Source organism: Symphalangus syndactylus, chromosome 15 (genome assembly GCF_028878055.3).
Source record: "Symphalangus syndactylus isolate Jambi chromosome 15, NHGRI_mSymSyn1-v2.1_pri, whole genome shotgun sequence".
Lineage (NCBI taxonomy): Eukaryota > Metazoa > Chordata > Mammalia > Primates > Hylobatidae > Symphalangus > Symphalangus syndactylus.
Window position 1 is genome coordinate 27151878 of NC_072437.2, and position 72089 is coordinate 27223966.

General features: G+C 40.1%; 1 protein-coding gene and 1 pseudogene across 2 annotated transcripts; both read left to right on the forward strand.

Annotated features, from left to right (window-relative positions):
• Window positions 1–1591: 1591 nt before the first annotated feature.
• On the forward strand, window positions 1592–43314 carry DCT (dopachrome tautomerase). Of its 2 annotated transcripts, XM_055244329.2 has the most exons (10): window positions 1592–2094; window positions 11994–12293; window positions 14373–14473; window positions 15213–15379; window positions 18789–18968; window positions 20955–21090; window positions 28481–28536; window positions 35386–35428; window positions 37502–37703; window positions 41040–41218. In XM_055244329.2, exons 1-10 carry the CDS (start codon window positions 1800–1802, stop codon window positions 41216–41218), a joined length of 1659 nt encoding a protein of 552 aa, XP_055100304.2. In that variant the 5' UTR covers window positions 1592–1799. The 2 variants fall into 2 exon arrangements, with proteins under 2 accessions (XP_055100304.2, XP_055100305.2); XM_055244330.2 differs by lacking the exons at window positions 28481–28536; window positions 35386–35428 and having other exon boundaries at window positions 41040–43314.
• A 2478-nt stretch (window positions 43315–45792) lies between these two features.
• Window positions 45793–45875, forward strand: LOC129464298 (uncharacterized; annotated as a pseudogene).
• Window positions 45876–72089: the final 26214 nt, after the last annotated feature.

Below are 72089 nucleotides of genomic sequence, written 5' to 3' on the forward strand. Positions count from 1 at the left end.
TTGAAGAGGCAAGGAGGATTCTAGCTTAGAGTCTCCAGGGAGAGTGCAGCCGCCTGGCTGACACACGCCAGTCCTGCCAACACCTTCATTTTAGACTTCTGGCCTTCAGAACAGTGAGAAAATAGATTTCTGTTGTTTTCAGTCATCCAGTTTGTGGTCATTTGTTACAGAAGCCTCAGGAAACTATTACACATGGTCTCTTTTAGCTGATGCTGATGCAGTATTTCCTTTGGAGCTCTGCTGTATTCTGATTCAGTGATTCTCAACTCTGGCTGTGCATTAGAATTGCCTAGATATTTTCTAACAAAGGTTGGTTGGTATCTGGAACATCCTCAGAGATTCTGATTCAGTAGGGCTGTGGTACAGGCTGATATTGGTGTAGAGCCAGACATAAGAACTGCCATTTAATTAGTCACAACAACTTAACATCGAGGGGTGGCACAGAGGTACAGGGGGTGGGAATACCTGTGTAATTGTTTTCACCTTAGGAATTTGCTTTGAAACATAACAATGTGTGTCTTTTGCATTCAAGTGTATTCTTAGAAACTAGCTGAAGCCGTTTCGCATCCTTGTGGCACTAAGTCCTCGTTCCACCATGAAACAGGTACCAAGACAGTCCTGTTTCCACTGTGAAAAAATAAATGGATGTTCTGACAGGTGGCCACTGTTGCTGACCTGACTATTCCCCAGAAGCACTAGGAGGCATTGCTTTCTAGACTGAGGCTCGGTCATGCTTCATTTTAGTCTAATCAAAAAGATTTGCTTGCAAGCCTTCATTCCAAATGGTTCCAGTGCCTTCCATAAAATCAGATAATGACAATTGTGAGTTTCTGGTGGTATGCTATTTCACGTAATTAAAAAAATTGCTGTGTAGATGTGCTGAATAGGAGAAGAGTAAGTTATTATTTGGAGGGAAGAAGATTCCCAATTGTGGAACAAAGCAATTCCTTGTACCCTGGTTCTAAATAAATGTTTCTTTATTTTTGAAGTTGCATGACCCCCTGTTGTGGTCTTTTTTGCACACATGTCAGAAAGCAGCCATGAGTGCATTGTAGTTAGCAATGTGAGCTTGTCTGTAAAGGGTCTTTGACGAAGAGCTCACTGCATCTATTGACTCCCCAGGATGTCTGAGGTCACAAGTTTGGCTGGAGCACATGAGCCCAGATAAAGAAGATGGTTTTGCCCTCCTGAAACAAAGCCAGAAATGATCTCCTTTATTGTGCACTTTGGGTCATGTGCTAATGATGAGGGTTTCTCTAATACTAATCCCCCTAATGAAGGCTTCTCCCAGCCCTTACACAAGCCCACAAGGCCCCGTGGCTTGGCAAGCCAGAGAGAATAAAAGCAGCATGGTGTTTGGCTTTTGAACTGAGTTCAAGGCAATTAAAGTCAAGAGCTAAGGAGGGAGGGAGAGAGTTTAGAAATACCAGCATAATAAGTAGTATGACTGGGTGCTCTGTAAATTAACTCAATTAGACAAAGCCTGATTTAACGGGGGAAGATGGTGAGAAGCGCTACCCTCATTAAATTTGGTTGTTAGAGGCGCTTCTAAGGAAATTAAATCTGTTAGTTGTTTGAATCACATAAAATTGTGTGTGCATTTTCATGTACATGTGCACACATGTAACCTCTGTGATTCTCGGTATTTTTTTAAGAAGAGAGGAATAGAAAGCAAAGAAAAATAAAACATACTGAAAAGAAAAAAGATGAAAGAGTAGAAGATAAGGAGAAAAGTAGGATAGAGACAAGGAAAGTAAGAGAGAGAGAGAGAGAGAGAGAGCTCTCCCAATTATAAAGCCATGAGCCCCCTTTGGTGGGGGTTTCTGCTCAGTTGCTTGGGCTGCAAAATCCTGCCAGGAGCCCAGGCTCAGTTCCCCCGAGTCTGCATGACGGTGGACAGCCTAGTGAACAAAGAGTGCTGCCCACGCCTGGGTGCAGAGTCGGCCAGTGTCTGTGGCTCTCAGCAAGGCCGGGGGCAGTGCACAGAGGTGCAAGCCGACACAAGGCCCTGGAGTGGTCCCTACATCCTACGAAACCAGGATGACCGTGAGCGGTGGCCAAGAAAATTCTTCCACCGGACCTGCAAGTGCACAGGTGAGGCCCATGCTCCAAGCTTGGTGGGGAGGGCCAGAGCTGGGAAAAGAGCTCCTTCTAAGGGAGATGAGACTCTTGACAGAGACTCTTAGATTAGGCTTTGAAAGGCAAACCAATGATGGTTTCGGTCAGAAGCATATTCAATAAGGCTGATGTGCTGGTTTATTCTTCACACCCTCTAGTACATCTAGTTATGAAGACTAAATAAATATGGCGTGGGCCAAGCCTGCTTATATGAATGCATGCCAACATACTATTGGCTTGTTTGTTGGAAGGGGAATTTAAGAGCTTAAAAGCGTTAGCTTTGAAACTCCGAGCAAGTCCTTTCAAGATGGATTCGGTGCCCTCTCCTGAAATGGGTTTGCACTTGTTGAAAAGGGATGGGTGAGGCTTGGCATTTAGAAGACAGGAGTCAAAGGCAGGTGTTCTGGTCTCAACATTTCTCATGATTTGAACAGATCTCTCTCTCTCTTTTTTTTTTTTTTTTTTTTTTTTTTTTTTTGGAGATGGAGTCTTGCTTTGTCACCCAGGCTGGAGTGCAATGGTGCTATCTCGGCTCACTGCAACCTCCACCTCCCGGGTTCAAGTGATTCTCCTGCCTCAGCCTCCCAAGTAGCTGGGATTACAGGCGCCTGCCATCATGCCTGGCTAATTTTTGTATTTTGAGACGGGGTTTCACCATGTTGGCCAGGCTGGTCCCAAACTCCTGACCTCAGCAGGGTGCATGTTTCTCGTTAAAGCTTATGACTGGGTCGTAACTTTGACAAAATTGTCCAGACGCAGCAAGACGGAGCTTTCTCAAGGAGCTAGGACAGGGAGGGTTGTTATTAGATAACAATGGCTTTTTGTCACTCTTCTCTAGACTTGAACTGGACATCACAAAATTTGCTCAGTGTCCTTCCTTTAGACTCTGGTCTCTCTCGTTCCCTGTTGCTTTGACATCTCTGCATTTCTCATTCCTCTAGCTCTTTGGGGCTTTTTCAAATCCTCTTCAATCTTTCCCACCTCCAGTTTCCAGCAGCCATCCTCTTCGGGGATAAACACTCAAAGCCTGGCAGGGGGCCACTGAAATACAAAAAACACAAGTGGCAACCTCAGGAAAGCCCTTGGACACTGTTGTAGGCTGGGTGGTTGCAGAAGACTTTTTCCTTTTAAAAATACTTTTTACTTCTGTTCTCGTAGGATGCTGGAACATAGGAGGACATAGGTCATTGAGCTTCATAAGGGGTTGAATAGGTATTACTAAGGGAACATACAAAGGCCTGGTGTAGGAATGACATTTGATTTTTTTTTTTTAATTTTAACTTTCAACTTTATTTTAGATCCAGGGGGTACATGTGCAGGTTTGTGACATATGTATATTGCACAGTGCTGGGGTTTGAGGTATGATTGATCCTGTCACCCAGGTAGTGTGCGAAGCACCCAGTAGGTAGTTTTTCAACCTTTGCCCCCTTCCTCCCTCCCCTCTCTAGCAGTCCCCAGTGCCTATTGTTGCCATCTTTATGTCCATGAGTGCCCAGACATTAGATTTCTTTTTTCACATTAAAAGTTCTGACTTTAGGCCTGGTGCAGTGGCTCACGCCTGTAATCCCAGCACTTTGGGAGGCTGAGGTGGGTGGGTCACTTTGAGGTCGGGAGTTTGAGACCAGCCTGGCCAACATGGTGAAACCTTGTCTCTACTAAAAATACAAAAATTAGCTGGGCATGGTGGCAGGCACCTGTAATCCCAGCTACTCTGGAGGCTGAGACAGGAGAATCGCTTGAACCCAGGAGGCGGAGGTTGCAGTGAGCAGAAATCACGCCACTGTACTCCAGCCTGGGTGACAGAGTGAGATCTGTCTCAAAAAAAAAAAAAAAGTTCCAGCTTTATAATCATTTTGTAGTAATATTTTAAATTCTGTCATTCAGAAGAATATCTAGGTCCTAGTTTTGCCCTGGGTATTGATCATGACAAAAATTTCAATAACATATTGGATATATATTATCCAGTTTTTCTAAGTTATTTAAGCATTTGCTTCTATAGACCTTCTCTCAAAATTATCATGGTTTTTTAGATGAATGAGGAGCAGGTTGCTGGTGTGGTTAATGTGATTGAAAACCACACTAACACAGTAACTTTTTTGTTCAAAACCCCAAAATACTTCTAGAACAATTATTTTTATGTCAATCAATGAAAAAGTGCTGGCCAAGCACAGCGGCTCACACCTGTAATCTCAGCACTTTGGGAGGCCAAGATGGGTCAGGAGTTCAAGACCAGCCTAGCCAACATGGTGAAACGCTGTCTCTACTAAAAATACAAAAATTATCCAGGCCTGGTGATGGACACCTGTGATCCCAGCTACTTGGGAGGCTGAGACAGGAGTATCACTTGAACCCAGGAGGTGGAGGTTGCAGTGAGCTGAAATCGTGCCACTGCACTGCAGCCTGGGCAACAACAGAGCGAGACTGCATCTCAAAAAAAAAAAAGAAAAAAAGAAAAAAGAAAGTGCCAACACTTTCAAAAGTTGTAAATCTGCATTGCATAGAATCCTGAGGCAGAGACTTTAGGAAGTCACATATAATCATTAACTCTTTTTGTTACCAGCTTCTTCATATTTTTTGCCATAGCTAGCAAGTTTGTTTTGTTTTGTTTTGTTTTAGGCAGGGATAGAAAGAATAGAAGGGATCATTGCTATTTCCCGTTGCTGAGGAAATGTTTATAAATACTGCTCTGGAAGTAACAGGAACTTAGGATCATGGAGACCTACTTTCAAAAAAAAAAAAGGATCCCCTGCTCTAAAAAGGCATTGGTCCAGAAATAAATAGGGCCTGTTCTTTAAGTCCAGGCTGTAAGGAAATCCCATGTACATAAGCCAGTCCAAGGAAGCAGGGCTTCCTCCAGGGAGATGGTCTGCCTCTCCTGCCATTGTCAAGGCCAGGCCTGGCACTGAGGCCCCATCTCCAGGCTGTGGCTCACCTCCCCCCGTGACCTGCTCAGTCCAAACTCATCAGGAACAGAACTCTTTCCACACCTACATTTTTTTAAAGGTAACTTAAGATTTACTGTATCTATAAATTCAATTTACTAGACTTTTAATGTTTCCCACTTTTATTGAGGCATAATTGTTACACAGAACACTGCACATAATTAATGTGCACAATATGGTGTTTGGACATACCTATACAGTTGTGTTGCCATCTCCACAATCAAGATAATAAACATATCCATCATCTCCAAAGGTTCCTTAGGGTTCTTTGTTTTTGTTTATTTTTTGCTTTTGTGGTAAGAACAGTTAACATGAGATCTGCCCTCTTAACACATTTTTAAGTGCCGAATGCCTTCTTGTTAACTATAGGCACTATATTGTACAGAAAATCTCTGGAACTTGCTCATCTTGTATCATTATAACTTTACAACTCCCTATTGCCCCTCCCCCATCCCCTGATAACCACAATTCCATCGTGTACTTCTCTATGTCAGCTACTTTAGATGCCTCATGTAAGAAGAATCTTGTAGAGTTTGTCCTTCTGAGACTGACTTATTTCACTTAGCACAAATGTCTTCCAGGTCCATCCATGTTGTTCCAAATGGTAGAATTTTTTTCTTTTCAAAGGCTGAATATTCCATTGTATTGTCATACCAACTTTGGATGGCTCTACTTATCTTGCTAGATGGTCTTTTTCTTTGAATCTCAGGGCACGAGACTAAGTCCTTAGTGACTGAGCTGGGAAGTTATTTTGTGTACGTTATGATTACCATTTTGTGATGAGCCGTGTGTCCCAAAGCAGGACACATGCCTTCAATTAATTCTTCCCCAAAGAGTAAGTTGCTAGCCTTCCTAGCATAGCTTTTTTATGGTTTGTGGGGCAATCTTTGGAATTTAAACCTGATCCTGAGCCTCCCAAAGAACATCCTCTACAGTAGCCTGATGACTCTTTTGCCAGTGGAGTCACTGGGGCACTCCTGGGCTGATCCAAAATTTCTCAAGGAAGAGGTATATATTAGTGTCTTGTAACAGACTATTGATGACCCCGAATGTTGTTAATTCTTTGGAAAATAAACACCTCATAGTTTCTGTAATCATGAAGCTGGTAAAGTAATTTCAGCCTAATAAGTAGAAACACATACAAATTCTGGGATTTGTTTTTTAAAACTCTAAATTCTATGGTGAAATTCTCCGTAGAGAGCTTCTCTGTAGTCTCCGTAGGGATAAATTGAAACAAAAAAGCCACTGGGCTTAATTGTCAGGAAGAGCTGAATTGCAGGAGACTTTGAATTTGCTATTCACCTCATAAGGCTTACCTGCCAGTTGGCTTTATAAGAATATGCCATTTGCAGCTATGTCTTTCAGATTCTGAAAAACTTGCGCACCAAATAGTTTTTGAACAGTTGACGGTGAACTTCTTGTTTGTACAAGTGACTAATTGCCTCCATTTTCCAATCTCTGAAATGGGGATAATGATGAAACCACACTTGTAAAATCCTTTTGATTTCTGTAGATGAAAGGACCTATGTAAGTATAAAGTATTGTTATTAAAATAATAGAATCTCTAATTAAAAGGAATAGGCTATTTAGAGTTCCTTGTAAATTCACTAATCGGTGGTCTTTAAGCTTATTTAGTCTAATGGCTTTCTGAGGTTGAGCTGATGCAGTTCATGTAGGAGTGTGTGGTGTTTAGATGATCTCACTCTTTTTCCATTTTTATCCTAGTCCTTTGTAAACATGAGACTTTGACTCTTTAAATTTAATTTTCACTGAAGGACATACTCAGTGGTCGATAGATTGATATTATCTAGGAATCATTTTTTTTCCTTTCTCTCTGTTTCCCAGTAAGATAACACAGTTCTTTCTAAAATGCTTCTCTTCTTATATTTTTTGCATTGGTAGATTAAGAAGAAAACACTAACTCATGTTAAATTGATGGAAGATGCTACTAGGAGAACTAAACTGAAGAAATAAACATTTTGTCTGCTGGGCTTTCATGTTGTTACCCTTTTCAGTCGTCTCCAGCATTTCAACAAATTCTGCAGGTCAGGTCTATAAACTTAGAAATGAAAGGGACCCGACTGCAAAGCTTTGGAATAATTTCTCTGAGGCATCTTGGAAAAGGAATTTTTTAATAGAATAAATTTCTGGGTCATAAATGAGCTCCAAAACAGACACAGGCTTTCTTTTTTTTCCCTCCCATTCTTTTCACAGGTGTTGAAAGCTTTCTTATTAGAACTTACACATTGCGTTTTGGAGGCAACTCTGGTTACATTAAAGTTTCTTGTTCACTATAGTTGTGAAGCATCTCTGATTTTCTGAATCAGGATTAATCATTTCGTCATTTGTCATCCCATGGAGCTTGATTTATTCCTCTGTTTTCACTTTTCCCACAGTTTGACTTGTGTTGAAATGTCACTGTGTACTTGTCCTTCATTTCCACTAGACTAAGGTATTATGCCTCATTTATACAGATGCTCCCTGATTTATGATGGGGTTACATCCCAATAATCCATCATAAGTTGAAAATATTGTTAAGTCAAAAATGCATTTAATACACCTAAACTATGAACATCATAGCTTAGCATAACCTACCTTAAATGCGCTCAGAACACTAACATTAGCCTACAGTTGGGACAAAGCATCTCACACAAGACCTATTTTATAGTAAGGTGTTGAATATCTCATGTAATTTATTAAATACTGCACTGAAGGTGAAAACCAAAATGGTTACATGGATATTCGAAGTAGAGTTTCTACTGAATGCATATTGATTTTGCACCATCCTAAAGTTGAAAAATTTTAAGTTGAACCATCATAAGTCAGAGGCCATCTGTATTTATATTCACTAGTGTCTGATCCCTTTTATTCAATTATTCATTGATTTTTTCACCACCCACCCAACCAACATTTATTTAGCATCAACTAGGCCCTTCAGATACAGAAAGGGGGGAAAACTGACATGATTCTTAAGATGTGCACAGTATAGTGATATGTAAGACAGATATGAAGACAAACAATTGCTATACTATTTGGTAAGTGGTCTCTAATAATACTAGTAATAGTAACACTTAATATAGAACTCATAGCAGGGTGTGGTGGCTCACGCCTGTAATCCCAGCAGTTTGGGAGGCCAAGGCAGGTGGATCACCCAGTTCAGGAGTTCAAGATCAGCCTGGCCAACATGGTGAAACCCCATCTCTACTAAAAATACAAAAATTGGCCAGGCGTGGTGGTGTGCACCTGTAATCCCAGCTACTAGGGAGGCTGAGGCAGGAGAATCACTTGAACCTGGGAGGCGGGGGCTGCAGTCAGCTGAGATCACGTCACTGCACTCCAGCCTGGGCGACAGAGTGAGACTGTCTTGACAAAAAAAAAAAAAAAAAATATATATATATATATATATATATATGTATATTTAACTCACTGTATACCAGATGTAGTTCTATGTGCTCCACATTAATGTGCTTGTTTTTTATAACATAAAAGCTATGGTAGCATAAAGGAAGACATGTTGATTGTTGTATTTTTTAATAGACTTTAGAGCAGTTTTAGGTTCACAGCAAAACTGAGTCAAAAGTACAGAGATTTGCCAACCCCCTGCCCCCACACACTCACGTCTCCCTCACTGTCAGTGCATGTTTAGTGTTGGCTACCTTTTAGATAGTAGGTGTTCAATAAATTATTTGTTAAATAAATACATGAGAGAGCCAATTATTTTGTTTCTGCCAACTACAAAGAATCATGGCAAAGAAAATAGAGTAGTCTTCAAATTCATGGCATAAGTTATGAATTACTCAATTTCAACAATCAGACCCCCAATTCAAAAACAAGTGTTATGCCTTTGAATGTAAAAATGTATTAAATTATTATTATAAATTTCAGGTGTGTTATTTATTAATATTTTTAAATATTGAGACTTTATTATTTTAGATCAGTTTTGGGTTCACATCGAAATTGGGGAGAAAGTACAAAAAATTCCCATCTGCCTTCTCCCCCACACTCTGCAATCTTCCACTAGCAAAATCCGCAAACCAGGGTTACAATCAATGAACCTCTACCAACATTATTATCATCCAAATTTCTCAGCATTATGAAGCGAGGAATTACTCTTCTACTGTAGAGAAGTGACTAGACATTTACCTCCAATCAGCTATAGATGGGCAGCTGGAAATTTGACTGAATTTTAATCTGGGTAGCTACTCTTTTTTAGACACAGCATTTTGTTCAGTCAGTTCTCGAAAAAATGTTCCATTCCTATACTGCCAGAGTAGGTGATGTATTTTAATCAAATCTGTTTTTAATACATAGAGTGTTAGTAAGGTTGCCCCAGGGAAAATAGACTTCAAGGTCCATAAAACTTGAAGCATCTTGCATAGCATCTGATGAGATAGTAGCCGCTTCGTAAATATTTGTTAAATAAATAGTTTGTATTTAATTATCTCCAGGAATCAACATACATTTTAATGTTTAACTTAAAGTATTCAAAAACATGATTTTTAGTCTTGGGAAGAGTAGAATTTTTCCTTTTTTCAATATTTTAACTTATGTTCTCATAGAGTGCTGTAAAAGAAAAATAGAGATAATTGAGCTACGTAAAAGGTGGGATATATGATATATTATAAAAAACAAAAAACTCAAAGAACCAATTACAATTAGAAAAAATTCTCCCTACTTATATTTTAAGGAAATTTTCTCTAACTATCAAAAAGTCCACTATAGAAAAGGAAGCCTGTGCATTTTCTTTACAGAGTGCTGTTAATCATTTTGTTTTCATGCTGTTGGAAAATTTTCCTTGAGAGATCCAAATAACCCTCCCTCCCCTATGGTCATAGTACTTTTTACTTACCTCTATTTGGCTACTTGTAGTTTACCAAAATTATTTATAGGGGCTGCTTTCTCTGCAAACCCACAGAACAGGGAGAGAAAATGTATGTGGCGTCATCTGCTACATGCTCGATACTTCTGTTATTCACTCAACACATGTTTGTTTTGAACAAGGCTAAGCACAGGCCTAGGCAGTGAGTTCACAGCCTTCCAGCTGCCTGGAGCTGAAACAAGTGTAGAGATGTTTACAATCAGTGTAAATAAATGTGAACAAAGGGGATGTATGAGGTGCAAGGAAGTAACTGACCTGAACCCCGACCTGTGGAATCAAGAATGACTTTAGAGAGCACCAATGTGAAGCTTAAAGGAGAAATGGATCACGCAGGTAAAGAGGAATTTAGGGAGACAGTGAGGGAAAAGTGTTCCAGGAAGAAGGAAAAGCAAGCAAATAGGCCTAGGGCATGAGGTAGAGGAGGAGGAGTAAGTGAGCTGGTCACCCTCTTTCAGTGCTTTACGTAATCCCTTTAATCTTCTGGGAGATAAGCATTATCCCCTTTTGTTTCAATCTTGTGCTCTAATGATATTTAAATTTTACCCTCTAACCTAAGGAATGAAATGTTGGTCATATCCAAGGCAATAAGTTGGAAGGCTAAGAAGGGAAAAGTCTGAGGCAAGCTACAAGGATGTAAACTTTAGATGCTGATCAGAGAGATGCCCAGAGCTTGATCTTACTAGTCCTGTCCTCCTTCCCTGGGCTTTGAGAAAGCAGGGACCTTTGTGCAGCTGACCGAAATCCTTTGGTGGTTTGTACTTCTGACATCATGGCTGCTGATTCACTCTGAGGACTTGCCCGCTTCCGTTGATTTTGTCTTAATGCTGTCAACTTTGTGAAATAAGTCAGCTTTTTAAATGTGAGATTTCTTCTAAATTCCTGGAAATCGGTTAATGTATTTATTTTCTTTCTTTCTCTCTCTCTTTCTCTTCCTTTCTTTCTTTCTTTCTTTCTTTCTTTCTTTCTTTCTTTCTTTCTTTCTTTTCTTTTCTTTTCTTTTCTTTTCTTTTCTTTTCTTTCTTTTTGAGGCAGAGTCTTGCTCTGTCACCCAGGCTGGAGTACAATGGCATGATCTCGGCTCATTTCAACCTCCACCTCCCCGGTTCAAGCCATTCTGCTGCCTCAGCCTCTGCACTAGCTGGGACTACAGGCATGTACCACCATGCCCCGCTAATTTTTGTATTTTTGGTAGAGACGAGGTTTCACCATGTTGGCCAGTCTGGTCTCGAACTCCAGACCTCAAGTGATCTGCCCGCCTCGGCCTCCCAAACTGCTGGGATTACAGGAGTGAGCCACTGGGCCAAGCCATGTATTTATTTTGGTTTCATCTTTAGCTTGCTGTGTATTTTCTTCCTTCTCTAAATCAATGAACTGTTCTGTGTCATCCCTTTTTCTGGGCGTGGAGCAGACGCAGAAGGAGACACCCCTGCGATCCTGGGAGGAAGGAGCGTGTGCATGAGTCTGCTAGTGCTGCCATAACAACATCCCACAGACTAGGCAGCTTAAACACTGAAATTCACCCTCCCACAGTTCTGGAGGCTGGATGGCTGAGATCAGGGCGTTGGTTTCCTCTGAGGGCTCTCTCCTTGGCTCGCAGATGGCTGTCTTCTCCCTGTGTCTTCATGTGGTCTTCCTTCCAAAACTGTGTCCAAATTTCCTCTTCTTTTGAGGACACCAGTCATATTGGACTAGGGCCTACTCTAATTACCTCATTTACCCTTAATTACCTCTTTAAAGACACTATCTCCAAATATAGTCACATACTACATATACTGGGGCTAGGACTTGGGGGACACCGTTTAGCTCATTGCAGTATACAATGTATTTCATGTCCTGTTTCTTTGCTGGGAATGTGTCTAGGAAACTCTCTAGTGCTTAGTCCACTTGGAGATAGGAACACTTAAGAGGAGACCATGGGAGGAAAATTGACTTTCTTTGCCTTTGTGTAAGCACCTTCATCTTCTCTTCCATTCAAATTTCAGAGTACAAATTCAGAAATTTCTTCCAGATGACATAAACCCACTTCCTTTCCATCTTTCTGTTTTGTGAACTAGGAAACTTTGCCGGCTATAATTGTGGAGACTGCAAGTTTGGCTGGACCGGTCCCAACTGCGATCGGAAGAAACCACCAGTGATTCGGCAGAACATCCATTCCTTGAGTCCTCAGGAGAGAGAGCAGTTCTTGGGCGCCTTAGATCTCGCGAAGAAGAGCGTACACCCCGACTACGTGATCACCACACAACACTGGCTGGGCCTGCTTGGGCCCAATGGAACCCAGCCGCAGTTTGCCAACTGCAGTGTTTATGATTTTTTTGTGTGGCTCCATTATTATTCTGTTAGAGATACATTATTAGGTGGGTTTTTTCCTTGGCTGAAGGTGAATTATTACAGGTTTGTGATTGGGTTGAGGGTATGGCAGTGAGAAGTAATTTCATGCAAGTTAATTAACAAGAGAGCAACCTCAAGGCAGCCTTAGGTTTATGAAAGTCATAGAATTATCAAATACTGCTTGGAGTTAGAAAGAAGCAGTTTCTTCCTGCACATTGGCTGCAGACACTTTAAATGTTCTCTCCTCTACTGTATGTTCTTGGTTCAAAGTGTAAACTCTTCTCTGTGAAGCTGTTAATCATCAAAGGTGTGAGTTGGTGAGGTGGAGGCGAATTCCTTTTCATTTCAGAAGAAAATATTTGCAAATCTGGTCATGGAAGCCCTCTCTGACCTTTTCTCCAAATTAGAGGAATTAACTGAACATGTGCTAAGGCACATGAAGCTTCTTTGTGCGGAATTAGAGTGCTCATGTTGGGAGTGGGCATCTTGTTAAACTCACATGATAGATCAACTTTGGATGGATTTTAGACAGTCTATCACATGACAGACTTTCAGATAATCATTTATGGTACTCCTGCATGGTCCAGAACCCCCAGGTTTCTTGGAGCTTTATTGTCAAAAGTACAAGCTTAGCCACAGCAATGTAGAGTTTCTGCTGCTTAGCTCTTTGCAACACAGTCATGTTGGATGCTTGAGAAATTGGTGACCTGCCCTTCCAAGTCTTAAAAATTGGGGTCTGGGTAGGACTTGGAATGAGTGGGTTGTCTGTTACAAACTTCATGGATGAAGTAGGTTCAGCTTCGTCCTTATTTTTCAGTCAAAGGAAAGCCATAGACACCCCTATATTCCAGGAGGGCTTGACTCCATCCTAGATTCTTCTCATAGCAGTCCTTGAATGCATGGCTGTATGTGCACCTGTCCCCATTTTTGGGGTCCTTCACTGGGGTCAGGATGAATGAAGACATCAAGCTCACTTTGAAGAGCAAGATTCTGATTTGGACAGGTTCATCCTTCTGCTCACCACTTGTTCCCCTTCGCTTGATACCCTCTCGTTGTTGGGTTCTGAGAATTTGAAACCTTGCTCTGGATTGAACATGAGAAAGGGCTGTGTAGCCAACAGCAGGGACGGCAGTGCTTTTCTCAGTGTGAGTCTTAAAACTTGCCTTACAGGTAAGCATCTGTCTTTCTTTATCGATAGATAAGGAGGCTCTTTTGGCTATAAACCTTTATAGTTTTCCTGTTATCACTCTGAGGAATTATTGCTTTATGAGAGGGTCGTCTCTCACGAGGAAAAGAAAGTCATAGTTTCTGGTCATAGCTATGAATTAAATTTATATTCATGTCTGGTCAGCTCTCTGAAGTTGTTATAGGTATTTTGAACAAGAACTAAAGTTAGCTAAAGTTTCCACATAACCATCAAAGCTGTTATGAAAAAGGGAAGAAGGATGGACCAGGCAGTAAGGAGGTCATTAAATCGTCCAGAGCTTTTCACTAAAATTGGCAGTTCCAGTGTCCAGCCTAAATGGCTAGATTGTATTTTTCTCTCTTCTGGTCTCAGCGACCATGCTTGTCAGCTAGTCATTATAACAGATTGATGGGTGAGGCAAAATATGCGGAAGTTCTTTTTGATCACATAAATACTGCATTAGGACTAAGTGCAGTTGAAGTTACAATATTATTAATTAATCCCTCCCTTTTAAATTTATATCTTTGTGAAGCATAGGTTAGCAAATGCCTTTAAAAGTATATTTCATTTAGGTCTTAATGATCTATTCTTTTGGATAGTCTATTTCACCTGAATGGATTGTTGCTTACAAATTAAATATGTATCAGGGGCTCCCAATGCTGAAAGTCACCTGAATTTCCTGGATCTCTGCTAGAAATCAACCTTTTAAGAGATAAAGGAGGGTTTATCCTAAAAGTACTAGTTACTTCTGAAATTCATGTCATTACTATTGCTTTTGGAGGGATAAATAACAACAAACTTTTTTCTTACTACTATAAAACAGCATGGACTTATTGGCTCTATAGATATAGGCCAGGTAAGGTTTAACATTTTAAAAATTCTATTTTGTCATCTCTAATATGTTTCCCAATTGTTTCAGGACCAGGACGCCCTTATAAGGCCATAGATTTCTCACATCAAGGACCTGCGTTTGTTACCTGGCACCGGTACCATTTGTTGTGTCTGGAAAGAGATCTTCAGGTAGGTCAAAACTATGTGTTTAGTTCTTTTAATTTTTTTAAAAAATTTATTGTATATATTTACGGCATGCAATGTGAGTTTTGATATACTTATCTTGATATTCATACAAGATAAGTGATTAGTGCACTAAAGCAAGTTAACATACTCAGCATCACATGGAGATATCTCTTTGTGTGTGTGTGTGGTAAGAGTAACTAAGGTCTACTCTCTTGGTGAATTACCAGTACATAATACAACGTTAACTATAGTCTCAGACCTCTAGACTTATTTATCCTACATAACTGCAACTTTGCACCTTTCAGCCTACGTCTTCCCATTTCTCCCAGCCCCTTGTAACTACTATGTATCTCTCTTTCTACGTATTCATTCTTTTTCTTTTTTCTTCTTTTCTTTAGATTCCACGTATAAGTGAGATAGTGCAGTGTTTTTCTTTCTGTGTCTGGCTTATTTCAGTTGGCACAATGTGTTGTTGCAAATGGCAGGGTCTCCTTTTTAAAGGCTGAATAATAGTCCATTGTACACAGTGTGTATATATATATATATATATTATATATATATATTATATATATGTAATATACACACACTGATTTATGTCACAGTTTCTTCATTCATTTATCCATCCGGTACTCTTTGCCTTGGTAGACGTTTGGTTCAGATACATACCAGTCTTTGCCTTGTATGCTTTCTTGTTGTATCTGATGGCATGGATTAAATGACTAGGCCTGCCCTTTGCTTTTAGCGACTCATTGGCAATGAGTCTTTTGCTTTGCCCTACTGGAACTTTGCCACTGGGAGGAACGAGTGTGATGTGTGTACAGACCAGCTGTTTGGGGCAGCGAGACCAGACGATCCGACTCTGATTAGTCAGAACTCAAGATTCTCCAGCTGGGAAACTGTCTGTGATAGGTAATGGCTCCTGTACCTGCAATGGTATCGAGAGATAGTCTTTTCTGATGTCTGAGACATGGAAAAGTCACTTTATAGTTCTGTTTCTTATGCATGTGGTGTCCTATTTACATGTTTCTAAAAACAGTTTTCCTGTGGGAGGTGGGATTTCAAAAATTCAGAGCTCTTTAATTAAAAAAATAAAAATATCAAAATCACATTTGTGAATTGATTATGCTTGGCCATCATTTTGAGATCAGGTTAGTTTTATCAGGTTAGTGCAAATGTAATTGTGGTTTTTGCCTTTAAAAGTAATAGCAAAAACCACAATTTCTTTTGCACCAACCTAATCAAATTAAGAATAGTTCTTGCATTCAGTCAACATTTGCTAAGCACCGATCATATCCCACGTGATGTAGTACTGCTGGGAATACAAAGATGAATGAAATAAAACCTCCCTTTTGAATATTATCTTGTATTAACGAGATAGATTTCTTGTAAGTAAATTACAATTGAGCGTGAGAAGTACTGAATAGATGTATACACAAAGACAAGAGGAGGGTCTGGGCAAGTCCCCAAGAGGCGGAGATGATGGCTCTGAGAAGAGAAGGGGCACAGACCTTAGGCGTAGAGGAGGGTGAGGGGAGTGTGGGAGGGCAGTGGGTGAGTCCTTGGTGGAGGGAACATCATGTGTGAAACTAGATAATTCTCTGGAAACAGCCCAGTATGGCTGGGTCACAGGATGCTGGTGAGTTGAGGAGGACAGGGGCTTGGGGCCAATTGGGGAAGGATGATCTGTGACATACTAAAGACTATATACACAGATCAGTGGCCTGGCCTGCAGCCCATGAAGAGTTCTGTCCTCAAAGACTCCTTGAATTGGCTTCTCTGTCCTGGAACACATTTCAGCAAAAATTTCCCAAGAGGCTCCTCACCTCACCATCCTTTATTCATTTTTTTCCTTCAAAATCTGCTTTTTGAGATGGAGTCTCACTCTGTCACCAGGCTGGAGTGCAGTGACGTGATCTTGGCTCGCTGCAACCTCCGACTCCCTGGTTCAAGCAATTCTCCTGCCTCAGCCTCCTGAGTAGCTGGGATTACAGGCCTGCGCCACCGTGCCCAGCTAATTTTTGTATTTTTAGTAGAGACAGGGTTTCACCATGTTTGCCAGGATGGTCTCGATCTCCTGACCTCATGTAATCTGCCTGCCTCGGCCTCCCAAAGTGCTGAGATTACAAGTGTGAGCCACCTCACCTGGCCTCAAAATCCTCATGTTTTTAACCCCACTGCTCTGTCTTTCCTCCCAGGTCCTTAAGACTGCTCCAGGGCACAGAGCTCTGGCTCCCCGGCCCCCAGGCTTCACTGCCAACACCCCGAGCCTGCGTAGGTGTGCGTTTTGAGGGGCCCATGCCCAGCTAGTGGGGACTTCATCTTCCACATCCTGTGCATTTCCTACAGTGCTCAGAACAGTGCTCCACGGGTAGGGACAACATCAGTGCTTTTTCTGTGACTGAGCTTAATTCCATCAAGCGCTGTTTCCCACCGTATCTTGGAATAGTAGCGGATGGTACGTGAAAAGAGATTTCTGTCATCAAGTAAATTCAGAAAAGGCTGAGTTTAAAAGGTTTTTTAAATTTTTAGAACGTCTTCAAGCTTTCCATAGATAAATGTGATATTCTTTTTCAAGAGGAGCCTAACCCTGGAATTCTTACTTCACCGGACATCCCATTGGAATCCACTTTGGGAAATGCTGCCTGGGAGGCCTTGGAGACCTTTTTCGTCTTAGTGTTTAGGTCCTGGCCTCTTTCATCCCTGTGAATGTGCTGATTATATTCTCACATACTCGGTCCTATCCCTGATTCATGAAAACCCTCACAATAACATCTTTAAATTTTTATATCTGCCAGTGAAATAATGGTCTGCACTTTGGGAGACCAAGGCAGGAGGATCACTTGAGGCCAGGACTTCGAGACCAACCTGGGTAACATAGTGAAACCCTGTCTCTACAAAAAGTTTAAAAAGTTAGACTAGCTGGGCATGGTGGCACACGCCTATAATCTCGGTACTTTGGGAGGCCGAGGCAGGTGGATCACCTGAGGTCAGGAGTTCGAGACCAGCCTGACCAACATGGTAACCAACCAGCCTGATAGCCCTGTCTCTACTAAAAATACAAAAGTTAGCTGGGCATGGTGGCATGTGCCTGTAGTCCCAGCTACTCAGGAGGCTGAGGTAGGAGAATTGCTTGAACTCAGGAGGTGGAGGTTGCAGTGTGCCATTGCACTCCAGCCTGGGCTACAGAGTGAGACTCTGTCTCAAAAAAAAAAAAAAAAAAAGCCAGCTGTGGTGATGTGCACCTGTAGTCTCAGCTACTGGGGAGACTGAGGCGGGAGGATTGCTTGAGCCCAGGAGTTCAAGGCTGCAGTCAGCTGTGATCATGCCACTGCACTCTAGCTTGTACAACAGAGTGAGACCCTATCTCTAAATTAAAAAAGAAAAATAAAAAGAAAGAAAGAAATACTGTTCTGATGGTGGAATCCAGGCCATAGCAGGCATGTAGGATATAATGTCTTACGGACGTGGGACCTTCTCAGCCCATGCTGAGCACGTAACTATTGATACTGTACTACCTTGGAACATTTTCCAACACAGCATTTCTTCGAATATCTCCCCTTTGTGTACTTTCATCTGCTTTTACTATGACCTCCCCTGTTTGCCTTCAGTTTGCCTAAAATGACTTACACGTCACTTCTGCCAAAACTGGCTTAGCTCAGCATAGTATGAACCACCCTATTCTCCCTTCAGTTACTCAAGATTGACATGCACACAATAGGAGTCATCTTGCCTTGTAAACCCTCTCACTGTCTTTCCAACAGAATGGTAATGATTACTCATATTTATGCCCATGTCCATATTTTGTGCATCTACATTTTTGAAACTTCTTGACCCATAATGACTTTCAAGTAGAGTACTTTTTACCACATATTGTTAACTCTGGTAAAGTAATCGTAGTAAAATTTTACCATGATTGTGACCCTGATTGATTTGCTTGGCCCAAATTTATAATACTGTCCACAAGTTACGACATATCATTTTTTGTTTTTGGGGATTTTTTTTTTTTCTTGAGACAGGGTCTCACTCTGTCACCAAGGCTGGAGGACAGTGGCATGATCTCTGCTCACTGCAGCCTCTGTCTCCTGGGTTCAAGCGATTCTCCTGCCTTAGCCTCCTGAGTAGCTGGACAACAGGCACACACCACCATGCCCAGCTAATTTTTGTATTTTTAGTAGAGTCAGGGCTTTGCCATAGCTGGTCTCAAACTCCTGGCTTCAAGGGATCCACCTGCCTTAACCTCCCAAAGTGCTGGGATTACAGATGTGAGCCACCGTGCCCAGCCAAGATATATTATTTTAAATCTTATTACAAATCTTAGCTTGGATGACTACAACCACCGGGTCACCTTGTGCAATGGAACCTATGAAGGTTTGCTGAGAAGAAATCAAATGGGAAGAAACAGCACGAAATTGCCAACCTTAAAAGACATACGAGACTGCCTGTCTCTCCAGAAGTTTGACAATCCTCCCTTCTTCCAGAACTCTACCTTCAGTTTCAGGTGGGTGCTCTGAGCTCTGCTGGACCTGCCTATACAGTACAGGTTTTCATGCCTGTGATTGTAATGAACTGGAAGGAAACCCAGGTTTTGGGGGTTGTCTATGAAGCTAAGTGATGGAGAGGGGCCTAATAAGAGAAGTTAGCAAGGGATTGGTGTGAGGAAAGTCTCTACCCGTCTACTATGACTAACAATGTGGTTTTAATACATTCTAACTTAGCTGTTCAAAACCATCTTTTGTATTTCTAATTGCAGTACATTAATAGGTCCAGTCTTCGGAACCAGGGTACTTCATTAAATATAGTGTTTTTTCAATGTCCATGCTCTCTTTCCTTTCTTATTTTCTAAAATGTTGATATTAGAAATTTATCAGCCATAGAATTTAATAGTGGGGTCTGAGATCTCAGAGGAGTATTGCGGACTCAATTCAACTCAAATCATAGCACAGCAATGACATTACAATACTTTACATTTAAAGACCAACTATTAATCTTCCACCACAGGTTGGGCATGGTGCTCATGCCTGTAATCCTAGTGCTTTGGGAGGCCAATGTGGGAGGACTGCTTGAGTCCAGGAGTTTGAGACCACCTGGGCAACAGAGCAAGACCCTGTCTCTACAAAACAATATAAAAAAGTAGCCAGGTGTGGTGGTATGTACCTGTAGAGGTGGGCCTAGAATTTAAGCACATCTCAGAATCACCAAAGAAAAACACATATTTCGTGTCCTGCTCCCAGAGTTTCTGATTCAGTAGGTGTAGGCTGTGTCTTAACAATTTGCATTTCTAACCAAATCCCAAACGATGCCAGTTAAGGTGGTCTGAGCACTGCATTTTGAGAACAACTCCCCTAACTCAAACATATAGAAAATGCAATCTATTTTAATAGCACTTTTGTCACAATGAAGAACTAATTCATCCTCCTTTTCAAAACAACCTTAAATGTTACCCTTCCCCCACCTTTGATACTACCCTGAAGGCTGTGTCCAACTCAGCAGACTCTAAGCCATGCTACACTTAGCACAACCTCTACATTTGAGTTCAGCCTGCCCTGCCCCGGACCCATACAAATTGTCTACTTTAAACACAATTAAGAGAGAGAGAGAATCCAGTTTTGGAGAAGATCTTTAATCTATCTACCATCCCCTTTTTGGACCCATTCCCCCACCTTTGATACTACCCTGAAGGCTGTGTCCAACTCAGCAGACTCTAAGCCATGCTACACTTAGCACAACCTCTACATTTGAGTTCAGCCTGCCCTGCCCCGGACCCATACAAATTGTCTACTTTAAACACAATTAAGAGAGAGAGAGAATCCAGTTTTGGAGAAGATCTTTAATCTATCTACCATCCCCTTTTTGGACCCAGCTTTGTTTAAAATCTTATTTATAAATGTGTTTCTCATAATTCTTAGTCTTTTTATGGTGGTAGAAAATTTTTTTCTTTTTCTTTTTTTTTTTAGAGCCAGGGTCTCGCCGTGTCACCTAGGGTAGTGTGCAGTGGCACAATCATGGCTAACTGTAACCTCAAACTCCTGGGCTCAAGTGATCCTTCTACCTCAGCCTCCTGAGTAGCTGGACCTTCACTCAAGCTGAAGGTCTATTTGGTTGAGAAATATAAATATCAGATTATATGTTAAATAAAAAATTATTGATCACAGACCATCTGCTGGGCATGGTACTGAACCCTGGCAATAAATATCTAAAGAAAACACAGAGCCTGCTCTCCAAGCATATGAGAGACCGGTATGAAGGTTGTCATACAGTACACAAAAGAGATATAATTCAGAAATAGCATTGATTAGGAGTTCTCTCCCCTTACAGAGGATTATCATTAAAGTTTGGGGCTAATTCTTGGTCAGTTTGCTATGACAGAGCTTCCCATATCCCTACCCAATCTCAAATTAGACAACTATCATCTAGGCTGAAAACAACAAAAAAGAGACCTTTATCAGTCTTTGTCTGTTGTCACTGTTATACTTGTTTCTCCCAGGAATGCCTTGGAAGGGTTTGATAAAGCAGATGGGACTCTGGATTCTCAAGTGATGAGTCTTCATAATTTGGTTCATTCCTTCCTGAATGGGACAAACGCTTTGCCACATTCAGCCGCCAATGATCCCATTTTTGTGGTATGTGCAAAGACTCAGAATGCATGAAAATTTTCTAGATAATACGTCGGATTTATTTTTTCCCATACAATTAAGGTTTGATGGTGTTTTATTCTCTGTGTGAACAATGTGATGTGTGCAAATGTAAATTAATTTCAATCTATACCATAGGGATAATTAGGTAGCATTTGAAGGCCCTAATCAGAACCCATGCCTCAGGGGTGGTTCACTTTTGGATGATCTTAGACAAGAGTTCACAATTCCACTGGTGAAGTCATAAATTAGTATAATAATAAATGATTTTTCATTGGCTAAATGAGTGTTGTTGAGGTTCATTAGTCCACACAAACCACCTTCAATGTGTTACCTTTAGGAAAGAGAGGTTCTATTAGTCAGAAAAGGGGAGGAGAATGGAGAGGGTGTGCTAGACATTTAAACCTCCTACTCCAACTTGAGTGAGCTTTACTTGAGAAAGAAGAAAAGCAGCCCCTGACATCCAAGAGCTGGCCTGGTGCTATCAACCAGGTCTTGATGTCCCCTGTTGGACATAAACAATCTCGTAGAACATCGACAGCAGACAAGGCCACTCTGTGACCGTGATGGATCAGGACAAATACAAGACAACTCCATAACCATGTCTGAGCACGGACAAATTATGAGCATTGTCCAAGCCACAAGATGCATGACATCCCCTTTCCTGGCTAATATGAGCAAAAATGACAAATGCCTTCACCGATGGCATTAATACAAAAACTCACATTTGAGGCAATTTAATTTGTTAATCTGATTCATACCTCTGACATGTAATAACACAGACAGTAAATAGGATTGCTGTTACTGTGCAGGAGCCTCACAGTTGTTTAAATTTCAGTGTGATGAACTCCTTTGGTATATCGGTTTGATTTCTGTCTCACTTTAAAACAAAAGAAGAAAACTGCCAAGCATGGTGGCTCATGACTATAATCTCAGCACTTTGGGAGGCTGAGGTGGGAGGATCACTTGTGCCTAGGAGTTCAAGACCAGCCTGGGCAACATTGTGAGACCTTTTCTCTACCAAAAAAACTTTATAAATTAGCTGGGCATGGTAGCGTGCGCCTCTCGTCCCAGCTACTTGGGAGGCTGTGGTGGGAGGATCACTTGAGCCTGGGAGGTCGAGGCTGCAGTGAGCCATGATCGTGCCACTGCACCCCAGCCTGCGCAACAGGGTGAGACCCTGTTTCAAAAACAAAAACAAACTGAACAAAACTTGACAATAGGGTTGTAAATTTTACAATTCTGAGCTTTCTTCATGTTTTTTTTTTTTTTTTTTGAGACAGAGTCTTGCTCCATTGCCCAGGCTGGAGTGCAGTGGCGCTATCTCGGCTCACTGCAACCTCTGCCTCCTGGGTTGAAGTGATTCTTCTGCCTCAGCCTCCCAAGTAGCTGGGACTACAGGTGCACACCACCATGCCCAGTTAATTTTTGTATTTTTACTAGAGACAAGGTTTCACCATATTGGCCAGGCTGGTCTCGAACTCCTTACCTCCTGATCTGCCCACCTCAGCCTCCCAAAGTGCTGGCATTGCAGGCGTGAGTCAGCAGGCCCAGCCTTTAGTTTTTAAAGTATGTTCATCACCTGGTGAACTTTTCTAAGACAAACAAAATGGGAAGTACAAGTGAGGGCCACACTGTTCAGCTACCCTAGTCAATGCTCTCCAGTCTGTGCCCTCTAGGAACACAGTGTAGTTGAATACATTGGTCTGTTACTCCTTGCAGGGAGAGAATAGAGGACTGTGGAGAGTCTCAGCCAGTGGATATTGGAAAAGACAGAAAGGATTTGAGCTTGTGCTAGGTGATTTGGGGAGGACTTTTGGAAGCTTTGCTCTGAATCAGATGTTGTCAGGAAGCAGGGGTATGCTTCCTGATTCTATGATTGGGTATCTTGATAGAGTAATTATATCTGTATATGGGGCAGACTAGACTGAGGTTAAAGCCATAATTGGTAAAACAGCAGCAGATATTCATATTAGCCAGGAAAGGGGGTGTCATGCATCTTGCATCTTGGACAATGTTCATAATTTGTCTGTGCTCAGACATTGTGGGGTTTTCTTGTTTTTGTCCTGATCCGTCGTGGTCACAGAGTGGCCTTGTCTGCTGTCAATGTTCTATGAAATTGTTTATGTCTGAGAGGGGGACATCAAGGCCTCGTTGATAGCGCCAGGCCAGCTCTTGAATGTCAGGGGCTGCTTTTCTAAGTACAGGCCACTGAAGTTGTCGTAAGAGATTTAGACAACATACACATTCATGTTTCAGCAGCCAATCCCCAACAGTGCTTCTGCTTTACAGATACTCAACTCACCATCGTCTATTTTAACCCTGTCTGTGTGTCTTCTGAGTTGTATGTCTTGAATAGATAGTTTTGGAGGAATTACAAGAAGAAATGTCACCTCTTCTCCTTTTTTATTTAGCCAATATTTTGAGTTTATATTGTTATCCAGTTAGATTGTATGATATCCAAAGACTCTCTGTTTTTTTTTCCAGAATTTTCCTCACCTTAATGTTAATCTTAGCAATGTGTCTTAGTCTGCTGAGGCTGCCATAACGAAAGACCACAGATTGGATGGCTTAAACAACAGAAATTTATATCCCACAGTTCTAGAGGCCAGGAGGTCTAAGACCAAGGTGCCAGCTGATTTGGTTCCTGATGAAGACTCTCTTCCTGAGCCTTCTAGCTGTGTCCTCAGATAGTGGAGGGGGAGAGAGAATAAACTCTCTGATGCCTCTTTTTATGATAACACTAATCCAGGGCCCTACTGTTCTGACCTCATTAAACCTTAATTACCTCTTTCTAGGCTCTATCTCCAAATATAGTTACATTGTGGGTTAGGGCTTCAACATATGGATTTTGGGGGAACACATTTCAGTCCATATATAGCATTTATAATGCATCCTCAAACTATCAGTTTATAGAAGTTTGTTTTCCTTTTCTTTTTGAGACAGAGTCTCGCTCTGTCACCCAGGCTGGAATGCAGTGGTGCGATTTTGACCCACCACAATCTCCGCCTCCTGGGTTCAAGTGCTTCTCCTGCCTCAGCCTCCTGAGTAGCTGGGATTACAGGCACGTGCCATTGCGCCTGGCTAATTTTTGTATTTTGAGTAGAGACAAGGTTTCGCCATGTTGGCCAGACTGGTCTTGAACTCCTGACCTCAAGTGATCCTCGGGCCTCGGCCTCTCAAAGTGCTGAGATTATAGGTGCGGGCACCCAGTCAGAAGTTTGTTTTTCTAGGCTTTTGGGAGGCTTCATGACTGATTACAAGTCAATCAGTTTTACTTGATACAGACCAGGGCAATCTTGGGAATGTAATTGAACCACATGGAGCTTCTGCTTCCCACTGCAAAGTGTGGGTTTCTTGACCTGATCTGGCAGTGAAAATGTTGTTCTCAGTGAAGTGACTCTTAGTAGATTAGGACAATAGGAAACCGGTCTAGAGCCTGTCAAGTACAATACAAATGTTATCATAAAAACAATAATGTGTTTTATAATGGTCAGAATTAGAGAACCATATGTTAGGTTTAGATTTTCAAACCTTAATTAATATTTCTTATCTTGTTCTCCAAAGCAGACAGTCATGCCCTGAGACATTTTACTAATAAGCACAAAGTCAGAAGTATTTCACAGGTGATTTATTATTGTTACTCAACCCTGGGTACAAAAAAAGGAGCTATGAAGAGGGAGAGTAAAGGTGTGGCTTTCAGTGACTCTAAGCTTGCCTGATGGGTGTGAAGTAGCTTTCTGGGGCTCCTAGATAGATTAAAGCATAGTCAGGTGAGCTTCAAGAAATCCTGAGACAGAATTAGTTGGTAGAGTTGTTCTTTCCTTCGAAAAAATGCTTCTTTCCTCATATTTACATAGTAGCAATAAACGAAGGGGTTGTCAGAAGTCTGAATTAATAGTCCCAGCCTCTAACAAGGTGGGGGCTTATCTGTGACGCCACCACAGCGATCTTTGCTTTTCTCTAGAATGCCTGCTTTGTTCAATGATTCTAACTTGATAGTTCACATCATTTTTTCTGGCTATCGTCTCAGCCATAGCTTATGCCAAGCATTTCTGGTGTCTGCTTTCCCAGCCATATATCTGTACATCTATTTATCTATACTATATGTCTCTAAGTATTTATTAAAGCCTACATTGTCAACTGTACAATTTATACACACAATTCATATTCATAAGGAAAAATGTCACAATACTCCTTATCCAGTACTCCAATATATTATAAGTAGAACAGCGGAATCCTCTGATAAATTAAGGATTATACCCCAATTGTTTCTCTTCTATTAAAAGTGGTGCTAGTAATTTGATTTTCTGCATCCCAAGTCTCCAGGATTGCTAAACCTTATCTCCTTCTTTTGAACAATCGCACTAAGTGGACAGAAATTGGCGACATTTTTCTGTAAATAGCCAGGTAGCAAATATTCTGGGCTTTGGAGGCCAGATGTTCTCTGTTGTAACTACTGAACTCTGCCCCTGTAGCATGAAATCAGTCATAGATCATGCATAAACAAATGAATGTGGTGTTCCAATAAAACTTTATTTACAAAAACAGGTTGTAGGCTCTATTCGTCCCTCAGGCTTTAATTTATCAACCTGTGGTGTAAAAGATTCACTTTCCTTCTTTGTATTAGTTTGTAGTAAGAATAGTAGGAATCTCTCTCTCTCTAAGAGACAGTCTCTCTTTGTTGCCCAGGCTGAAATGCAGTGGCATGATCATAGCTCACGGCAGCCTCGAACTTCTGGGCTCAAGTGATCTTCCTGCCTCAGCCTCCTAAGTAGCTAGGACTATAGCCACGTACCACCATGCCCAGCTTTTTAAAATTTTTATTTTTGTAGAGATGAGGTCTTACTATGTTGCCTAGGCTGGTCTCAGAACTCCTAGCCTCAAGCAATCCTCCCACCTTGGCCTCCCAAAGCACTGGGTGAGCCACCATATCAGGCCTGTAGTAGGGATTTCCCTTTAGTCATGTTTCTCCTTCTGCTTTAGGGTGGAAGCTCACATTGTGACTTGATGGGTGAGAAATCCTGTGACTTAACGTGGTTCAGAGATATAAGACATTTAATCATCTTTGTCTTTGTTGTTTTTAATGTACTTAATGTTAAAATTTTATTTTTTTAGTAGTATGTGTAATATACATATAAATAAACAAAAAGCCATAGCCCTTCTTTAAAGGCACAGAATGAATAATGTTTTGGCACTAGTTCCAGAACTCACAATTACTTTAGGCTATTTTCAAAGAGTTTTATGCTGAAGCCAATTCAGCCTTAAATGATTTTTCACATATTGAGATCCAGGTTAAAGCATTTCAGTTAACAGAGTTATAGCTTCTGGAATTTCAAATTCACGAGGCAATTCATGCAAATATATTGCACATGACATTTATTAAAATTTTTTTGTGAAATCTCTTCAAGCAGTAGAGCTACAAAATTGTATGTGATCACAATAATGAGCAAAAGAAGGCAGAACATTAAAGTGCAGGAAAAACTCTGAAGCAATCTCTAGTAATTCCTAAGGTAATTGAGGCAAATGTGCACATTTATCATGGAAAATAAGATTAGGCCAGAGAAATGCTAAGTGCTGTCTTCAATAATAAATTTAGATATAATCCAGAAAAGAAAAAAAAAAAGGAAACCAACAGACTGTAAAGTTATTTAAATGCCAAGAAAGAAACTCTGTTACATAGTGGTAATTTCCTTCCCAATTCCTAAAGATACTGTTCTTAAGAGTATACTTGGATGTTATCCTTTTAGAAAGTACATTTGGTGAGTTCTAAGTTTCTTCAATTCCTCAGTGGCTGGGGGGTCTATAGGTTCCATAATTAATACTAAACAGCTCATGCCTGTTTTCTACCTTGTACGTTGACATTCTAAATGGAATACAACATACAATAGTCTTGTTACTAATCAGTGTATAAAATAGGTTCATTAATTTAGAAATGTGCAGCAGGAGAAAATGAATTTCTAAAACCACATATAGCTGATGGACTGCCATAAATTAACCCTGTAAGAGCCCTTCTGAGTCTGCTGTTCTAGGCTACAACAAAGTTAGTGAAATCAAAAGCTCACAATTACAGGTATAAATAATTCTGAGTTAGAGTGAGTTTAGTTGAAATTTAGAAAAGAAGGATAGGTGTATCAGTCTGTTTTCATGCTGCTGATAAAGACATATCCGAGACTGAGTAGTTTATAGAGAAAAAGAGGTTTAATGGACTTACAGTTCGATGTGGCTGGGGAGGCCTCACGATCATGGTGGAAGGCGAAAGGCACATCTTACATGGTGGCAGACAAGTGAGAACTTGTGCAGGAAAACTCTCATTGATAAAACCATCAGATCTCATGAGACTTATTCACTATCATGAGAACAGCATGGGAAAGACCCACCCCCATGATTCAATTACATCCCTCCCACAACATGTGGGAACTGTGGGAGCTACAATTCAAGATGAGATTTGGGTGGGGACACAGCTAAACCGTATCAATAGGGCATTGCTTTTTTCTTCCCAAGAGTGAAGCATTTAAAGATAGATCCATCTTGCTTTACTTTAAATAAGAAAAGTCATAATTAGACTAATATTTTAAAAAATTAAAATAACATGTGAAATTTTTATTTTTAGTGATTTTATGATTTTTATATTATTTATAATTACAGAAATGTTGGTGAAAATAGTTTTTAAATGCCTGTAATTCCATCTCAAGTTTTTTGCTTTTTTTTTTTTCATATTCTTGTATGTTTTATACAGTTGCAATTATAGTCATCCCTCAATATCTTGAGGGAATTAGTTCCAGGACCCCCCACCATGGGTACCAAAATCTGTGACTACTCAAGTCCCTTATATAAAATGGCATTATATTTGCATATAAGGTACGTACATCCTTCTGTATACTCTAAATCATGTCTAGATTACTTATAATTGGATACAGAGGACCATCTTTATAAGGCACCTATTACATATAATATCCCATTATCACTTAATTTATTTAAGTTTTAGGTTGTTGCATAGTTTTCTAAATTTTTTCATCTTAAAATCTTAGTGCACATAAAAGGTTCAAAATACAAAATGTATAAAATGAAGTCCGTATTATCACTACCATCTTCCAGCGAACAATACAATTTTTTTCTAATTTTCCAGATATATTTTATAAATACACAAACAAATATGTTTCTATATTTGTCTACATGGTAGCATATTATAGACCCCTCTGTCCCTTTGCTTTCTCCCCACTTTTTTTTTAAACTTACTCCAAATCATTTCAGTTCTGAAGGGTGTTTTTATTCTTTTTTTATAGCTGTATAGTATTGTTTCATGGATTTATCCTGAAATGTATTATTTAATTTTAAATTTAAGATTTTAAACTATTTTCTGTTAATGGACATTTAGGTGATTTCTAATCTTTTGCTTTACAATGCTACAACAAACGTCCTTGAACATGTAAGGTAAGTAAAGAGAATAGAATCCCTGGCTTAAAGGGTAAAAAAATGCATTTGAAATTTGATAAATGTTACAGAATTGCCTCTAGAAATTTGGACAATATTCCCTCCTAATACCTGTGTGTCACCTATGTGTCAGAGCCACAGTTCCCCCATTATTCTCTCTCATTATGCTCTTTGTCCCTGTGTCATCACGCTTTTTCATCGTTGTCAACGTGATAGGTGAAAAGGCATTTTAGCAAGTTTTAATTTGCATTTCTCTTCTTATAAGTGAAGTCCAGGCCAGACGCAGTGGCTCATGCCTGTAATCCCAGCACTTTGGGAGGCTGAGGTGAGTTCAGGAGTTCAAGACCAGCCTGGCCAACATGGTGAAAACCTTGTCTCTACTAAAAATACAAAAATTAGCTGGGTGTGGTGTTAGGCACCTGTAGTCCCAGCTACTTGGGAGGCTGAGGCGGGAGAATCACTTGAACCCGGGAGGTGGAGGTTGCAGTGAGCCAAGATCATGCCATTGCACTCCAGCCCGGGTGACAAGAGCGAAAGTCTGTCTCAAAAAAAAAAAATAAATAAAAAAATAAAAAGTGAAGTCCAGCATCTTTTCAGACATTCAAAAAGAAAAAATCCATTTGCACCTCCTTTTCTGTGATCTGTCTTCATAACTTTTGTTTGTGATCATGACTTCTGGAAAAAGAAAAAAATCCCTAAATATTCAAAAAAAGTCAGAATTAGTGAAAGTAATTTGTTCTCTGTGTGAGTAACTAAATACAACATTCTCTTTTAATATTTTATTTTCCTGGAAAACCTAATAATCTGGTCATGTAAAGATGTATTTTGTAGGTTTTATTAGTTTATGGAAAATGAATGTGATCACTGAAAACATAGTCAACCTCTAGAACAGTACCTGACACTTAGTAGATGTTCTGTACAATTTTGTGAGGAGAAAGTCCTATTATTGTACATCTATTCTGTGATGGCCCCTATGCGAGATGTCATGCAAAGCTCACCTCTTAAATGAACAAATCTGTATATAGTAAACTACTCTCCTTGTTTTAAACACAGGGAAAATAAAGCTTAGAGAGGCTAAGAAATGTGTCAAGGTCACACCAATCAGTAAGTGGCTGAGCAGAGATTTATAAGAAAAGTTTCCTATTCAAAAATCTCTGTGTGTTCAATCTTTCAACTACAATTTTGCCTTTTGTCAGTTTAGACAATTCTTAACTCAGTCTCTTCACAATTGCATTCATTCTAGCTGAGGAAATTAAGTCCCGTTAGATCATATTAATAGGAATTAACACTAATTGGTGAAGGGCAGATCTGACTAATTTTGCACGGCGTTTGAAATGATAGTCATTGCTTTTATCGTGAGCATGTACTTATGCTTTTTAAATGTCACATTTACTGATTTAATACTAGTTTTTAAACAGCAGGTACACAGTTACTGCCTCCTAAGTGGCATAACATCTTGATGAGTTTTATAAGAGCTGAGGTATCAGAGAGGGTGGCTGGACCCCTCTCTGGTTCCCCAGGGTGGCAGGGTTTCTATGGACTAGGCTGGGGGCTGGCTTGTTTTCTTTAATTTCACAGGTGCTAAATGTCACCTGAATGGGTTCTCTTCAACTCTAGAATTTATAAGGATAAACGCATACTATATTGAGAAGAACTAAACCTATGAATTACATCCAATTCATTCTGATAAAATATGTATATAATGACAAACTACAACTTACATACAAATCTAAGATGGTTCTAGCATTGAGTTCATCTCCTCTCTCCTAGAGTTTTCATGATTGTTTAGTCAAGAATGGCCTGAGAGGTAGCTTAGTCTCTATCTAGAATCTCTTCTAGCATCACCTTGGTTCTCTTTCTCCAATCTGTAATGTCAGCTTATGATGCATGTTGAACTGGTCACTTCTTTTAAAGTTGACCTAGCAGAATCTTTCTGTAGTCCTCTGCATCTGTTCAGAGTTTAATTCTTGAAGAACAAGCTTTCGTTCCTCAAGGGTTTAGAATCGGCATTTCTAATTCTCTTGATTTTTTTTTTGTATGCATGCTGTTAGAGCTTGTATACAAGGTATATTATGTACATTTTTACACACATATAGTATACAAGGCTATTATACAAGTCTGTGTAGGAGAATGTGTTCCTGATATAACTGCTCCAAAATGCCTGAGAAATACTTTCTGTTTTGCCTGCTCAGGGTGCTATAAAAGAATGGATAGGGAAATATAGGGAGAGAAAATTATAGCACCATCCTTGCTGCGCCCTGCCTGGAAGATGCTATTATTGCTCCAATATCTTTTTTTTTTCTCTTCCGTGGTTGTGTCCTAGTCCATTCAGGCTGCTAAAAAAAAAAAAAAACCAGAGACTGGGTGGCCTAAACAACATTTATTTCTCACAGTTCTGGAGGCTGAGAAGTTGAAGATCAAGGCATTAGCAGATTGAGTGTGTGGTGAGGAACTTCTTCCTGGCTCATAACGGCCATTTTCTTGCTTGTCCTCACATAGCTGAAAGGGAGAAGGAGCTCTCTGGGTCTCTTTGGTAAGGGCACTAATTCCATTCATGAGAACCCCATCCTCATGGCTTAATTATTTCCCAAAGGCCCCATTTCCTATTACCATCACACTGGGGGTTAGGATTTCAGAATATGAATTTGTTGGGGGCAGGGCACACACATTGAGTCCATAGGAGATTGTTTCTCGTCTGTCACTGAAATATTCTCTCTGTGTAGTACCCACCTTCTTGTGGCAGAGCTTAGTTAATTAAATAGAGGCTTGGGTATTTTTTAACAATTTCATGCCTATTACATATGGCCTATTTAGGGCAGTGTGAAACCAGCATCCCAGTTATATTCGTTTTCAAATCCTTGGTAGAACAAGACAAGAATAAATATTTCCCTAAAATAGCAAGCCTGATGAAATATATTTTTTAGGAATTACCATTAGGAATTCTCTCATTTAAAAAGTCCGAACCAACCTTTTAATGTATGCCTTCTACTTTAAGTTTTAAATTAGAGTTCCCATATGGACCTGTGTGTGCTTGTATCTGTCATGTGGCTTTTAAGTGATCACATTTGAATTGTCACTTAGTTCTGACTCTCAGAGGACCAGAGCAATAGCATGTCACCACAATAGGATCCAGTCTGATGACAAAGGATTCCTTCTGGGCAGTAACACACAAACTCAAGTGGCGAAAACTACACTGTGCTGGTCTTTAATGATGTACACACATCTTTGCAGCTGGCCTCATATTTCCATGGTTCCTTTCTCCAGATGCAGAAACTTTTCTTATTTCATCTGTGTGGTGGGAATCCGAATTTATAGTCATTTAAGCTAAGGCCCTTTGGGAGTAACTTTATCCTCCAATGATCTTGAAAAAAGATTGCACACTTTCTTGTATTGTATTTTCTTTATGCCTGCAGGTACAATATTTGTTGGTTGATTACTTTCTCCTGCATGGGTTACATTAAAAATCTTTACCTTGAAAGCCCATGTAATCATATTTTTTTTTCAATATGGCTTCTACTTTGAAATTTAGTGTTTTTTTTTTCTTTTCTGTAGCTATCCTCATTTTGTTGGAACAAGACAGAATAGGTTTATATGCCAAAATTTGGAACCTCATTTCTGAAGTACTCAATTTCTAATACCAAAACATAGCTATGTAGCCCTCGAGCAGATGAAAGGCACCAATGATACAAATTTATTTATTTATTATTTATTTATTTTTTGAGATGGAGTCTCATTCTGTGGTCCAGGCTGGAGTGCAGTGGTGCGATCTTGGCTTATTGCAGCCTCGGCCTCCCGAGTTCAAGTGATTCTTCTGCCTCAGCCTCCCGAATAGCTGGGATCACAGGTGAATGCCACCACGCCCAGCTAATGTTTTGTATTTTTAGTAGAGATGGGGTTTCACCATATTGGCTAGGCTGGTCTCGCACTCCTGACCTCAGGTGATCCTCTCACCTCGGTCTCACAAAGTGCTGGGAGTACAGGCATGGGCCACCATGCCCGGCCCAATGATACACTTTCATTTAGCTTCTACTTTTGCTTCCTACCCTCAAATGACATTTGACCCTTTACAGAGATATTAACTGAGCTCATTTTTAACTTGTATTTAACAAAGATACAATTAGTTTCTCAAGAGCAATTCAAGGCATCTTATTGAGGAATAATGCCCACAATTTTAACAAAACTACCTATTCCATAGATTGTAGTACTTCTCTTTTTAGCTTGTAGATATGTTATCACTTGCAGCATTTTGTTCATTGGATTCTTTGGATTTTCTCAGCACACACCAGTCTTTTCAAAAAATCTTACATTCTATAATTTGGGTACTCTGTATATAGTTCTTACTAGAGCTTTATTGTTGCTGTTGTTGAGACAGTGTCTCACTCTGTCACTCCGGCTGGAGTGCAGTGGCACAATCATAGCTCACTGCAGCCTTGACTTCCAGGGCTCAAGTGATCCTCCCATCTCAGCCTCAAGTAGCTGGGACCGCAGGCGCACACTATCACACCTAGCTAATTTTTAAATTTTTGTGGAAATGGGGTCTCACTCTGTTGCTGGGGCTGGTCTCAAACTCATGGGCTCACGTGATCCTCTTGCCTCAGCTTCCCAAAGTGCTGGGATTACAGGCATGAGCCACTGTGTGCAGCCTTATGAGAGTATTTATTGTATGTTTTATAGCCCTCCTGAGAGCTACAATTTCAATTACTCCTTGTTATTTTCTCCTATTTTTTTTCTCTCTCCAGATTATTAATTGCCTTAGAATCTTGTCTTCTCCTTTATTATTTACATTTTTCCCTTGGTGAATTCTGATACTTTCTATAAGTTATTTGCCTCTTACAGCACTGAATCTGCATCTTCCTTGTGTCCTGATAGTCTCTTGTCTCTTTCTATCATCACAATTTGATCCCTGACTTGAACTCAGACAGTATCTAAAAGTTCCTGATTGGTTTAGGACTCATAGGTCAAACTATACTCTTTCTGCATTGTTAAGATTGGAGAATATGCTTTCAAAATCAATTTTTCTTATTCTAGTTGGTTCTGAAGGTTGTACTACAGTGTGGTGGTGTAAAGTAGGGGTCCCCAACCCCTGGGCCATGGGCCCGTAATAGTCTGTGGCCTCTTAGGAACTGGGCCACACAGCAGGTGGATGGTAGGCAATTGAGCATTATCACTTGAGCTCCGCCTCCTGTCAGATCAGCAGCATTAGATTCTCATAAGAGTGTAAACCCTATCATGAACTGCGCCTGAGAGGGCTCTAGGTTGCACACTCCTTATGAGAATCTAACTAATGCCTGATAATCCAAGTGGAACAATTTCATCCTAAAACCATCTCCCTTCCCATCCACCACCCCCTGTTCCGTGAAAATTGTCTTCCTAGAAAACCAGTCCTTGGTGCCAAAAAGGTTGGGGACCGCTGGTGTAGGGGAAGTAGAGTATGTGGATTAAGAACTCTCACTTTAGAACCAGACTTCCTGGGTTCAAATTCTTACTCTACCGTATATTAGCTGTGTGAACTTAGGGAAGTCACTTAACACTTTTGTTCTTTTTATTCCCCATCTATAAAACCGGGTAATAATGTTATGGGTTGAATTGTCCCCCGCAAAATTCATATGTCAAAGTCCTAATAGCTAATAACTCAGAATGTCACCTTGTTTGGAAACAGGATAGTTGCAGATATAGTTTATTAACATAAAATGTCATACTGGAGTAGAGCAAGTCCCTAATCTAGTGTGAGTGGTGTCCCTATAAAAAGGGAAAATTTGGACATAGGCACCTGCACACAGGGAGAACACTACATGAGGATGAAGACAGAGATCTACAAGGCAAGGAATGCCAAAGATTGTCAGCAAGGCCCAAGAAGGTAGGAGTGAGGTGTGGAACAGATTTTCCCTCACAGTGCTTAGAAGGAACCAGCCCCACTGACATCTTGGTGTTGGACTTCCAGCTGCCTAGAAGTGAGACACTGTCTCCAACCGTAAGACAAATGCCTGTTGTCTAAGCCACCCAGTCTGTAGTACTTTGTTACAGCAGCCTGAGCAAACAAATAATATCCACCAAATCAGGCTGCTTTGAGGATTCAATATGTCATTATGGGTAATTGAGCAAACACTAATAAATAGTCACTAATTTACTTATCAAAAAGTGCTAGGCATGTGCCACATGCATTCCTAAATGCCCAGCTCCTCATTGGCTGTATGTATAGTGTATGTGATTTCAGAGGTGCTTGCAGGCCCCACCTGCCTGCAAAAAGCAAATTCCTTCATTCTTCTTCCATAAGTCCTTGTCCCAAGTTAAAATAATAGTAGTACTGATGGTATAGTCCTAGTGATAGCAACCATTGAATAAACCATTTCCTACAAGAAAGGTGCTGTGTGCTAGGTGCCTAATATATATTATCTTCCCTACCTTCCCAATGCCATGTTATTGGTGTCCACTGTTGAGGTTTACAGACCTCTGCGATCCTGGATCATCAGCTCCACGGGCTGTGTTTTATTCATCTCAAGCTGTGTCACTACCTGCCTTTCACCACCTCTGCCTTCTCATTCTCTGCCTGGATCCCTTAGCTACCCTCCCACCCAGGGGGCAGCAGTGTGGAGGAGAAGTCTCAGGCCTGACATTCCATTTGTTCTCCTTCCTGGAGCCCAGAGTGGGCCAGGAGAAGGGGGTGGCATCTCTAGCCCCCCAACACTGAGGAAGAATGGGGCTCTTCCCATTTCACCCCCACCCCCCATACTTTCTCCCCTGCCTCCAGGAATGGGCCACTTCTGCATGGGGCAGCGGGTCCCAATTCAGCTCACACTGAGAATGTAAGAACTACAAACAAAATTTCTATTAAATTTTGTGTCTCAAGAGAAAAGAGAAGGGGACCAAGGAACTCCCTTCCCTGCACGTGCTGGTAACTATGAGCCTGTGAGGCCCCACTCAGGCTTTTGTCCTTTGTTGTGCTTATCCATTTCTGCATGACAGATTATGATTACCCAAACACTCAGTGGCTTGAAGGTGACCATTTCATTTCTTACCATTTCTGTGGGTCAGGAATTTTGGAAGGGCTTGATTAGGCAGTTCTAGCCTAGCATCTTTCAGTGCAGTTGCAGGCAGATGGTGATAGGTGTTGGAACAGCTGTGGACTGGCCCGCCATCTGTTTTTCTTCCTGAAATCTTGAGCGTCAGCATCATGGTCACTCTATATGAGTTGGTTTGGGCTTCCTCATGGCATGGCTGCCTCAGGACAGCTAGACTGCTTATTTCATGGTTCAGGGCTCAGGCACTGCAATACAGATAGGAGCTGCAATACACTTTATGATTTAACCTTGAAAGTCACAAAATGTCACTTCTGTTGGATTTTACTGGTTATAAAAGAGTCAGAAACTCACCAAGTTTCAAGGGAAGGCTGGTTGAAGCCAGCCTTCAGTGAAGGAGTGGCAAGATTCTAGAAAAGCATGTTAGCCAAGAAACAAATATTGTGTGGCCTTCTTTGGAAAATATATTTTTGTATATCCCTAGACACTGTTTATTTGCACAAATTGTTTAAGTAAATAAAGCTGCATGACACTGTCATCAGCCAACACGTACTTAGTAAATATTGATTCTGTCCAGATTGTATGCTAAGCTTTGCACTGTATGCAAAGTGTCTGTGTGACACTGTCATCAGCCAGCACATATTGAGTAAACATTGACTCGGTCCGGGTTGTATGCTAAGCCTGACACTTCAAAGGTGAAAAGTCCTTATCTTAGACCTTAAGGAGGTAGGATCTTATTAGGGGACATAGATACATAAATAACAAGTTATAGTATCATTTAATCAGTGCTATAAATGAGGTACAGGGTACAGTGGTGAATGGAGGAATGAATACATTGAATAAGTATTTACCAAAATAAGTACCTCCCTTTCTCCATGTGAGACACCCTGTGGTGACAAGCTCTGGGAATCCAGGGGGAATGAAAAAAGGACACTGCCCCTGAGCTCCTTGAACTTACCGTCCAGGAAGGAGCAAGGAACTCCAACAACTGCCATCAACTGGGACTGAACTCTCAAACTTGTATCATGTTACAAAATCAGGACTATCAACATGGAAATTTTGCTGTTAATATTTCAAAACATATAGTAATTGCTATATTTTAAAAGGACTTTAATGGCTTCCTTGAGAAAATGTAAATGAGCACTTTGTACATTACATTTTTAGACTTTCTTTTGCTGGCATAACAGCAATAATTCAAGTGAAATGAGTAGATAGAAGAGTATTCCTGATGAGAAAAATTTACTGTTCCTTTATATTATAATATTGATACAGATTGAGTATCACTTATCTGAAATGCTTGGGACCAGAAGTGTTTGGGATTTTGAATTTTTTCAGATTTTGGAATACTTGCATTATACCAGTTGAGCACCCCAAATCCAAAAAATCCAAAAATGCTCCAATGAGCATTTCCTTCAAGTGTCATGTTGGCGCTCAAAAAGTTTCAGGTTTGGGGGAATTTTAGATTTTAAATTTTCAGATTTTCAGATACTCAACCTGTAAACACAACTTTCTTTCTCTCCTGTTAAACCAAATCATCTCAATGCTAGAACATATATCTTATCATATTTGCCTTTTTCTGAATTTCATAATTAACACATATATGTTGAAGGCCTCAAATGTTCAATCTGCAACCAATGTTAAATCCAACATGAACTTTCATTTGCTCACTTGACAAAGGGGTTTATAATCCTGCTTGGAGAGAGAGATTCATACATCATTGAAAACTTAACTGTTCTTCTTCTTGAAATCTTGATCCTCACCATGGTCACTCTATGTGAGTTGATTTGGGCTTCCTCACGGTGGTATACAGAAGGGGGTATTCCATACATGGGTATACAGAAGTTCCCAGGTCAAGAAGAAGTTATTCCACTTTAGAGAAAGCAACAGTCAGGTTGGTGTGATCGGAACAGACTGATTCATATTAAACACTGTGTTCAATTGTCTTGCAGGTTCTTCATTCCTTTACTGATGCCATCTTTGATGAGTGGATGAAAAGATTTAATCCTCCTGCAGATGCCTGGCCTCAGGAGCTGGCCCCTATTGGTCACAATCGGATGTACAACATGGTTCCTTTCTTCCCTCCAGTGACTAATGAAGAACTCTTTTTAACCGCAGACCAACTTGGCTACAGCTATGCCATTGATCTGCCAGGTAACTTAACACAACTTCCAAATGGGTGATTCATTCATCTTCTAAAGGAACTAGCTTTCTTTCTTTCTTTCTTTATAATGTAAACCAAGACCTTTAACTGAAGCTTTCAGGTCTAGTTAAGTTTATTGACCATTTTTCTAGCATATATGTATTTAGCAAAAGGAGCCTTTAAACTACCAATTAAACATCAGAAAGGGACTAATGAGCTGACTCTTGTTTTAGAAAACTGAAAGTTTTAAATAGATCTTATTAAATGAACTATCTACTTCTACACCTGACTTGACAATTCTCTCTGAATTAATTAGATTAATAAAAAACCTCCCTATGGTTCTTTGAAATTTCGAACCAATGAAGTAAAAATGAACTAGCCACACTGTATGGGGACTAGCTGGATTTAGAGATTATTTCTTGAGGGCAGGGCTGGGATTAGGGTGAGGAAAGTACAGCATTTGCCTTGAGCACAAAATTCAAGGGGAGGCCAGAAAACTCAGTAATCAAGGTAAGTAATAATATAATACAAAATTTTGGAAAATCAAAGTTAATGCAAAAAATTAACAATGAATAATACACCATCAAAATTTTAAAGGCAGACTTTTGTTTGTTTTGCACACCCACATCATCTTATAACTGAATCAGTCATTTCCAATTTAGCCTATACCACCCCTGATGGATAGGTTCATGAGGGTTGACATTGATTGGTCTACCAACAGATTGGGTTACATGGGACTCTATGTGTATGTTTCATTAGTTACTGTTTTTAAAGTCATGTTTTAAGATTGTAGATTTCTTATTAACTTTTCCCAGTTGGTTCAACATATGGGAGGATATTTTGATAAGTATATACAGGGCACATGTTTTTCTTTTTGGCCCAGACCCCAATATGGCTCCACACACCATTTAAAGAATCTTAGGAGCCTGGCAACGTACTGAGACCTGTTCTACTAAAATTCAAAAAACATTAGCTGGGCTTGGTGGTGCATGCCTGTAGTCTCAGCTACTCGTGAGGCTGAGATGGGAGAATTGCTTGAGCCCAGGATGTAGCGGCTACACTGAGCCCTGTTTTTGCCGCTGCACTCCACTCTGGCCAACAAAATGAGACCCTGTTTAAAAAAAAAAAAAAAAAAAAAAACCTTAATCAAGAAGCTGAAAAATCACACAGCCTATTTACCCAAAGTCTCAGCCTAGAAAGCAATCAAGATGATTTCAGAGCTCAGTCTCTCTCTCTTTGAGCTGAGTCTTTCAAGCCTGGCTGTAGTGGGACGCTTGGGCAGAGGATGATCTCGAATTAAGTTCAGATTTATGAAAGAGCCTAGGTACAGAGGGCCTTAGATGCCAGGCAGAAACCCCAAAAAGATACCACCTCATACCCATTGGGATGACTGCTATCAAAGAAATAGAAAATAGTAAATATTGCTGAGGCTGTAGAGAAATTGGAATCCTTGTGCTTTGCTGGTGGGAATGTAAAATGGTGCAACCACTATGGAAAACAGTATGGTGATTCCTCAAAAAAATGGAACAAAGAATTACCATGTGACCCAGCAATTACACTTCCGGGTATACCTAAAAGAACTGAAAGCAAGATCTAGCAGAGATATTTGCACATCCATGTTCACAGCAGCATTATTTACAATAGCCAAAAGGTAGAAGCAACCCAAGTGTCCGTCAGTGGATGAATGAATAAACAAAATGTGGTACATACATACAATGGAATATTATTCAGCCTCAAAAAGGAAGGAGATTCTGATACATGCCACAACATGGATGAACCTTGAGGACATTAAGCTAAGTTTAATAAGCCAGACATAAAAACAAATATTGCATGACTCCACTTACATGAGACTATGAGATAGTCAAATTCATAGAGACCCCTGGTTACCAGGGGTTGGGAGGGGAGAATAGGGAGTTACTGTTTGGTGGGCACAATGTATCAGTTTTGCAAGGTATAAAGCTTCTGAGAATGGATGGTGGTGATGGTCACAGAACAATGTGAATGTACTTAATGCCACTGCACTGCATATTTAAAAATGGTCAAGGTGGTCAAATTTATGTTACGTGTATGTTACCACAATTTCTAAAACATAATTTTTAAAAAAACTAGGCAGAGGATTTGGACAAAAGCAAAAGGCAACCATTTTTTGGTCTTGAACAAAGAAATGCCAGACTCAAAATACCTGTGTTCTAAGAAGATGAAGTTGGCAATAGGTGCTGCTGGGTTGAAACAGGAGGAGACAGATCAAAACCCCCTTGGAGGAATCCCATCAGGACAGGTCAGGACCTCCCATCGGATTGCAGAAAAAGGACTAGAAAGAGAATCTTATATTTAGGTGAGTGTAAGGTATAGAACAAATTCAGAGGAGCTGAATTTAAGAACAGTTGGCCAAGGAGAATATAATTTTTAAGATAAATGACAAATAGGCATATGTATATTAAAAAATGAAATTCAGCCAGGTGCAGTGGCTCACACCTCTAATCCCAGCACTTTGGGAGGCCAAGGCAGGTGGATCACCTGCAGTCAGGAGTTTCAGACCAGCCTGGCCAACGTGGCGAAACCCTGTCTCTACTAAAAATACAAAATTTATCTGAGCATGGTGATGGGTGCCTGTAATCCCAGCTACTTGGGAGGCTGAGGCAGGAGAATCGCTTGAACTCAGGAGGCAGAGGTTGCAGTGAGCCGAGATCATGCCACTGTACTCCAGCCTGGGCGACAGAGCGAGACTCCATCTAAAAAAAAAAAAACCAGAAAATGAAATCCACTAATTTTGTAGAAGAGTGCTTATAAAATATATGAGAGTAGAAGATTGGATTTATCATGTGGGAGATTTACATTTTATTCACAACTATTTGAATGGGTATAAATATCATCTGCTTGGTTATTGAGTGTCTCCTGGTGTAATAGCCAGTCTGATCCCTCTCACAGGTTTATCATTCTATAAAAAAGGTAGAGACAATAGCAGAATTTCTCTTCCCGAGGGTTGTATATTTTGCAGCTCCCCAGGTGCCATTTTAGCATGCTCTTTTACAAATGAGTTTCTAACTCAGAAAAGTAGTTACATTCTTCCTTAGAGGGTTTCTTTGGCATAAGCATTTATTGTAACAAATTTTTAAAATGCAATAAGCTGTATTTAAGTAATGGGATGCCAGTTCTGACTTCCCCAAGAAAAACAATTGTGGATATGGTAAATGGTGAGAAAGGAGAAGATAAATTTTAGTCTAGCACGAATAGTTTTGCTTTGTCAACAAAAAGCAGGCAAAAGTCAAGTGCGTTTGCTCTTTTTCTCTTCTGAAAGTATTCAGCTGATGAAAATTCTGATTGTAGAACCTTCTCTTCTGCTTTAGTTTCAGTTGAAGAAACTCCAGGTTGGCCCACAACCCTCTCGGTAGTCATGGGAACACTGGTGGCTTTAGTTGGTCTTTTTGTGCTGCTGGCTTTTCTTCAATATAGAAGACTTCGAAAAGGATATACACCCCTAATGGAGACACATTTAAGCAGCAAGAGATACACGGAAGAAGCCTAGGGTGCTCATGCCTTACCTAAGAGAAGAGGCTGGCCAAGCCACAGTTCTGACCCTGACGATAAAGGAACTAATCCTCACTGTTCCTTCTTGAGTTGAAGATCTTTGACACAGGTTCTTCTCTAGTGATGATGATCTCATTCAGAAGATGCTTAGCTGTAGTTTCCTCTTTGCTTGCTGGTTTAACAAACCCAAGCTAAAGTGCTTGAGGCTACCTCTATCTTCAAATAAAGGTAGACCTGACAATTTGTGATATCTAATAATAACCCCCCATATTGATTAAGCCTCCTCCTTTTCTGAAAGCTTTTAAAAAAACAGAAAAATCCCAAAACATTGATCTAGGGGAGTCATTTAAATTTGCAGGTCAGTGCAATGTGAGACCTGGCCAAGACCATGCATCAATCTTTCCTAGCCCCAGTGTCTTTATGGGTAATGGCATGGAGGTGGGAGGTTGAAAGTGCTAGAAGAATCTCCAAGATCCCTTTTAGCTATAAACATCTCTGCTTCTAGGCACCCTCCTGATTGTCCTCCTTGGGCTTCTTTTTCTTCTTTTCTCTATCTTTTTCCTCTCCAGCTTAGAAGATGAGAATAAGCCTTGTTTTCTTTACAGGATGGAAAATGACTAAATGAAGGATCAATTCCGCTCTATTGTGTAAATTAGATTTTACGGATTTTACTTAAAATCTGCGGTTTTAAACAGTAGACCTATATTACAGGATTCAATAGCTGGATACACATTGATTCTATAGTAATAAATAGAGAAGATAATAAAATTATAGAGTTTCCTGGTTAGTTGATATACTACTGTAAATCTATTAACAAATACAGAATTACTCTTTCCAAGGAAGGCTGACTGAAGGCCGGTGAGGCTACAAACCTGAACATGAGACAATTTGACTTGAGTCCCATTACTCTGAGGTCTCTTTGACTGATCCTGAACCAATTTCTTTACTAGGTAGCCTCAGATGAAAAATTTTTCCCACATAATGCACTTGGCTTATTTTTAAGCATTGATGTTAGATTCATTAATGTTGCCGTATACTCACAGTTACTTATGAATGCTGATCAATTAAGTCTTATCATTTGAAAGCAAACCATCTGTACAAAACATGACAATTCAGAATTAAGTGGTTATATTCTGCTATGCAATCATCAGATCATGAGAAATAAGAATGGGGCAATCTTTACTACGATGTTCAGACTTATCGTGATGGACCCCACTTCAGAGAAGTTAATGGCTCTTGAGATTTCCAGGCACATTTCATCTGCTCATAACTGGTTTCTGTGCATCAGGAGTGAGACTGACGTTCTAGGGCGTGGCTTGTCTGTCGAGGCCCCTCTCTGCTGGAATGAATGTCTGTAAAGAATGGGTGTTAAGAGGTCCCTGGAGCTGCCTTCTACATAAGGGGTCCTAGAGGGTGCAAGACTCACCCTAGAGGGTGCAAGTTTACCCCATGCAATAGGACTGCTAAAGCCAGAGAAATGGACAAAGCCCAGTTGAAACTGAATTTGAGTTTGAATCTCATAAAATTACAGGTGCATCTGAGAGCAGGCTCAGTGGTGAAGATCAAGATAGCCCGGAGTCCTTCATGGGGATAAAGCACTGCTTGGGCTTTTTAGCTTCAGCCACATGCATACCTCTCAATTCCTGCCACTAACAATATTGATGGAAAATACAGCACTGTATCTTTCACATGCTCCACTCTGGAAGGTTTATGCTGTGAGCTCAGGACAGTTGGGGAACACATTTTTAAATCTTGGTTTTAAACAAAAAGAGAAATTTATGAAAATGAAGATATAATTGTGCATGGTACATATATTTCTGAAAAGTTATGTATAAATCAATTATGTTAAAAGCACCAGGAGAAGTTACTTTTTATAGGTGAACTATTGTGAATAATTTCGTAAGGCAAATAACCACCTCTAGCTTACCTGTCAGGTATATCAGAATTCTCATATATCATATTCTCACAAGATTTGGTTAAAGCAAGATCTATCTTAGGTAGAAAAAAATAGTAATCGATTATACTTAGCTACTTTTATCTATAGTGTGGGCAACTTTTTATAACTATTATGTTTTATAATGTCTTCCTGAGAGAATTTCCTAATTTTGTAGTTCATATAAGAGAAATACAATTTTCTAGCATTTTCTGACCTTACAATAAATCAATTATGAATGCATTTTAACAAATATTAAGGTAGGATAAACCAACAGAATAGAAATTTGGTATTTACTTACATTGAATATCATGCAAATAAACTCAGAAAATGTCACCAAATACTGTGGGCTATATTTCTCAATGATAGGGGGAAGAATTCAACCTTGAAGAAATGACCAGATCACTTTACTGCTTATATCTTTAGTATTAGAAAAACTGCATGTATGATTTTAATAGAAATGCTTTTTATAAAGCTAATATTCAGAAATGGGATAAAATGCAATAACATCTTTCCTTTGTGCATTAAATTGTCTTCTAATTCTAAAATTGACATTTGTATCTTGCTTAGGATTTAACATTGTTAATTATAATGCTTTTAATGAGTAGTTTTAATCTCACATTATTAAGAAGTAGAAAACTTACTAAAAAGGAAACTAAAAATAAATGTTGTTTTGCAGATTATTGTTTGTCTTTTGAGGATTATTGTTTTTTAATTTGTGTGCATCAATTCCCGTCTTTTGGGCACTCAACATGTATATTGAAATATATATACATGTAAAATATAATAACAACCTCAGTCTGAAAAATAATCTCTTAAACCGATATGCTATTTTCTGGTGAGTTTCCAAACAATTGCTGTTTTCTGAATCTGTATTGAACAGGTGGGAAAATGAGAGCCAGCCTTTCCTCAGGTGAAGTTACTTCTGATATCCCCACAGTCTAGTGACTAATCCTGGGGCGGAAGCAGGCGGCTACTTCAAGTGACCAACCAGGGAAGAGAGGTCCTGCAGCAGCTAACTTGGTGATCCCCCAGATAAGCCTTCGAGATGGGTCAATTTGTTGGAGGCCCCCAGAAGAAGAAAGTTAGAAGCAATGTGGTAATGGTTATGTGAGGTTTGCTTCCACATCTAGACTTGAAGTTAAAGGTCAGGTTGTACACCCCTCTGTACAGCTACACAGTCATTATATCAAAGCACCTTGCCTTAAGTACTCAGAGAATGTTGATGGTTGATATACGTGCATAAATGAACTAATTCACCCCTAGTAGGAGGTAATTACTTTCTCTAATGCAATGGCAAAAATCTAAGGTTGAAGCTCTTCCTCTTTCTATAGTGCCTTACTTATCCTGAGTACTTTATAAATATTCTTTGAATGAATAAGTGAATGAATAAACTAATCTCAAAGTAGAATGTTTCATTCAGAGCTTCTGACATCTGTTTTAAGATGTACTGGATAAAACAGAAGATCCCTGCCATGAAGTTACCATACAACCTATCCTTCAGATTTTGAATTGCACATATGCTAGATAGAATTATACTCTATGCAACCTGACACAAGGAGACACTCTTCAGGTGTATTTGCTTTCTAGATGTATCTTCTTCCTACTATTGGTAGGCCTTAATTCTACCATTTTTAGGGACTAGGATAGGAAGATTTCCACTCACCTCTCCTCTAAGTCCTCACACATGCCATTTTAGGATCCTCCACTGTCTGATATCCTAAAAGCTTTGTTTCAGTGGAAGGAGTTAGTGGACAAATTATTTAGTCGGGCAAACCAATGCCTCTCTCACACTGATGGACTCAAGCAGCAATTGCTTTAGAAACTCTCCAAAGATGACAATACTTTGACTTTAGTCATAACAGCAGTTCAAGCTGAAAAAAACCCTTATGCATTTAATTCTGCTTTGGCAGGTCATTAAATGAGATCTTGAAAACCATACACAAGAATATTATGAACTAGAAAAAGTTTTCTAAAACAAAACAAAGTTAAAAGGTTCCTATTCCATACTTGCATGCTCTGTATAATTTTCACCACAGCTGCATGTTTGATAGAAACCATTGACCCACTTATGTTATTTGTCCCATCAACTTTAGTCAGACTTCTTTAATATGACTGAATTTGGTCATTCTGTTAGCCATTTTCTGCTCTTTTGGCATTTTATGAACAAACTAAAACTATCACAGCGCCTTCCAAGTATAATTGTACTGGTTGTAAATAATGCTAAGTAGAGATGCTTGAGCTTGGCCTTCTTTATTAAAACAACAGATTTCACTGCCGGAGTTATGCACCCTGATTATTCCTTCACTTTGTATGTTATTGAGGGTTTCTGAATTTGCAATTAGCCCAATGACCGATCTTGATTACAGGGGAGTGGAATTAGGCTTACAATAAAGCAAAACCTGCCCTCTTGTGTTTTATTAGAAAATTGCACAATGTAGTAAAGTTCTTAAAGATATTTTCCTCTTCCATGGTTGATTGCCTACCCAGAGTGGAAAAAAAGGCTGGAAGATTTGCCATGAATTCAGAAATCAGAACAGATAAAGCACAATATTTAGAAAGAAACAGTTTCCTACATGGCCTCTCACGATTCCCCGTTTAATCTATTTTGAAATGTTAAATGTTTACCAGTAAGCCAGAAGACTATACTTTCAGGGATCATTTCTGTAGTTTGTTACCAGTAAGCCAGAAAAGTTTAGAGGAACATTTCAGGCCACTGGGCAAAAACGCTTTTAGGCTTGGCAAACACACACAGAATATAATTTAGTTAAATATTATTTATATGATCACATTGCAGCTGGAAATTGGGGAAACTTATTTTTTCTATTAAAAACCATCATCAACAAGAAAAATTTGGGAAAAGTTTTTTAAAACAAATGTTGGATCAATGTATTAAAACTATATATACATATTTGAACTCAGGTGTGGGTGTGAGCAGTGTCTGAAGATGTCCTTTAGTGTGGAAAATTCGCTTTTCAAAACTGGGAGCCCATGGTGGCTTTATATTAGGTGACTGATAAACTCAAACGATAAAGAAAACATGGCCTCTTTCTAGTTTTTATAAACCTTTCCCCTCTAGGGAAATATACAGGTAAAGATTAAAGAGAAATACATGCACATGTAATTTATTTGCTTATTCTGGCTAGTTTTGTTTGTCAGAAAATTGGGGCTTCGATTTTCCAGCTATGTCTACCTGCTATTCTTTTCTGGTGGTTCTCTCTGGAAGAAGATTACAGACCTGGTGATAGTCATTGTTTTTATGGAGAGAAAGGAAAGGGAAAAACGTAAGTGAAGAAACTGAAGAGTTTGATTTGAAACACATCAAATTCTGACAGAAGATGCAGTCTTTCCTTGAGAAGAACCATTTGCTTATTCCCTATTGATACACTATATAGCATACTTTGCTGAAGACCTATTTTCCAATGCAGCAAATGTATTATTATTTTAAATTATTATTATTATTTTTTGAGATGGAGTCTCACTCTGTTGCCCAGGCTGGAGTGCAGTGGCGAGATCTTGACTCACTGCAACCTCTGCCTCCCAGGTTCGAGCAATTCTCCAGCCTCAGCCTCCTGAGTAGCTGGGACTCCAGGTGCACACCAGCATGCCATGCTAATTTTTGTACTTTAAGTAGAGATGGGGTTTTGCCATGTTGGCCAGGCTGGTCTCCAACTCCCGACCTCTGGTGATCCACTTGCCTGGACCACCCAAAGTGCTGGAAATATAGGTGTGAGCCACCGTGCCCCACCCGATATTATTATTTAATAATACTACTTAAGGTTTCATTTCCAGTATTTTTGTTTTTTCAAATAGCAAGATTTGTCTTGATTATTGCCACTAATCAGTTTTTCCTTCCTAAAATTATTTTTGTATTTTGAGTCTTGCATTTCATATCAAGGAGGTGTGCACAGCAGAAACATGTATGTGTTGGTGCTTTAAGTCATTAGGCTCATTTGTATGAGCAAATGACTGGTCTTGAAAACAGAAACGTAATCTCTATAATAATCCGTGCAGTTAGCTATTTCTTCTTTTTCTCTTCTTCCACTGTGGCAAGCACACAACTTTCAGGCTTTCCTAGCTTGAAGTCTGATTTGAGCTGCCCATTTTCTTTTCATTTTAGGCATTTTACAATTCCGAGACTTGTAGCATTTTTATAAACTCAAGGTCATTTTCCTTCTTTCTGTGCATATCTCTCCTCACTGATGTCCTCTTATCAAGATGCAGGCTTCTTTGTGTTTTTAACATTTTTACTTGAGATATTTCCAACCCTTTGATTCCGTGCTGACTCTAAATCGTTTGCTGTCAGCTACACTTAGTGCAGATCTGGTGCGTCTCGGCTGCCGCTCAGTCCGCTGAGCTCTTGAGAGCATTATCAGTCCTCTCCAACAATCAAAGGGCTCTTGCAACCCAGTAACATGCAAATTTGTTCTTTATCTGCTTCAGTCTGTCACAGCGCACATTTTGCAGCTTAGCTGCACAAAAGCAGGCGTGAAAAAAATCATTCTGAAGTTGACGCTGGGAGTAATGGGTGTAAATTCATTGTTTTTAAGCAACAGCTACTCACAACATGCAATTACAGTGAACTCACCTTGCAACTAGATGGCTGCCTTAGAGCTGGTTTCCCCTTGCTGGAGAGATGATGCAATTGAGTGGCTTTTATCACAGGGCAATCCGCTCACCCTTGTTGTACTTGTCAGCAGGTAACCCCTCTGCTGCTCTCTGGGTTTGCCCAGGCTTCTGGGTGTGTGCTTAACTGTACACAGTCCCAGGAGAAAACAAATCCTCTTCTAGGTGTGGCAGCTCCTTCCCTGTTTATGTCTGTCAGCTTCCCCAACTAGAACTTGTTCCTTTCCAATGAACACTAAGAATGCCACCAGGAAATATTAATATCAAAAAGCCCACTATATTTTTTTTCTACTTGAACCACCAATAAGTGACTTGACCTCCCTGTAGGAAATCTCTGGAAGTCTAAGATAAGGGTTCTTGGCTCCCATGAATAACGTGGTCTTTCCTGAGCCCAGTGACAAGTTAGTTTCAATACACTCCGGCGTAATTGTAATTTTCTCTGTAGAAGCGAGCGCTGAGTCTGTGGTCAGGGAGGGTTCTCAAGGGATATTTTCAATGGCAAAGGGGCACTTTGGGAATAAAATATGAACTTCCAGCCGATGTTAGGAGAGAGTTTTTTCTTTTTCCTTTTCATTTCTTTCTTTTTTTCATGGTAAGAGAAATGTAACATAAAATTTGCCATCTGAACCTTTTTAAAGTGTACAATTGAGTGGCATTCAGCACGTTTACAATATTGTACAACCGTTACCACCATGTTTCCAGAACTTTTTCATCATCCCAAATAGAACTCTGTACTGTTAAAAGAAAACTTCGGACAAATTAAATTTGATGGAATTTAACTGAGCGAAAAGAAGAATTAGCCGTTCGTGAATCGGGCCGCTGGGATTGGCCAACACTCAGCTATTGTTACAGGCTGCATACTCCTAAGTTCGGTTTTCAGTCTCGTCTTCCTATTAAGCTAGGTTAGGTTTGTCCACAAGGACTCAAATATAGCAGTACGCAGTCCTTCTCAGGCCATATCTAGTTCGCTTTAACCGTACCCATTAAACGGTAATTCCCTCCCCTGCCTCCTCCCACCAGCCTCTGGCAACCTCCAACAAGGCTTTGGGAAGTTCCTTCCATCTCCATCCTGAGACCCTCAGCTCTGTGATTTGGATGGGAATCTAACTGTCGTAAACAAATTACTCTATTCCAGACCCTTGGCCATGGTGTCTCAGCCATGAATATGAAACCGAAAGCCAAATAATGGAAAGGCACTTTTGCTGAGGGTTCTGAGAAATGAGGCCCAAAGACCAGGTCTCACCCCTGAGTCACATGACGTGAAGATGTGAGCGCTGGAAATGTAGCAGCCATCTTACCTGCTAGAGGGTTTATAGTGGCCACTTTTTTTTAAACTTTAATTTAATTTAGAAGTGGCCACTTAAAAAAATGAATTTAGACCAGTTTGAGTTGGGTGTTTCTCTTACAAGATAAATAATCTTAACTAATGAACTCATCTTCAGGGAATTTAAAAAGAAAATGAGGAAACAGAAGCATTGGCTTGCTTGCTTATTTATTTATTTGTAGATATCATATTCCATGTTTTTAAGTGAGTAAAAAAATTTTTTTTCTTTGTTCTTTACAGATTGCAAGAAACGGAGTGATGTAGCAATTCATAGTGAAGGATGCCAGCAATATACAGAAACAGGAACACGTAGTGGTTCAGCATGGCCTCTGGTGGCAGACAGAGAATGGGCATTTAAATTCTAGCTCAATCATTTATTTAGCATGTAATTTTTCTTTCGCTTGTATTTTCTAACTGCTCTGGACTTCAGTTTCCCTGTCTGCAGAAGGATGTTATGCCCCTCTTGTTCCATTTACACACACACACAGAGGCTGTTGTTAGAACGGATTGAGTTAATCTATGTAACTTCTTCAGAACAGTGCCTGTCATTAAATGGGGTGGTTTAAACAACGGAAATGTATTTCTCACAGTTTGGAGGCTGGAAATCCAAGATCAAGGTGTCGGTAGGGTTGGTTTCTCCTGAGGCCTTTCTTCTTAGCTCACAGGTAGTCATGCTTTTGCTGCCTCTTCCGTCTTTCCTCTGTGCATCTGCACATGCCTGGGGTCTTTCTGTGTGTCCAACTTTCCTCTTCTCATAAGGGCACTGGCCAGGTTGGATTAGGACCCATCCTAACAGCCTCATTTTAACTTTCTCATCTCTTTAAAGGTCCTGGCTCCAAATATGGTTCCTTTCTGAGGTACTGGGGGTTGAGACTTTAACATATGAATTTTGGGATTCAGCTTGAAACAGAAGTTGCTCAATAATATTTAGGTTTTTTTTGAAGTTTTAGATCTGGGGTTACACATGCTTGTTTGTTACATGAATATTACATGTGTAATGGTGAGGACTGGGCTTCTGGTGTACTCATCACCCAAATATTGAACATTGTACCCAATGGGTAACTTTTCAACCCTCCCTTCCCTTCCACTCTCCCTGCTTTTGGGTTCCTAGTATCTGTTATCTCCTTCTTCATGTCCATGTGTGCCCATTGTTTAGCTTCCACTTATAAGTGAGAATATATGATATTTGATCTTCTGCTTCTGAGTTCACTTAGAATAGTAGTCTCCAGTTCCACCCATGTTGCTGCAAAGGACATGCTTCATTGTTTTTTTATGGCTGCATAGTATTCCATGGTGTGTATGTACCACCTTTTCTTTTTTTTTTTTTTTCGAGACAGAGTCTTGCTCTGTCACCCAGGCTGGGGTGCAGTGGTGCAATCTCGGCTCACTGCAAGCTCCGCCTCCTGGGTTCATGCCATTCTCCTGCCTCAGCCTCCCGAGTAGCTGGGACTACAGGTGCCCACCACCACGCCCGGCTAATTTGTTGTTGTTGTATTTTTAGTAGAGATGGGGTTTCACCGTGTTAGCCAGGATGGTCTCGATCTCCTGACCTTGTGATCTGCCTGCCTCGGCCCCCCAAAATGCTGGGATTACTGGTGTGAGCCACCGCACCTGGCCATGTACCACCTTTTCTTTATCCAACCCACCACTGGTGGACACTTAGTTAGTTTCATGACTTTGCTATTGTGAATAGTGCTGTGATAACCATCTGAGTGCAGGTGTCTTTTTTATAGGCTTTCTTTTCCTTTGGATAGATGCCGAGTAGTGAGATTGCTGGGTTGAATAGTAGTTCTATTTTTAATTCTTTGAGATATTCTCATACTCTATGTTTTCCATAGAGGGCTGAACTAATTTACATTTCCACCGGCAGCGTAGAAGCGTTCCCTTTTCTCCACATCCAAGCCAACATCGTTGTTGTGTGGCTTTTTAATAATAGCCATTCTGCTGTAGTCCCAGCACTTTGGGAGGCCAAGGCAGGCAGATCACTTGAGGTCAGGAGTTCAAGAACAGCCTGGCCAACATGGTGAAATCCCTTTTCTACTAAAAAAAAAAAAAAAAAAAAAAAAAAAAAATTAGCTGGTTGTGGTTGGGGGCACCTGTAAAACCAGCTACTCGGGAGGCTGAGGGAGGAGAATTGCTTGAACCTGGGAGGTAGAGGTTGTGGTGAGCTGATATCGCACCACTGCACTCTGCCCCGGGTGATAGAGCAAGACTCCATCTCGAATATATATATATATGTCCATTCTGATTAGTGTAAGGTGATATCTTAGTATGGTTTTAATTTGCATTTCTCTAATGATTAGTAATGTTGAGCATTTTTTCATGTGTTTGTTGGCTTGTTGGCTACTTGAATTTCTTCTTTTGTAAATGTTGTTATTATTTGTAAAATCTTTTGGAATACCTGGTAGGTAAATCCAGTGCAGCAGGTTAAATTTCATGAATCAAGACAAGAACTCCTGGCTTCAGAACTCAAATATAGGCTCTTCAGGGTATGTAAAGATATTTGAAAAGCTAAGTGGGTCTTAGCTCTGTAAGCTCATTGCTCTTTCATTCACGGCAGAAGAACCTGTGTGATTTTTTGGTGCTCAGGTGGCTCACTGAGGTACAGGTGGTTCCAGTTGGCATCAAGATCTCTCACCACTGAGTGAGAAATGAAGAAAAGGAAGAGAGTGGCAGAGAGGGAAGCACTTCAAGGAGATCCAACCATCCTGCTAAGCCCCAAAGGGCACCACTGCCTTTTCCACTTGGTGGAGAGAGAACTGGAATGTAAATGGTGTGAGAAATGTTAAATGTGAGTAAACTTTAAGCAATTGACATGGTGCTTCTGCTTCATTACCAATTTCATTTTTTCTGCTAGTGAAGCCAGAGAAAATGTTCCCAGTTTCCAATTCTTTCTAAGAGATGAACAGCTTTAATGGCGGGCTCAGGTTGGACTTACCACAGGCATACTTTGGATAATCAGAGCCTCCCGTTTTTTTGGTTTGCCTCCTGGGCTTAGCTTTGGAGTGGAAGAGAGGCAGAGGGGTTTGGGTGATCGGGAGGAAAAGAGCTGACTAGCTCCTCACCGCTCAATCTGGAGCTTGAGCTATTTACTGCCTTACAAAACAGGCAAGAGAAATGAAGAGTCTTCTCTCTGCTCAGCATGTGTCCAAATCCTTGGAAGCTTTGATTTAGAATTTTAACCTTCCAGAGGTCATTTATTTGTCTTTGTATATTTTGTTGTCTTTCACACATTTGACTGTTGCAGTATAACATATTCTTCCAGAAATTATGCACTGACACTTTTAGCCTGCCTTACAAATTGCACATTGGGTTTGCTTATATCGTTGAACCAATGAAAATTGTGAGCTATGATGTGCTGGGTGTCACCTGTCAGGTAACAGCTCAGTTTCAACAGAATTGTTAAGTTTTTCTCTCCTGCAGTATTTGTGCACCTATTTGAATATTTAATTTAATGTTTACCCCTTAATATTTTAGAAAAGTGAATGCCAAATGAAGCAAAAAAAAAAAAAAAAAAACAAACAAAAACCAAAAAACAACAAAAAGAGAGAGGGAAGGATTAACACTAGTGACAAATTTCACAAATAACACACGTGAGACAAGGATGGAAACCAAGTGGGGGTAGATTTAACTTCATTGGAATGCAAGGTGGTTATCTATGGATTTAATTGTGAAGGAAAAGAATAGAAAGAAATGCAAAGTCCTAAAAATATATCCTCAGAAATTACATCAAAATGGTGAAGTGTAATTAGGAATTTTTGTAAATATTTTAAACTCTCTGGAAATACATATTTATTGTTGAATATTTATTTCCAACTTCTTTGGATATTCACTGTGATTAAAATTAGAATCCGCTGCTCTCAGATACGTGCTATTAGGCCAAGGCTAATTTTAACCTGCAATACTAATCTGAACTATTTTTTTTTCATTAGGCCCTAAAACATAAAAATAATGTCTATTTAAACGAAGGAAATAAGCTATTATACATCTCCCCCCTGCCCCCACTGGAGATTATACACTTCCTGAACAAAATTTAAAGAAACAAAGGCCGATAAAATTTGGCTATTTTACCCCTCATCACTGTTACAAATTCAGTACTTAACAAATGAAAATCCTATTCCTAACCCTGATTAAAAAGGCTCTTTTTTTCCCCCCAAAAAGTAACAGGCATGACTGAGATGGTAACCTTGGGGTCCAGATATGATTACATCTCTTTTTTTCCAGTTAATTGCTATGTGACCAGCTTGCTATACTAGTGAGAAATCTAGAATATCTTTCTGAGCTTTTCCCTCTTGAATTACTCAAAATTGCCTGAGGCTTATGTAGTCCTCAGTCTGATTTCCACCCCTACGAAGGAAGCACTGGTGATTTATTAATCTCCTCTTGCTGTTATTTCTCATTAACCCATGGTGTGGATTTTGAAAGCTGGCTGTAAACAGTTCAGCAGGTGACGCTGATCCACTCTATACTGCAAGGATCACGCGCTGTTCGCTCATTTGTCTACCGCTGCCTTCTCAGGGGTGCTGGACTTTCCCAGTGTACAAGGTGTGGCCTCCTCTGCTGGCAGCTGTTGAGTTCAACTCTCTCAGTGCCACATTCAGGCCTTTCCCAGGGTACCAGTTACCCCAGGGTTTGGCGCCTCTTGTTCCTGAACAAATTGATCCCTTTCCTGCAGAGAAAGGGGTGTGTTTTCTCTTTGGGCCCAGGAATTTTTTCCTTTACAAATCTTAGAACTCAAAATGCTTGATTATACTTCTTTTATGGGTCAATGGCATTGCCTGTTCTTATTTCCAAGAGAGGCAAAACAGGATTTTTTTTTTTTTTTTTGAGACAGAATCTAGCTCTGTTGCCCAGGCTGGTGTGCAGTGGCATGATATTGGCTCACTGCAGCCTCTGCCTCCTGGGTTCAAGCGATTCTCCTGCCTCAGTCTCCCAAGTAGCTACAAGTACAAGCACCTACCACTACACCTGGCTAATTTTTGTATTTTTAGTACAGATAGGGTTTCATCATGTTCAACAGGCTGGTCTTGAACTCCTGACCTCAAGTGATCCACTCGCCTCAGCCTCCCAAAGTGCTGGGATTACAGGCATGAACCACCACACCCAGCCCCAAACAAGATTTTTCATGGGACCCATCCACTCCCAAAGGGATCCAGGCTCAGGGACTCACCTTCCTTAGGATGCCCCAGCTGATGTTCAGGTATCTTTGTCTTTGGAGCAAAGAAAAAGAAATCAACCCACACAACAAAATAAATTCAGTCTCTAATGGAGCATCTGGTTTTATAAGTCAACCCAAATTTTGGATCCTGAATCTCTTCCATGATCATTATAATCCTCTGAATTCTGTAAATATTGGTTATTGACTTTCTAGCAAAATTTCTTTGACTACTCCATGGTTTCTTTTCTGATGGATTATTTACATCATTTTTTCCATCTGTCATTTTCAATTAAAATGAAAATATTCCACAGAGGTGGAAGATGGAGGTAAAGAAGTATCTTTTTTTTGTTCCTAGCTTCTTACTTGCTTTCAAAAAAAATCTTGTTCAACATAAACAGAAGTGATATTAATCACTTAAGCTTGTCCCTATATAGACCGTAGGAAATTTTGTGACTCCTTCTGTTCCTGCCTATCCTTTTTCTTTCTCCCAATTTTCTAATCAGAAGGAAATAATTGTTGGTTACAGAAAAGTAAAAGGACACTAACTGTTATTCACTACTGTTATTCACCGTGTTAGTGGGTAATTTAGTTAGTGATCTATAGTTAACCACTTTATATGGTACATATATACCTTTGCTTTGGGGCATAAGTGTCATGGCAAAGCAGGCATAAAAAATGGTTTTTATTCCTAGCTCATATTTATATCAGAATAAGAACTAAATCTCACCAGATTTTCAATAAGAAGACGTCAGATTGTCTAATAAATGGAGCTTGGATAAATGGCTAACCATTTAAAAAATTATAAAGCTGGCCTCCTAACTTTATTCCTTTCACCAAAATAAATTATAGATGGATTAAAATTTAAATTTAAGAAAGAATATTATGAGAGTACTAGAAGAGAATATAAGTCAATATCTTTATAATGTAACAATAGGAAACACTGCTTCTAAGGATCACACCAAATTAGGAGTCAAAAAGTGAAAGATCAACAGATTTGACACCATTCAAGTGTGAAACATTTATGTTTTGAGCATTGATTATGTGTCGGGCACTATTCTAGAAGCTTAGGATACAAAGTAATGAACAAAACAGAAAAAAAAGATTTCTTTATACTCCACTGGGCTCAGGAGGAGGGGTGAGACAGACAACACACAAACAAGTAAACTACATAATATGCAGTCTGCTGAAAAATTCTTTAGAGAAAAACGTTGGAGAACGGTGCTCAGGAGTGCTCCATATACTCAACTTCCTACTCTACCTTCCTGCTGTGATGTCTAAAGGACAGTTTACACCTAACATGTCCAAAGCTGAGCCCTAGATAGTACGCTCCCCATTCTGTTCCTCTCTGCATTGTCCCATTTCACTGAATGGCAACTCCATCCTTCCACTGGTCAAGCTAAAGTCAGGCTTCTCTCTCTTCCTCACATTCCATGTCTATACCATGAGTAAGTCTAGTCAGTTCTGCCTTTATGTAGCCCCATATGGGGTGTGGATCACGTTTTATCATCTCCAAGCCCCCATCACCTCTCTTCTGGACAACTGTAATTGCCTCCTAAGCAGGTCCTGCCACTGCCCTTTTCCTCACACAGCCTCCCTCAGCAGCAGAAGTCATCCTGTCACTCCCCATTAAAACCCCCCAGCCATGCCCCCCTCACTCAAGAAAAAGTCAAAACCTTACAATGACTTAAAAGACCCATGTGATCTACCTCTCTTCTTCCCTTTCTGAATTCGTTCCTACAGCTCCCACTGTCTTGCTCACTCCATGCCAGTCATGCCGGTTTCCTAGCTGTTCCTCAATAGCATGTTGTGTCTCAGGGCCTTTGCACGTACTGTTCCCTCTCTCTGGAATACTTTTCTCCCTGACACAGGCATGCTTGCTCTCTTACTTCTCTCATGCTTTTACTCAAAAGCTACCTTCTTGGTGGGGTCTTTCCTGACCACCCTGCGTACAATTTGAACTCCCCACCTTGGCACTTCATATCCCTCTCTCTGATTTGTTTTTCCCTCTAACACTTAACATTATCTAACATCCTATCCCTTTCCTTATTCATTTTGTTTATTGTCTGTCTCCCACATATAAAGTAAGCATCATGAATACAATGCCCAGAACAGTGCCTGGCACATAGAAATCATTTATTATATATTATTTGGATAATTGAATAAATAAATAATAACAGTTTAAATTATTTTATTCAGTGACCTTTAGGGAATTGAAGATGCAAATTGGCACCCCAGAAGAAGTTCAAAGCTGGAACTACTAGTTTGGGAACTCATCTGCCGGAAGTGATCACCAAATTGTTAAGACAAAGGTAATGAATTCAACAACATGGTCCTGGATGTCAGGAAAATGGAAAGGATTAAATGGCGAGGAGGGAAAGACAAAGAGCTTGGGGAGAGCCAACATTGTGGGCCCAGAGACAGGAGACTGGGGACAGCTAATCCCAAGTTTTCCATTGGCTAGCAGCTGGATCTTGGGTAAGCAAGGTGACCTCTCGGTGCTTTATTTTGTCCATCTGTAAAACTGGGGAAGGAGGTGTTGGGATTAAATGATCTTGAAGACCCTGTCAAGCTTACAAGGAGAAACTCCAGTAATACAACAGAAAGAACACAGAACACTGAACTAAAATGCAGAGATCTGAGACTAAATTCCTTTTCTAAGCAAGGATTGACTTAATAACATATATGTAAACATTAAAAAAGTTGCTGGCATGTAGAAGGGGTTCAGTGATCATTCACTGAATCTGAACTAATGTTTGTGAATCTGCAGTTCATGTTTTTTTGTGATAAAAAGGAATAGAGGACTGTTTTGTTTCCATGCAATTTTTGCCTCACTTATCCTCAGAAGCTTTGGCTGACAAACGTAAATAAAACGGAAAACAGAGAACAATTAAAAACACCAAAAGGACAACAACAAAGCAGAAGGAACACAAGAATCAATAATACTTTGTTCCTAGCACAGTTTAGTTACAGAGGTGGACACTGAATCTAGCTCTGAGTTTCTTAGCAGCTAAATTAAACCTAAGATTGCATCGCCTTCTATAATCAACAGTAGAGCCTCCTTCCAGGAAGCACACATACTCATTGGTAGGGAAATTTCTTGCACGTAACATATAGTTGGTCATGTCATTATGTCATTACAGAAGGAACACTGATAACTTTGGGCAGTCTCTTCATTCATGGTTTGGTAATTTATTATGAACCAAAAAAACCACAAAGATGGAGTAAAGTGTTTTTGCTTGTTTTTGGATTCAGAGAGTGGGAAAACAAAAGTGTTTTTTGTTTTGTTTTGTTTTGTTTTTTGAGACCGAGTCTTACTCTGTCACCCAGGCTGGGGTGCAGTGGCATGATCTTGACTGACTGCAAGCTCCACCTCCCAGGTTCACGCCATTCTCCTGCCTCAGCCTCCTGAGTAGCTGGGACTACAGGCGCCCATCACCATGCCCGGCTAATTTTTTGTATTTTTAGTAGAGATGGGGTTTCACCGTGTTATCCAGGATGGTTTCGATCTCCTGACCTCGTGATCCGCCCACCTCAGCCTCCCAAAGTGCTTGGATTACCAAAAGTGGTTTTAATATGTAATAATATTATTAGCTGGGCACATACCAGCATGCCCAGCTAATTTTTTAATTTTTAGTAAAGACGAGGTCTTGCTAGCCTCGGCTTCTAGGAGTGTAGGGAAAAACATGAGATCAAAAGTAACCTTAGTTCTCCTTAGCTTTTGGGAACCCTTATATTACTTTTGAACAAAGGACAGTCTCTACTGTTTAGCCCTCAGTTATGAGAATTTCATTCGTCCTAGTGTGAAAACAGAAACAATATTCTTAAGGTATAAAGGCACTACACAACTTGAACGCTTTAAACAGGTGGAGCATCCCAAATCTAAAAATCCCAAATCTGAAATACTCCAAAATCTGAAACCTTTTGAGTGCCGACATGATGCTACCAGTGGAAAATTCCACACCTGACCTCATGTGACAGGTTGCAGCCAAAATGCAGGTGCACAACACATAGTTTGTTTAGCAACCCCAAGGAAAAAAGACCCTCCCATCCCCCTTCGGCTGCAATATATCTTTTCTGAACACGCTCAGATTCTCCTATGCAAACACACCCACAAATGGGGGTAAAATGGTTCAGTGTATACAAACTTTGTTTCATGTTCAAAAATATTAAACATATTATATAAAATTATTATTGGACATACAGACTATGTGTTTAAGGTGTCTATGAAATATAAATGAATGTCATGTTTAGACTTAGGTCCCCGCCATGAGATATCTCATTATGTATATGCAAGTTTTCCAAAATTAGAAAAAATCTGAAATCTGAAACACTTCTTGTCCTAAGCTTTTTTCTTTTCTTCTTTTTTTTCTTTTTTTTCTGTGACAGGGTCTCACTCTGTCACCCAGGCTAGAGTTCAGTGGCGCAATCATGGCTCATTGCAGCCTCAACTTTTTGTGCCCAAGTGATCCTCCCACCTCAGCCTCCTGAGTAGCTGGGACTACAGGCACACACCACCGTGCCCAGCTATTTTTTTTATTAGTTTTACTAGATATGAGGTCTTGCTATGTTGCCCAGGCTGGTTTTGAACTCCCGAGTTCAAGTCCTCCTGCCTCAACCTCCCAGAGTGCTGGAATTACAGGTGTGAGCCCTGGCTCCTGACCTCAAGCATTTTGAATAAGGGTTACTCAATCTGTATACAGAAATGAGTTGTCTCCTCCATTTTGCTCCTGAAAATATTTAACAGAACCTCTCCTTCCCCTTCATACACTATCATATAATTTTTAAAAAATTCTGAAAGATATTATGATTATGTTTCAAGCATTAATGAAAGATTTGCTGGGTTCTTACTAGACTCTTGATTTAGGACTTTATATGCCTTCAGGGAAAGAAAGCAGGGTTTGAAGAAAAGGTAAAATGGGGAGGAAAGTTAAATGACCCAAAAGTCAACTTGAACTTTATAAAGTACTGTACACATGTATTGGTTATTGATGCTGTGTAACAAATGGACAGAAACTTGAAGGTGCAAAACAACAAACATTTATTATCTCATAGTTTCTGTGGGTCTGGAATCCAGGCACAGAATAGCTGGATTTTCTGCTCAGGGTCTCACAAGGCTGCAATGAAGGCAGCAGCCAGGGCTGATGTCTCATCAGAGGCTGGACTGGGGAAGGGTCTGCTTCCCAGCTCACATGGTTATTGGCAGCATTCAGTTCCAGTGGCCTGTTTGACTGAAGGCCTCAGTTACTTGCTTGTTGTCATCTGGATGCTACTGGGCCTTACCGACATTTTTGCTTGTTTATTTAAAGCTAGCAAGGGGGAGAAACTTTTGGCAAGATAAGTATCACAATCTTATATAACATAATTTCATAATTCACACACCTCATGTACTTGCTTTTACCTTTGCTATTTTCTGTTGGTTAGTGATATGGTTTCACTTGAGGAATTCTTCCCTGATATGTTTTGGATCTGTGTCCCTACCCAAATCTCACCTGGAATTATAATGTCCACAATAGCCTCATGTCAAGGATGGGATCAGATGAAGGCAACTGCATCATGGGAGCAGTTTCCCCCATACTGTTCTCATGATAATGAGTGAGTCTCATGAGATCTGATGGTTTTATAAGCATCTGACATTCCTCTGCTTGCACTCATTCTCTCTCCTGCCACCCTGTGAAGAGGTGCTTTCCACCATGATTGTAAGTTTCCTGAGGGCTCCCCAGCCATGCAGAACTGTGATTCAATTAAACTTCTTTTCTTTATAAATTACCCAGTCTCAAGTACTTCTTCATAGCAGTGTGAGAACGGACTAATACAGTTAGAAGTAAGTGACAGGTGCCATGCACACTCAAGTGTAAGGGACCACACAGGGGCATGAAACTGGAGGCAGGAACCATAGGGACCACGTTAGAATCTGTTTGCCACAAGACAAAACTATGTGTAGCAATCCATTTCAAATTTAAAAAGCACAAATGATTTTGGAAGGATAATCAAATCTGCAAAGCCAAACCATCAATTAATAACCATGTCTGGCCTCTGCTTTCTTACTCTTCCTTCCATCCACCTTTCAGAGCCTTCCGCCAGCATTATCCTCCATTTGGTTGTTCTCCTCTCACTACCTGCACTCACAGTTTCTGGAAATTGCTTCCTCTCATTTTCTCAAGTTTAAAATCTCATTCTTACCTACAGAGTTCAAATAACAGCGCCTCACATGAAATCCCCTATCCTCCCTCATTGTCAAAGGTACTTGTATGGCTGCTTCTAAAACAGGCTCTTTTCCTTCCTCCTTCTCTTGTTCTGTTTATCACCCTGACCCAACTTCAATCTTTCTGCTTTGAGCAGTTTTTCACTTTATACACTGGAAATCCTCTTTTCTTCAAATCATTCCCTATGGGCACCATTGATTTTGAAACACCTGCTGATGCTCATCTCTTTCTAAAGATGTATGTATTTTTCAGAGCTGAGTTGATCTGTGTGGCATCTCACTCAGATCCAGATTTCAGATTTCTTTTTTTTTTTTTTTTTTAACATGAGATCATCTCAGTGCCTTTTTAAGTGACTTCCTGCAATTTGCTCAGCTAGTTCTAGGTCCAGAGCTTCCTTTTTGATAACTGGAACCAATCCAGGCTGAATGACCACATTCACTATTGCAAGGGCTTATAATTCTCTGGGAAGTAGTTCCTTGTTTCAAGATTACCCTTTCTAGGTTAGTGAGTGTTTTCCATAAATAATTCTAGAAGCCACACATGGGTTCCAGATGCATGGCCCAGCCTGGGCTGGGTACCAGGGCCAGCTTCATTGGTGTGTTACTTGTACAGTTCCACAGGGTCTCATGCTCAGAAGGGCCCTGGACTTTCTTCAATGCTCCATTGTCATTATCTTGACATTCTTGATAACTTTATCTTCGAACTTGTACTTTGTATATAAAATGTGATGGGACAATGCAACATGTACGTGAGCAGAAGATAGGTGCAAAATATACATGTCTGCTGTTCCTTGTCACCTCTTTGACTTGTAGCATTTGTAATGTCCCATGAGCACAAAACTCCAGGGAACCTATCATGTGTGGGAGTTCAGTGAGACTCAAAGTATTAGTAAATATGTCACAGCTATGACTAAGCAGGAGTGCTGACACACGGAGGGACCATGTTTCCATTTGAATGAGAATTTGCTTCAAATGCAATAAGGCAATTCTAAGTAAGACAAATGACTAAGGAAACTTATCATATATTTCCTCACTTGTATTACTTCTGTATTAGTCAACCACTTACCCTGAAAATGGCATAAAAAGAAAAGAAAAAATAGAAAAACCCATAGTTATTTTTCCTTTCACTTCTTCCTTCCTAATCAGTAGGCTAAAGATAGAGCATGTTGGTAGAATCTGTGAGTATCAAGAAATGAAATAAAAACTCTTTAGTTTTGTGCAGTGTTTTCACTGCTTTGATAAGAACAAAATATATATGCATGTACAAACTGTGAAGTGCGGATTGAGTAATTTCAGGGATTTCTGTTAAATGCATGTATATTTTCATTTAAAACTGGCAGTGCTTGATTAAAACATGAACAATAAAGTGTGTGCTAATATTTTAATTTTCTTAGAGCAGCATTAAATAGCAAGTTAAAAGAAAAGTACCATGGCAAATTGAGGAAGAGAGACCATAGAAGACAGCAAAAAGGTTTATATTTTAGCACCTATAACTGTACTTTTTCCTACACAAGGCATCCCATGTTTTTGTTTTCAATGGACCTAGTAAATAATGTAGCTATGCCTGCTGGCAGTGCTGACTGAGATCAGAGTTAAATTCCCTCTATTCTACAAAGGCATATGTGACATCAGTGGAATTCCCAGGCCATCAAAAGTCTAGAAGAAGGCTTCCAAGTATTCCTTTGGATATAGCTCATGTCACTACCTCTCACTCCTTAGAACAGAGTTAAAGGCACACCAGGTTATGAATTTTCTCAGTCCTCAGAGTTATGAGCAGGGCCAAAGCTGGTCAAATCATCCATTGACATCAGAAAGCCACATATATAGAGGGAAACATTGTGTTAGGTCTAGTTGTGATTGAGTGGGGGACATTGTAAACAGCAAAATCAACAGAAAGCACAAAACTGAGAAAAAGATGGCACTAAATAGACTGTGAAAAGAACACTAGCTTTAGTATGAGAGTTGAAATGAGAAGGCAGAGCATCACCTTGTTGAAACTCAGCTAGAAAGTGGGCATCAAATGACTTAAATTTGTCACTGCTCTGTGCATATGCATGTCTGAAAATCACTATAAAAATGAATTTTAATGAGTAGGTGAATTAGCAAGTATGAAATCTACAAGTAATGAATTACAAAAATACCAGTACAATATTTAATTCCTATGCTTAATGAGGTCTTTCAAACCACCAGATTTTAGCCTCTTTGTGGAGGAAAATGAAATGATAAATAACATGAAGTGAGTTGGTAGTATGGCATACTTATTTCATATAATTTTTAAAAGAATAAGTAAGGAGCTACAGACTTTTCCTCTGTCATCTTAGGTTTAGTGCCAGGCCTATGAATTAAACTGACAAAAGACAGGTTAAAAGAAGAAAAAAAAACAGAGCCTATTTGCCCATGGAATATGTAGGACATGAGGGAGAACTCACTGATGAGTATCTCAGAGGGGTGCTTAGAATTGAGAGCTTATATACCATCCTAACAGAGGGTGATAAATTCTGGAGACCTAGATAAAGGAAAGGGGGATTGCGGCTCCTAGAGGAGGTAAATTGTGGGAAGGTGACTAAAAATGTATAGTAGATAAGAGTTTTTTGGTAAGATTGTTATGCAAATAACAGCTTCTCCTCTTTCTAGTAAGGAAGATGTGAACACCTTTACAAATAAAAATTTGTGTCAACTTTCCAATGGGAAATTTATGCCCTACTTTTAGGCAAAAATGGGGAGGAGGGAGAATTCCTCTTATGTCTGATATTTCTCAATTGTCTTCAGCTCAAGATAATTCTTATATGAAAGTGGCATATTTTGGGGTGGCATATTCTGATCATCTTCAGATAAAATGGACAATTATGGCAGAACCAATGAGCATTTTTTTTGTTGTTTTTGCTGTTATAACAGTTCTTACCAGATCATTCAATACAATTATGCAAACTAAGACATGGATAAATTTTTCACAGATGTGAGAAGTGTACACAACGGTGTAAAAGACTATTCCAGAATTAATTGTTACTTTTTGTCTTCGGTTTTAATAAACACAGCAGGAAAAATCTCCTGGGTCAATGGTCTGAATAGATAGAACGTTTACCTGAGATGCTTATCTGGTAAGCTCTCAGGATTTGCTAGTAAGTAGTTTGTAGGGACTCTAAGTCCTAGTTTGAAAATGGGGATTAGCAAGTAGGTTAAGGGTTTAGGTACTCATGTTCATGGTGATTTTAAGAAAGGGGCTACAAACTGGTTTTGGGGAAGGAGATTTTTGCTCTCAGACCTGTTTTCTTTACCAGCTGTGTGCTGAATGAATGCCTTGGAACTGCACAGGAATCCCTTTAGGTGGCGCTGGCTCATGCTTCTTAGTTGCAGCCAGCACCTTCCTTGTTGCCTCATACTTTGCAGTTGCTGCAATTGCATTACCCGCTTGGTCAAGGAGGCAGTGCTGCAGGCCACACTCAGAAGCTACTAGGCCAAGCAATAACTGCACAGAAGCAAGAGCCCTTTGCCCTAGCACTGGCACCTTCATCACTCTTTCCTCCCCTCTTGCCAAAGGGAGAAATTTGCTTTGCTGGGTGTTTTTTCTTTTCTTTTTTTTTTTCCTCACAGCCCTCTTCTTGAGTTTGAGTTTTTTTTTTTTTCACATCATTTGGAGCTCCCTAATTCAAACTGAGGAAAGACTTCTTACTAATAGCAATAAGGCACATTCATGGGGAAGTCAGATGCCTGAGGATTTAGGGGTACTTAATTCTTTTCCCTTTTTGATGCTTTGCAACTGTGATTAAGTCAGAGCAGACCACCCGTCACCATTTCTTACTGCTTAATTAAGAAACATCTCAGAATTTTCTCCCTATTAGTTTCAGGCAGATTAGAAGGGAAAAATATTTTAACAGATGCTAAAGAGTCTTTCCAGTGATTTGAAGATTAGGAGAGTGCCTTTTATAGAGCTCCCAAAGTGTTCCCTGGCTGCGTCTGCCAGAATTGAAAAAAAATTTAGTGGCTGACTACTTAATGAAAAGCCAAGATGCTCTGACAAAGAACTCCTGGGCAACTATTACTGTAGCTCCAAAGAGTTATTGCAAATTAAATTTTATTCTTGTCCTTTATGATCTATATCAGGCAGTAGGTGTAACAGCATGACTGAAATATTCTTGTCTTACACTTTTGTTAATAAAAGCACTCATTCATTAATATATGTGTACCAGCAGGAAATATGAAATGGTGTGCTCCAGTTGAAAAGCCAGATACAGTATTGTCAACTTTGTAGGCAAAAGGCAGGGTAAATACAATTAGAGTTCGGGGACAGGGTAATTACCGTCTCCATCTGGTAATGCGTTCTTTATCTGAGCTCAACAGTCTTACGGGTTTTAAATGCTTATGGGGCATCTTGCTAGGCAACCTAATAAAGGATTACTTTTCAAATGTTACCTTGAAAGCTTTTCAAGATTGCCTTTGTCTAATAACACAATATCACATCTGGTATGATTGCCATCGCTGTAAAGCAAAATCTTTTAATAGTATTTATTAAGTACTTCCCAAAGATGCATAATCACCAACATGAGTTGGTGTTAATAGAGAGTCATTAGTCAGCTCAGTCTTCAATATTTGTGGAAAAGCAGGCTCAGCAAGAAACGTATAATGAATGTAAAGCAAATACAGAACACAACATCCCGGCAGTCTGACTCCTTTTCCCGATGGATGGTAACATCACATTTCACAGTCTAGCTGGTTGGTAATTTCTGAACACTGTCTCTAAAATATTTGGCATGAAATATCATGAGCTAAACAAGCACGAAGAACACAGCAGCTAAAGGGAGCCTTATGGGGAGAAATGGTATTTACTTTAATGACTATGGCTTAGGAAATTGCCATATTCCGTACTGGGTTAATAAAGGCTTAGGGCAAAGTGGAGAGTGAATGGTAACGGTGCTGGCTGAGAGCGTGGAGGAAATGTCAGGCACCTTCTCGTTGCCAATGGAACATCAGAACTCTCCACTCCCCTCTGCTCCTTCCCTGAGCCTCACAGCCCAGAGCAGGGCTGGGTAAGAAAAAAAATTGTGATTAGGGTAATTCAGCAGCTGGGAAGGTATTTTCTGACAGTTCTGCAGATAATGGAGTGTTGTACACAGGGTAATAAGCAGAGAGAGTATGATTATAAGCTATAATTCAGTCAAGAGGTTAGATGATCTCATAAACAGTCAGCACAAAGCCACTATGGTTTGTCTTAATATTATCAGGACCTGAAGATTGAACGAGAACTTTGCTACTCAATATTTTGCCGAGTTTGTTCCTTTGGAGTATGGAGTGGGGATGGGACCCAGGTCTCCATTTGATCAATTATTCTAACCCGTGTATATTTATGTGCATGTACATATGGCTTTATGTATATCTTGTCAGAGCTATGCATTCTCCCCAGACCCCAGGGTACATAGAGGAAACACAATTTAAAAAATCTTGACAGAGTAACAGCATGTATAAAAATGAGACAATCATTGACTATTTTTCATGCACTTTGTTTGCATTGGAGCCCACACTAGATCATTATTTCCAAAAGATAACCTCTCTCCTTCCTTTATGCTACTGCAGAGCCAGGAATACTTGTCTCTATTCATTCCAAACATCGTGCACCTCTTCAGGTAACCACAGTGTATTTTCAGCTTTGGCGATGTCAGCATTTTTCTATCTGCTAATTTCTAGCTGTGTGGGACCTTGAGGTAGTCATTTAACTTATCTGTGCTTCAATTTCCTTATCTGCCTAATTAGGACAACAATAGTACCTACTATTTTTTTTTTAGAATGTTTTATTTTTAAAATAAGATGAATTAATACATGGCAAGGGCTTAGAATATTTCCTAGGCATTTCTTATTACTAGTGTTGCTTTTGTTATTGCTTTTTGGTAGGTGGTGTTATTTTCTCCTTCAGCAGAGAGAGTATGTCTTGATCAATTATATATCTTTCTAAACATGTATCATAGTACAGGGCACAATAATAAATGAATTGCATTTAGATCTTTGGCTAGATTTTAAAAGTTTGGGGTAATATTTTAAATTCTAGTACAAATCTTTGTCTCTACCCTGTAGACAATACAAGTGTACACATTTGTGCCCAACTGATCTTTAAAGAATACCTTTAGGAATAGGTAATCTTGCAAAAGCAAGCCTGGAGTATCCTTTGAAGGGCTGAGTGATTTGATCAAAGGGTAAGTTCCTTTCTTCCAGTAGCTGTCAATCTAAGAAGTACCTTTTTATATGTCGGGTATCAGTAGGTGGCACTTTTTATATCACACTTTGTTCTCTTTGGAACACATCCTTTCACATGTTAAGTGGAACAGCACAAAGATCTCATAAATCCAATGTAGGAATCAATTGGAAAGTATTGCAAGTAGTTTATAACTGAATTAGTAAAATATGTGAATGACTTTCTGTAAGTTTGAGTGGATTCATTATGAGTTTTATGGTAATTTCATACCCATCACTTCCTTGCATTCTGGTATGCTCATTTGAGTGGGAGAGAAAGGGGTGGGGTTACATTTAGTGCAATTAAATGTAAATAAATTATTGGTACTACTTGATGTGAATATCGTATGTCCTGTGGTATGGATGGCCAACCCAGAAACAGGGCTCAAGAAATTGATCATAGATGTGAGTCAAAACCAAAAGAAAATGTTAGCAGAGCATTTTCAACTTATCAACAACTTAGAACAATTTAGCTGAAGTTGTTGTGGGACTGCTAAGATTGGCAGGTAAAGAAAACAAGCCTCAAATTACAACCCTCTAGCAGCAGCAAATGGAACCAAAATACAACTTCTGGGGTGGCACCCATTTTCAGTGGTTTTGTTCACTGACATATCCAGCAAAATTGCTGAAAAGCAGAAGGGGTCAACCACCTGGGATCAAGTTTCAAGTGTGGCTTATTTTGAGATAAAAGCATGCTGGCATTTAGAGCTGGGCATTTGTGAACTGGGATTATCTAGCATACTTGGCAATGTCTAAGTTGTTTTTGGATTCCTGATTCTGATTCCAGATGTTTTTCAATATAACAAGTAGGCAGGGAGATTTAAATAGGAAAGTCACTGGTGAATAATATTACCCGTTACTTTCTTCAGCTGGGTGGGTGTTTTGAAAAATTATTAGGTGTCATATACATTAGTGTAAATTGATCATGTGAATATCCATTATTTATACTAGGGTGACCATAGAATTTATCATTCAAGTCAAGGACACCGTGGAGAGTGAAAGGGGTGCTGTTAATAATAATACTGGGACAACAGACATAATGGGGACTGTCTGAGACAATTTGGGACATATGGACATTTTATTTACATATGATGAGTGAAGAAGAGTATTCATTCAACACACCAGAGTTCCTATGTGATTTCTTTTTAAGTTTTTCATTAAGTACCATTATTTTATATTATCTGTAGGGAACCTTCCCTTTCTATTACAGGAGACTTTTACCGTAGAGGTTCAGAAATGGCCAAATGAATATACAGGAAACTTATCACATGTGTCAGTAGTACTGGATTTTGGTTTTTCCCTCTTTTTAAATTTTGCTCCCCCCGCCCCTCCCCGTGCCATTCTACAGCACTCCCTCCTTGTTCATGAGGTACAAACAGGAGAAAGATCAAAGGCTTGCCCCAGGGGAAGGAAGATTTCAGATATGGAGGAAATCTCTGTTCTTCCCTAGAGAAAGCCCTTTTGCTTGCCGATTTCTCCTGGCTCATGCTCTCTGTCCAATAATGCATTACTCAATGTAAAATTTTTCCTTTTCCATTGAAAAAAACCCTTAAGTTCAAACACAAGCACAATCACAGAATCTTCAGCTGTATAAAAATAGCCTTCATGCGCTAATTCATATGCAATAGTTCAAACAAACAAAAACCAATACAATCATTCCTGTGTCACTAACAAGATTTTCATAAAACTGTTTGAGTGAAATTTCTTGGGCTTAATATAATTTTGGGACTTCTAGTTTTTTTCACACATGGAAACTCAGTATATAATAGCTCACAATATACGATTCAGAAGTGGAGATGAATCAGAAGACTGTTGGGGTATCATTCTACCAGGCTCAGCTTGAGAACTAGTGACTGGGTCCCTGCAGCTGAACTACTGGGCTGGTTCCATAACCTAGTAAGAGGTTGGTAGGAACAAGAATGATTTACATTCAAGCCCTTACAGTTTAGGTGGGCTGGGGGTAAGGGACAGAAGAAGAAGAAAAGGAGAGAATAAACAAAAATAAGGTGAGAAGATCTTGGCTCCACTGTGTAGCTTCTCTGATCTGTGCCATAAGGACAGTAGCCCCTGCCTACTTCATGGAGATGTAGTGAAGATTATGAAAGAAAATGAATTTGAAAGCTCCCTTTGGGATGAAATGGTTTATGCAAATATAAGGCACGTTTTATCAAGAAACAAATAAACAGAGCTTTGTAACAAACCTTTCCCTAACGTGATCATCACCTTTATGAAATGTCTAGAGCAGGGGTCCTCAACCCACTGGCCACAGACTGGTACTGGTCTGTGGCTCGTTAGGAACTCGGCCGCACAGCAGGAGGTGAGTGGCAGGTGAGTGAGCATTACCACCTGAGCTCTGCCTTCTGTCAGATCAGCAGTGGCATTAGATTCTCACAGGAGCACAAACCCTATTGTGAACTGCACAAGTGAGGGATTTAGGTTGCACACACCTCATGAGAATCTACTGCCTGATGATCTGTCACTGTCTCTCATGGGACTGTCTCCTTGCAGGAAAGCAAGCTCAGAGCTCCCAGATTCTACATTATGGTGAGTTGTATAATTATTTCATTATATATTACAATGTAATAATAATAGAAAGAAAGTGCACAATAAGTGTAATGCACTTGAATCATCCTGAAACCATTGACTGTCTTCCATGAAACTGGTCCCTGGTGTCAAAAAGGTTGGGGACTCCTCATCTAGAGAACGTTTTTTTTTTTTTTTTTCAGATAGAATCTCACTCTGTCACCCAGGCTGGAGTGCAGTGGTACGATCTTGGCTCACTGCAACCTCTGTCTCCCATGTTCAAGCGATTTTCCTGCCTCAGCCTCTGGAGTAGCTGGGACTACAGGCACCCACCACCATGCCCAGCTAATTTTTATATTTTTAGTAGAGACGGGGTTTCACCATATTGGCCAGGCTGGTCTTGAACTCCTGACCTTGTGATCCACCTGCCTGGGTCTCCCAAAGTGCTGTGATTACAGGTGTGAGCCACCGTGCCTGGCCTAGAGAACCTTTTTAAGAAGGACACAACCTGTGCTCAATACCCCTGATTCTCTCAGGCAAGGACGGCAATGGCCTATGTCTTTTAAGCAAGCGTGAGGTGGAAACCAACAACGAAAGTAGCTTTAACTCCAGGAATATGAAAGGCACAGGGGGTCCCTATGCTGCAGTCTTTACTTTAACTAAGGAAACCCTCACTAGGACTTTGATTGGGCTGGGTGTTCAATGTCACGGTACTTTATAAGATGTTTTAACAGTTTAAAACAGTTTAACAAAGCAGCCAAACTAGTTATCTGAGTTGGGTAATTGTTGAGCTGTTTTGATTTATATTTTAGGTCCACTCGACCATCAGAAGAGTTAAATTACAGATGGCTAATATACAGGAGAGTCACTGGGAGTTGGGCTAAGCCCTGTGAATTTCGTATCTAATTTGCTTCCTGTGGATATGGTGTCTAAGCCGAGTTGACAAACAAGGGGAAGCAGGCTTGATGCGTGTTTCTGTCTTAGGGATCATGCTTTGCTTCATGGTGGCTGTAAGTTCAAAACTACATAAGAACCCAGAGTCCCCAGTTATTTACTTAGGATTTTAATTTTGAAAAAAATGTAATACACGAAGCACCTCCATCTCAGAATTAAAATTTCACATATATCCTTTATGTGAATAGAAATCTGTGGATTCCTGTTTTCACACTTGTTGCCAATTTGCACACTTGTCAATACTGAGAGCACGCTTGGATAATTGAATTTGTAACAACAAAAACAAAATTATTCTTACATATTAATACCTTCATTTTTCTGTCCAGTTCTTACAGATCAAGGTTCATATCATGACCTTCTTAGTGTGATTGGGTGAGTTATTAATTTCACTGTGTCTCATTTTATTCAGTATAAAATGGGCATTATTATCTTTATATCATAGAGATGCTATAAAGATGAAATACGGCTGGGCATGGTGGCTCACGCCTGTAATCCCAGCACTTCGGGAGGCTGAGGCGGGCACATCACGACGTCAGGAATTCGAGACCAGCCTGGCCAACATGGTGAAACTCCGTCTCTACTAAAAATTAAAAAAATTAGCCGGGCGTGGTGGCGGGCGCCTGTAATCCCAGCTACTCAGGAGGCTGAGAGGCAGGAGAATCGCTTGAACCCCGGAGGCGGAGGTTGCAGTGAGCCAAGACGGCGCCACTGCACTCCAGCCTGGGCGACAGAGCGAGAGACTCCGACAGAGCGAGACTCCGTCCGCCCCGCCCACCCAAAAAAAAAAATGTTAGTGAGTGCGACCAGCAGGGCTGCTGTGTCCCACTAGGGTTCTGGCTTCACCAGGGGATAAGACCATAGCTTTGGCCATTAGGCTTAACATGGCTGCCCCAATTTTAGCGTCTTGCTCTTGCACGCAGGGCCATGTTTGGCATGGGATAATTTCTCATTATCTGTCTTTTGAAAAAAGTGGATAATTCCCAAAGTCAGCTCTTCAACCATCTCACCGCTCAGCACCTCACTCTGCAGTCACGCTGAAGTACGGGTCATTCCTGAACTGAGATCTCTGCATTTGCACTTTCTCTGCTTGGAAATTTCTATCCCTGGCTCTGCTCACGGTTGTCTCTTTCCCTGTCATTCATCATAGCTCCATCACCCCAGGCCCTCTTGGACCACTAATCTGAAGGAGAGTTTCCTTCCTGGTCGCTATCCCATTTCCTGTTTCATTCCTTCATGGCGCCTTTCATTTTCTGAATCTTCGTGTTCATTTATTGGCTTACATGTTGTCTGTCTCTTCCTCACTAAAGGGAGAGGGCGGAAATTTTAGTGTCTTGCTCTTGCGCCCAGAACTGTGTTTGGCATGGGATGAGTTCTCATTATATATCTTTTGAAAAAGTGAATAATTGCTGAGGTCAGTAATTTCGTTCTAATTAAAAAAGTCCACAGATGCTTGTTGTTATTAAAGGGAAGGTGGCTTTATTCGAGGTAAATATTCTTCTACTCTCTTGAATCCAGTTTGTAACCCTTCTTTCTCTTCTCCAAAATTGAGCATTCACAGGGTAAAAGTCCCATTTTCCCAATTTCTCGTTTTGCTTTATGCTTCAAGGTGTACATGAGCTTGTGCTCCTTAAGCAGGCTATAAAGGCAGGCATCTAATTCCTCCTGGCTTTGCTGCATACCCTATTTATGAGCCAGCAAAATATGTTTGGCCACATGTTTACACCAGCAAATAAATGTGTCTATGGAATGGAAATGTGTCTGCACTAAATCAGTTGTCAACGTCTATTTAAACAGACTTAAATTTGTGGCTGCATCTTTCTAGCCCTCAAGATACAAAAACACTTTATCCCTCATTGCCACTATTTTACAAGTTGGATTTTTTAAATCAATGTAATTTTGTTACCACATTTGTGCATATACTTTAACTATA

Bases quoted from the DNA above. Each gene is read 5' to 3' on its own strand.
- DCT (XM_055244329.2), top strand. From the start codon at position 1,800: ATGAGCCCCCTTTGGTGGGGGTTTCTGCTCAGTTGCTTGGGCTGCAAA. The intron at 18,969-20,954 runs GTGGGTGCTCTG...TGTTTCTCCCAG, and splicing joins AACTCTACCTTCAGTTTCAG to GAATGCCTTGGAAGGGTTTG. The intron at 35,429-37,501 runs GTAACTATGAGC...ATTGTCTTGCAG, and splicing joins TCCCTTCCCTGCACGTGCTG to GTTCTTCATTCCTTTACTGA.